Source organism: Lontra canadensis, unplaced genomic scaffold (genome assembly GCF_010015895.1).
Source record: "Lontra canadensis isolate GAN:19392208 unplaced genomic scaffold, GSC_riverotter_1.0 scaffold176, whole genome shotgun sequence".
Lineage (NCBI taxonomy): Eukaryota > Metazoa > Chordata > Mammalia > Carnivora > Mustelidae > Lontra > Lontra canadensis.
In genome coordinates, this window is record NW_022631170.1 from 1,986,234 (window position 1) to 2,058,322 (window position 72,089).

Sequence of the window (72,089 nt, forward strand, 5' to 3'; positions counted from 1 at the left end):
TGGTGGTGCTATGTTACATCTCCACAAGCAACATATGAGCATTCCCATTTCTCCACAACCTCAACAATACCAGGCATTTCAGTCATTTTTAAGAAATATATTTAGCAGGAGAGTGCCATGGATGACAAAACGTAATTGATTAGGGCAGAACTGAATGCCACCAGGGATGATGATCATAATGCTCTCAATGAGTTCCAATCTAATATAAATTCTCTAAAAGCTAGGGTAACTGAGACAGAAGATAGAATTAGTGATCTGGAGGACAAACAGATAGAAAGAATCAGGAGGAAGCCTGGAACAAACAGCTTAGAAGCCATGAAAACAGAATCAGGGAAATAAAGGATGACATGGAACATTCCAACATCAGAATTATTGGAATCCCTGATGGGGAGGAGAAAGAAAGAAGTCTAGAAGATATAGTGGAACAAGTTCTCCATGAAAATTTTCCCATTCTCGTGAATGGAACCAGTGTTCATGTACTAGAGGCAGAATGGTCTCCCCCAAAGATTACAGATTCTTGAAAGTCCTCAAGACACCTAATAGTAAGAATGAGGAATTATAATTGTAGGGAGGCCCTCTTGAAGGCAGCTAGGACAAAGAGGCTCCTTACACACAGAGGAAAGCCCATGAGAATAACGTCAGACTTGTCCACAAAAACCTGGGAAGCCAGAAAGGGCTGGCAAGATATATTCAGGGCACTAAATGAGAAGAACATGCAGCCAAGAATACTTTATCCAGCAAGACTGACATTCAAAATGCATGGAGAGATAAAGCGTTTCAAAGATGGGCAAGGCTTAAAAAGTGTGCAACCACCAAGCCAACACTGCAGGAAATATTAAGAGGGGTTCTATAAAAGAGGAAAAATCCTAAGAATATCATTGACAGAAATATAGAGACAATCTACAGAAAGACAGACATCAAAGGTAACACAATGTCAATAAAAACATATCTTTCAATAATCATTCTCAATGTGAATGGCCTAAATGCACCCATAAAATGACACAAGGCTGCAGATTGGATAAAACGACAGGACCCACCCATATGTTGTCTACAAGAGACCCATTTCAAACCTAAGGATACATCCAGACTGAAAGTAAAGGGATGGAGAAGCATCTTTGATGCCAATGGGCCTCAAAAGAATGCCAGGGTAGTGATTCTCATATCAGATAAATTAGATTTTAAACTAAAGTCTGTAGTCAGAGATACAGAAGGACACTACATAATTCATAAAGGGTCTATCTGACAAGATCTCACAATTGTAAATATCTATGCCCCCAATATGGAAGCAGCCAATTACATAAGAAAACTATTAATCAAGATAAAGAGTCATATTGATATGAATACATTATTGGTAGGAGACCTTAACACAACACTCTCAGTAATAGACAGATCATCCAAGCAGAACATCAATAGAGAAACGAGCATTGAATGACACATTGGATCAGATGGACCTCATAGATATATACAAAACTTCCACCCTAAAACAACAGAATACTCATTCTTCTCAAGTGCACATGGAACCTTCTCCAGAATACACTACATACTGGGTCACAAATCAGGACTCAACTGATACCAAAAGACTGAGATTATTCCCTGCATATTCTCAGATCACAATGCTTTGAAACTGGAGCTCAATCACAAGGGTAAGTGTGGAAGGAACTCAAACACCGGGAAGCTAAAGTCCACCTTGCTTAAGAATGCTTGGATCAACCAGGAGATCAAAGAAGAACTGAAACAATTCATGGAAACCAATGAGAACGAAGACACTGGTCCAAAACCTATGGGATACAGCAAAGGTGGTCTTAAAGGGGAAATACATAGCCATCCAAGCCTCCCTCAAAAAAAAAAAAAAAAAAAAAAAAAAAAAAAAAAAATTGAAAAATCCAGAATACACCAGCTGTCTCTACACCTTAAAGAACTGGAGAATCAATAACAAATTAAACCAACATCACACATAAGAAGGGAAATAATAAAGATTAGAACAGAGATCAATGAGGTAGAAACCAGAGATACAGTAGAATGTATCAATGAAACTAGAAGCTGTTTTTTTTTGAAAGAATCAATAAGATCGATAAACCATTGGCCACACTAATCTAAAAGAAATAGAAAAACCTCAAATTAATAAAATTATGAATGAAAAGGGAGAGATCACAACTAACACCAAGGAGGTAGAAACAGTCATCAGAGGTTATTATCAACAGTTATATGCCAATAAGTTAAGCAACCTAGATGAAATGGATGCATTCCTGGAAAGCCACAAACTCCCAAAATTGAACCAGGAAGAAATTGACAACCTGAATAGATTGATATCTAGTAATGAGATTGAAGCAGTGATCAAAACCTCCCAAAAAACAAGAGCCCAGGACCTGACGGATTACCTGGGGAATTCTACCAAACTTTCAAGGAAGAAATAACACCTATTCTCTTGAAGCTGTTTAAAAAAAAAAAAAAAAAAAAAATTGAAGCAGAAGGGAAACTTCCAGACTCTTTTTATGAAGCCAGCATGACCCTGATCCCCAAACCAGGCAAAGACCCCACCAAAAAGGAGAATTCAGACCATTACCACTGATGAATATGGATGCTAAGATTCTCGACAAGATCCTAGCAAACAGGATCCAATAGCACATTAAAATGATTATCTACCATGACCAGGTGGGATTCATCCCTGGGTTACAAGGATGGTTCAACATTCACAAATCAATCAATGTGATAGAAAAAATCAATAAAAGAAGAGAGAAGAACCACATGGTACTCTCAATTGATGCAGAAAAAGCATTTGACAAAATCCAGCATCCGTTCCTGATTAAAACACTTCAAAGTATAGGGATAGAGGGAGCATTCCTTAACTTCATAAAATCTATCTATGAAAGACCCACAGCAAATATCATCCTCAATGAGAAGAAGCTCACAGCCTTCCCATTGAGATCAGGAACATGAGAAGGATGCCCACTCTCACCACTCTTGTTCAACATACTATTAGAAGTCCTAGGAACAGCAATCAGAAAACAAAGAGAAATAAAAGGTATCCAAACTGGCAATGAAGAAGTCAAACTCTCTCTCTTCACAGATGACATGATGCTTTATATGGAAAACCCAAAGAATTCCACCCCCAAACTATTAGATCTCATACAGCAATTCAGTAATGTGGCAGGATACAAAGTCAATGTACAGAAAACAGTGGCTTTCTTATACACTAACAATGAAAATACAGAAAGGGAAATTAGAGCATCGATTCCATTGACTATAGCACCAGGAACCATAAGATACCTGGGAATAAACCTAACCAAAGAGGTAAAGGATCTGTACTTGAGGAACTACAGAACACACATGAAAGAAATCGAAGAAGACACAAAAAGATGGAAGACCATTCCATGCTCTTGGATCGGAAGACTAAACTTTGTTAAAATGTCTATACTGCCTAGAGCTATCTATATTTTTAATGCCATTCCGATCAAAATTCCATCAGTATTTTTCAAAGAGCTGGATCAATAACCCTAAAACTTGTATGGAATCAGAAGAGACCCCGAATTGCTAAGGAAATGTTGAAAAAGAAAAGTAAAACTGGCAGCATCACATTACCTGATTTCAAACTTTACTACAAAGTTGTGATCACCAAGACAGCATGTTACTGGCATAAAAACAGACACATAGACCAGTGGGACAGAGTAGAGAGCCCAGATATGGACCCTCAACTTTATGGTCAAATAATCTTCGACAAAGCAGGAAAGAATATACAGTGGAAAAAGACAGTCTCTTCAATAAATGGTGCTGGGAAAATTGGACAGCTATATGTAGAAGAATGAAACTCAACCATTCTCTTCCACCATACAAAAGATAAACTCAAAATGGATTAACGACCTCAACGTGAGACAAAAATCCATCAGAATCCTAGAAGAGAACATAGGCAGTATCCTCTTCGATATCAACCACAGCAACTTCTTTCAAGATATGTCTCCAAAGGCAAAGGAAACAAAGGAGAAATTGAACTTTTGGGACTTCATCAAGATCAAAAGCTTCTTCACAGCAAAGGAAACAGTCAACAAAACAAAGAGGCAACCCACGGAATGGGAGAAGATATTTTGCAAATGACAGTACAGACAAAAGGTTAGTATCCAGGATCTAGAAAGAACTTCTCAAACTCAACACACACAAAACAGATAATCATGTCAAAAAATGGGCAGAAGATACGAACAGACACTTCTCCAATGAAGACATACAAATGGCTATCAGATACATGAAAAAATGTTCATCATCACCAGCCATCAGGGAGATTCAAATTAAAACCACCTTGAGATACCATCTTACACCAGTTAGAATGGCCAAAATTAGCAAGACAGGAAACAACATGTGTTGGAGAGGATATGGAGAAAGAGGAACCCTCTTACACTGTTAGTGGGAATGCAAGTTGGTACAGCCACTTTGGAGAACAGTGTGGAGATTCCTTAAGAAATTAAAAATAGAGCTTCCCTATGACCCTGCCATTGCACTACTGGGTATTTACCCCAAAGATACAGCTATAGTGAAAAGAAGGGCCATCTGTATCCCAATGTTTATAGCAGCAATGGCCACAGTTGCCAAACTGTGGAAAGAACCAAGATGCCCTTCAGTGGACGAATGGATAAGGAAGATGTGGTCCATATACACTATGGAGTATTATGCCTCCATCAGAAAGGATGAATACCCAAATTTTGTATCAAAATGGATGAGACTGGAAGAGATTATGTTGAGTGACATAAATCAAGCAGAGAGAGTCAATTATCATATGGCTTCACTTATTTTTGGAGCATAAGAAATAGTACAGAGGACATGAGAAGATGGAGAGGAGAAGGCAGTTAAGGGAAATCAGAGTGAGAGATGAACCATGAGAGACTATGGACTCTGAAAATAATCTGAGGGTTTTTAAGGGGTGGGGGTTAAGAGGCTGGGTAAGCCTGGTAGTGGGTACTATGGAGAGCACGTATTGCATGGAACACTGGGTGTGGTGCAAAAACAATGAATTATATTACACTGAAAAGAAATTAAATTTAAAAAAAAGGTTTCTTTGGCCATTTCTATGGATTTAGCATGCAGATCTCACACTCATTTTGAATTCATTTTTGTGTATGCTATGTGGTAAGGTTGTGAGTTCGATTCTTTTCTCCTCATATGGATATCCAACACATCCAGTATAATTTATGGAATAGTCTATATTTTCTCCATTGAATTACCTGATATCATTGTAAAAATTCATGTGTTTAGGCCTATTTCTGGGCATTCTATTGGTGCCAAGGTCTCAATGTCTACCTTTGTGCCATAACCATGCAGCATTGATTATGGGAACTTAATAGCAATTCTTGAATTTCAGTAGAGTGTGCATCCAAACTACATTGTGTGTGTGTGTGTGTGTGTGTGTGTGAGGAACTTCAAGATTCCTTTGAATTTGTGTATTTCTATGTAAATTTCAGAATGGAATTGTTAATTTCTTTAAAATTCCTGTTGAGATTGTCACTGGAATTGTATTGAAAACATAGAATGACATGGTAAAAGTGGAACATTTTTTTTAAATTTCATCATTTGTTAAAGTGTTTTAAAATCATAACTATCAATTGAATATTTATCAATAATTTTTACATAAATGTAAATAGCCTTGTGATAGTGATACACAGTAGTGACAGCACAGGATCAAGCATGTTTGAGGGACACACAACAAATTCCAGTAGTGTCAGGAAGATTTCCTAGATGAAAACACACCAAAAGGGGCACAAAAATTGAAAGGGAATCATCAGAATGAATATGCATGTGTTACCTTAGAGGATTCCTAGGAGAGGATTCATAACAAAGACCGAGGGTGAAAAAAAGTGTGCAGAAAATACAATCATTTCAATATGCTTGTGGCTATTGGCTCATCTCTTCATTCAATAATTATTATTGAGCTTCTACTGTGTGTCAGGTTATGAACTAGACACTGAGCTCCTAAAAGTCTAGTTTGTAAGACCTGAAAGAAGAAAGTTAGTGACAGGGAAGGCCAAGAAGAATCTCATATCTGTGATAGAGCTGAATGCCAAGTACCATAAAGAACACATTGGAAGGGTCTTCATGCCTTTTCATGGCCTGTAACTCATTTCTCTTGGCAATGAATAATACTCCATGGTATGATGTTGCAGTTTATCTATCCTCACCTACTGAAGAATGTCTTGGCTGCTTCAAGTTGTATGGACAATTGTGAATAAAGCTGCTCTTAAATATGTGGTTTTTTGTGGGCATAAATTTTCAACTCCTTTGGGCAAATGCCAAGGAGTGGGATTGCTAAATTGTTTTAGTTCTGTAAAAAGCTGAGCCTTTGGTTCAGTTGCCAGGGTCCTGGGATGGAGCCCTGCATCAGGACCCCTCCTCAGTGGGGATTCTGTTCCTACCTCTCCCTCCACCCTGCCACCCATGAAGCCCTGCTCCTGCTCACTCATGTGCATGCTCTCTCTCTCTCAAATAAATAAATAAATAAATAAATTCTTAAAAGAAATAAAACAGATTCTACTCTAAATATTTATTCATTTGTACAAATAATTTATATGAACTAAGGAATGTACTATCAGAAATTTAAATTAATTATTTTAGTTTTAGATTATTATTATTATTGTTCTTTTAACATTACAACTTCAGAACTACCAAAGAACATCCATCACTGTGTGGTGTGGCCTCTAAGTGCAATGTATTAAGAAAACTATCATTAAGATATTTCCCTTTATAATTCACTAATAATATATCATTGATTTATTTGCTTTGGCTCATTTTTTCTTTCATGAAGTTTCCCCTATCTATACCCTCTTAATACCCCATGAAATTAACTTAGTTCACAATTAATTTTTGTATGCAAGGATCAGTACTTTTTCAATGATCATTTGAATTCTGTAGTCCTATTGCATCCATGCATTTCCCTCATATCAGTGATGGCTTATAATCCCCATGATCTAGTTCCTGCCTTCTTCATTCACATCTTCCTCTTTTCTTTCTCAAAGTCAATTAGCCAATGAACTTATTCAAATTAAGAGTGTGAGTCCTTTGAAAATAATGATGAGCACCAAACCTTTCTAATTGCTTTTTTCATCTCTGAATTTCTCAGAGTGTAGATTAAGGGATTGACCATAGGAGCAATGATGGTGTAAAATAGAGCAAATATTTTGTCCTCAGGAAAAGTAGTAGGTGGTCTAAGGTAGATAAAGATTGCAGGCCCAAAAAATAAGATGACCACAGTGACATGAGACCAACAGGTAGAGAGGGCTTTGCGTCTTCCCTCAGCTGAGAGATTTCTTAAAGTGAACAATATTATCCCATAAGAAACAAACAAGACAATAAAGGTTACTAAGGAAATCATACCTGAAAAGGCAACCACAAGGACACCAGTGATGTAGGTATCAGTACAGGCCACCTTTAGCAAAGGAAAAACATCACAGAAGTAGTGATCGATTTCATTAGGACCACAGAAGGGCAAACCAATTGCAGTAGAAAACAGAGGTAAGGCATGGATGGCCCCACCAGCCCAAGCAGCTAAGACTAGGAGGTGGCATCTTTTCCTGTTCATGATAATCACATAGTGGAGAGGTTTACAGATGGCAGCATAGCGATCAAAGGCCATGGCAGTAAGAATGAAGATCTCAGTGCCTCCGAAAAAGTGCATGGTAAAGATCTGTAACATGCAATTACTATAGGAGATGGTTTTTCTTTGCACTAACAGGTCAGCAATTAACTTGGGTGTAACTGTAGAGGTATAGCAGATGTCCACAGAAGATAAGTGGATGAGGAAGTAGTACATGGGTTGGTGAAAAAGGGAACTGCATGGAATGGAGACAAGGATCAGAAGGTTTCCTGCCAACAGGGCAACATAACATAGTAAGAAGAGCACAAAGCAAAATATTTCTATGTTCTGGTCATATGAAAGTCCTAGAAGTATGAATTCTGAGATGTTTCTCTGGATTTTCATATATTTGGCTTTTGTGTAGGCTTCCATAAGGACTTGTATTTCTGAAAGTAAAAAGGATAATTCTAGGTGAATATTAACTGTAGCAATACTATATATAAAATTTATTAAAATGTATATTGTCATAATTAGTGTTAAGAATAATTTTATGGAAGTGAGCTGCTTATTCTAATTATGCTGTCTTTTGTAAATCTATCATGAAATATTTATAATGTCAATAATGAGAATAATTACATTTTTATCAATATTACTTAGTAATTATTTAAATATTTAAATACTATTTTGAAAATACATGTTATTGCTATTAATACTTTTTAATTATTATGACTATTAATACTTTTAATACTTTTATTAATGCTATTAATACTTTAATCCTATGAATACTTGATTAATACTCTAATAGATACTTTTGATAAAGAAATACTAATTACTTTATGAAGTCTAAAACAAGGAAAGTTTTTTCTCCCATATTTCCCAATTCTCATAACTTACATATAAAATCAACTTTCCTTCTTTTATTTATTTATTTTTTTACATTCTATTTATTTATTTGATAGAGATCACAAGTAGGCAGAGCAGCAGGCAGAGAGAAAGGGAGAAGCAGACTCCCTGCTGAGCAGAGAGCACAATGTGGAGCTGGATCCCAGGACCCTGGGACCATGACCTGAGCTGAAGGCAGAGGCTTTAAACCACTGAGCCACCCAGGCCCCTCAACTTTCTTTCTTTTTAAATGATCTCAGGAAATTGTCTTAATTTTCTGGGAATGAATCCTGAAGAAATGCACATTTGTTTGAACTACTGAATTGTAAGTTGTGTTGAGCATACTATACTTTCCTACCAGGTCAGTTATTGTCAATGGGTTGTGTTAAACTAATGGAATTGCTCTCACATTAAAAGGAAAGAACAGGAGAAAACAATATAGCAAAAGAGAGAATATCAATTAATGACTGAAATCTTGAAAAATATTCAAGTAACCCATTCATTTGCTGCACTTATATTTCATGAGTTAAATACTACTTCAAAAATATATGCTGCCATTGATGTTTGTGATAGCAATTGATAAAGGGAAGATAAAATTGTTGAATTGCCCACCTATTTTTGAATTATGCCCTTGTCATGGCTTTGTCAGAAAATTTCATATTGAGATACAGTCTAAAGATCAAATGCCAATAAAAGGGGATGATACTGAAAGTAACTTGAAGACACTCTTTCTGTTGAGTTAGAACTCAATGATATTTTTTGTAATAAGGAATAAATGAAAAATTAAGGAATTCACATCTTTGTGTCCAGTGTATATCTTAAGACATCATTTAATCAGTGTAAAATGTGTGTGGGATAAAAAGAAACCATCCAAGAGTTATTTTACCCACTAAAGAGGGACTATCTGATTCTAGTGGGTTTACAAAGGTAGCCTACTTTCTACGTTAGTCTGACTCTCAAGTGACAGACATATTTGGGCCCCCAGGTGTCTATTTAAAATACAAAATGTTACAATATGATTTAGCAACCACCATTTGTAGAAACTCCCAGATTTAATATCTATGTTATTGATATTCCTTAAAAGATTTTAGATGGCAAATAGGTGGCAGCTATAGCATTTTCAGAATACTCTGTACCGTAAGACATCAATTATCTTTTAAATTACTATTCAAAATTCTAACCTCATAAATAGAGAAATTTTCAATTTGTTCCTACTTTGCTTTCAGGGTCAAGGATCTCTGTTCTCCTTTATATAACAGAACAAAATAATTATGTCACAGAGTGTTCAGCAGGTAACTGTAACTAAGGAGTACTGAAAAGTTTTAGGGTGTGAAAATCATTGACCAATATCTGCTTATTGCAACGAATAGTAATCTTTGTTTATGAGGTAGAAACAACATTGATATTTCAGAGATACCTAAAACAAATTGATTTATAGACAACTTTTATCAAAGTAAACCGTGAATAATAAAAATGTGGAAATCACTTGACCAATTCAAATCTCTGATTCTACACAGAAGAGACATAGCAAGAGAATTTAAGTAATTTCTCAAGACTGAAAAGTAACACACTATAAATGTTAAAAGACAGAAATCCTGTTTCTTCCTCAGTCTGGGGCTATCATTCATGGGAGATCACTGAGAAGGATGTCAGGAAGGGCAGTATGGAAAAACTCTTTTGAGTCCTCTGAGCAGAAAAGAATACATGTATTCTAGGGTTTGCTGATTCTAAAACATTTGAAATAAATTGCCCTCAATTTTACAAAAATGCAAATTCCTCACCAGGATTCCTGCTTGTGTTCTAGATCATTATTGGAATTTTACCTCCAGTAGCACAAAACCCAGCTTGTATTCTGAGGAAAGTTATCCTATGATCAGTGCTGTTAGGAGAGGTAAAGGGAAGAGGGAGAAGTCAGTTGAGGAGATTTACTGTCATAAAACAATAAAGTGATACCGAGGACCCCTCTCATGGAAAAACTAAAGGCACAATTGATAAATAAAGAACTTGAGGTAACCGCTGAACAAGGGGTTGAAACAGCAGCAACACAGAAAGGGATAGAAATGTGGAGGCATTTCAAATCAACTGACCAGTGTGTTCCTTGAGTGAATGGATTCATCTCTTTACATTTCCTCCATCTCATTTCACAACTAAGATATCAATCCTAAATTCAGAATTTTAGTGAGGAATACATGAGCTAATATGAAATACCCAGTGACATGTGTGGTTCAAAACTGTCATTTTTCTTTTACAGTCTTTCTTCTCTGAGTGACTTCTTTAGGACCACAGATTGTCATGCACACACACACAGAATCAAGGGAAAAATAAAGAAAATTTTAAAAAGAGCATACATAATATGGGTTTACCAAGTATGATCATGATAAACTCTAATTTAAACAATCTATTAATGAAATTCTGTTAATATTATAATCCATTGGTTATCTTAACTTGTTTCTTAATGCTAATCACTATTCTAATTTTTTTCTCTACAAAAAGGTATGCAAATGCTTACTTTGATATCATTGAATACAAATTATGTGTACCTTTGGATTTTGCTGTTTATGAATGAATAGAACCTGTCATATTTAGATAAAAGTATCTACTACACATTCAAACTTTCCCTTAGTGTAACAGAATGTAAGGTGCTATAAACTTACTATGGTTGACTCATGAAACTACTCTATGTTCGGAAGACAGATGTTTTGAAATATAAGAAATTAAGAAATATAAGAAATTCTGTTATAGTACATTCAAGCATAAACTTGTCTGTTTCTTAATCAGAATATGGAAGGCAGCCTTTATTCAAGAGTTGGGGAAACAATGAAATTCACTGCCTATTTGAAGATGGCTTATCTAACTACTCTTTTGCTCCACAAAAGGCAGAATTTTGCTTATAGCTAATGTGTCATGAAAATTCAAGTGTGCTGAAACATTTTTATAGTAATCAAATTGTCATATGCTTCAAGAGAGGCTATATGCTTTAGAATGAAATTGTATAGAAGTTAAATAAAGAGCACGCAGTTATTCTAGCACATGTATGGTGGGACCCTTCACAAAGCAAGGTGACAAAGGTAATTGACTAACCATAAGATCCTAGTGACTGTCTGGTTAGATTTGGGGCTGCATCAGGAAGCATTTCATTCTCAGATACCTACTCTGCCCGTTTATCCCTAATACCAAAACCTGGAATCAACTGCAGAGAGTTACAAACCTGGAATTCAAACACACCCACATGAATTCTCTGCAAATATTTTGAAAATTTCAACAAATCTTAAACCTTCTACAATTTACAAGAGAAGTGTACTTCCAATATTCACTAAGACTCTTTGAAGCAAGAAGTAGATCTTCATCCCTCAGGGAAGCAGCCTGGGAGTTTCAAAAGTTGATTTAGCTACTTAATGATAGCTCAAGAAGAAAATAAGCAAAATGGGTTATATATTTTCCTGCAAAACTAACACGAGTATATAGGTCCTAGGAATCATCCCTTTATTTTAGGCTTATTCCTGAAGATAATTTGGTTCAGAGGAACAGAATACAAACATGTGGCAATGTGAGAATTAATAGGTTTTTGAAATCTTTATGTAATTATATTCCCAAAGGCATTTCTAGACAGGTCTTGGACCAAGTGTTGCAAAGGTATCATCACATTAATGTGCTTCATGCTCTTGGGTATAAATGTTCCACAGATGCTTATATGGGGACAAAAAATTAGCCCCTTTTCCCTGAAGGCCCCCAAAGCTATAGTGTGGCTGCCATGTGCTCTTCCAGTGTTCTGAAGGATAGAAGGGAAATTGTAGTAATAATAGTATCAGGTTTGTTTTCAGGAAATCAGTAATGAGGTAGGACAAGGAGCACCAAAGACAGCCACCGACAGTCCTTTTTGTTTTTGTTGTTCTTTTTTGAAATTATAAAGATTTTTGGTGTTAGGGTAGGTAGATAAATGAAATCAGTGATTTGTGGTATTATAATTTATATGATGTTAACATTGATGCATGAGATGTTGGAAAATGGTAGGGAAAAAAAAGAAAAGGAAAGGAAAAGAAAAGAAAAAAGAAAGAAAGAAACAACTCTTTTCCATAATTTGGGAGGGAGGAAATGCAAAAATAATGTGGAAAGATCAGAGGAAAGAAGCCAAGTACAGCAAAACCTTTACTGTGTTTCCCATTTGGTTCCTTCTCTGCTCACTGGCTAGTCACAGGTGGTTTAGACTCAGCCTCGTCTGCCTGCACCGAAGCCGGTCAGTCTCTCTCTCCCACATGCCAGCCCATGCATGTGATGCTTTCACATGCAAGAAGGGTCAGGATATCAAATTTTATAATATTTAATCTGTTTCAGATCAATCTACTTAGCCAAAGGATAGCAAAAATTTGCTGGGAAATTGTTGGTTGGACTAAGCTCATTATATTACTTATTGTTCATGATAATGCATATTTTGACACACATATTATTAGCTTTACTATGTAGATAAAAACACAGAAGGTTCAAAAGTTTGAATAACTAGTTCAGGTAGCCAGTAAGCACTTGAAGCAAGAAAATGCTTTATTCTTGTTTCCTGCTCCCTTTGGAACTTTAAATGTTTAATAACCCTGAGGAAATGAGGGATTCTAGCACTTCATCTTAAAGGACATGTTAACCCAGTGATTTAGAGCTTTTCTACACCAGCATTGTGTCCAGTGTTGACCAAGCTGTGCTCCAGAGCTAGTCTGCACAGATCCACCTCAAGAGACTGCTGGTCATATCTCTAACCTTCTCCTGTGCACACATGTGGAAAACACTTAGAGAAGAATAACAGTTAGTTGACATCCTCAACTGTTTAGTTCATCCTTTTCTGTACACTAGTTCTGTTTCATAATTATAATTTTAGTGAAGTAAAAAACATCATTTTTATAGACACATTTTTTAGATATATTTATTTATTTTAGAAGGAGAGAGAGAGAGATAATTGTCGTATTGGAAGGGCAGAAGGAGAGGGCAAGAAATTCTCTAACTCGCTGCACCCCGAGTGCTGAGTCTAGCAAGGGTGCTCTACCTCAGGACACTGAGGTCACCACCTGAGCCCAAACCTGCATTCCGATGCTTAACCAACTTCACCACCACCAAGGCACCACTCTTTGGGACACTTTCGTTCCACGTGTTTAGAAAATTTTTCTTTTAACCCAATGTCATGAAGATCTTCTCCTATGTTTTACACCAACATTTTTTTTTAACTTTTACATTCCACAGATAGCTCTAAGTCCATTTTAAATTAATCTCTACTGTTGTGATATATAGATAAAAGTTTGATTTGCTTTCTTTGTTCTGTTTGCTTTGTGCAGCAATGATGCCCAATATTTCCACCTTCATTTTTTGTAAAAACAATTTTTTCACCATCAGTTGACTATAGACTTTGCTGAGATTAGTTGACCATATATGTGTGGATCTACTACTGGGCTCTCTATTCTGCTTTGTTGGTCTTCTCAGGTATCTTTATGAAAATACCACATCATTTTGAACACAGCAGTTTGGTAACATAGCTGGATTTCAGATCATGTAAGTTCTTCAAATTCTTTCTTCTAATGCTGTGGGACCTAATTTAGGACGCTTGTATTACCTTATGAGTTTTAAAGATGTTTGGAAAAGTTCAATACATTCCTGTAATTATGCTTGAGAAAGTGTGAATCTGGAAATGCCTCTGGGGAGAAGTCACCTCTTAATAATGTTGAGACATCTGTCCACAAACAGTATTTCTTCTACTTATTAAGGTGTTTATATTCTCTCAACAAATGCTTTACTCTCAGAGTACATGTTTTCCTTATATCTTCCTACATTTCTTCTTAATTATTTTATAATTTTAAGACATTACAAGTGGATTTTTTATTTATCTTTTTATTTATTTATTTTTAAAATTTCTTCTCAGTGCTCCAGAATTCATTGTTTATGCACCACACCCTATGCTCCATGCAATACATGCCCTCCACAACCCACCACCAAGCTCATACAACCAACCACTCCCCGCCACTCCAAAACCCTCAGATTTTTTTTCAGAGTCCACAGTCTCTCATGGTTCATCTCCCCCTCCAATTTTCCTCAACTCCCTTCTCCTCTCCATCTCCCCATGTTCTCTGTGTTATTTCTTATGCTCCACAAATAAGCAAAATCACATGATAATTGACTCTCTGTGCTTGACTTATTTCACTCATTATAATCTCTTCCAGTACCGTCCATGTTGATACAAAAGTTGGGTATTCATCCTTTCTGATGGAGGCATAATACTCCAAAGTATGTATGTATCACATCTTCCTCATCCGTTCATCCGTTGAAGGGCTTCTTGGTTCATTCCACAGTTTAGCTACTGTGGCCATTGGTACTATGAACATGGGGGTAACATTGGGGTATAGTTGGCCTTTCTTTGAACTACAACTGTATCTTTTTTTTTTTTTAATATTTTATTTATATACGTGACAGAGATCACAAGTAGGCAGAAAGGCAGGCAGAGAGAGAGAGAGAAGCAGGCTCCCCACAGAGTAGAGAGCCCAATGCAGGGCTCATACCAGGACCCCGGGATCATGACTGGAGCAAAAGGCAAAGGCTTTAAATCATTAAGCCACCCATGCGCCCCACTACATCTGGATCTTTGGGGTAAATACCCAGTAGTACAATTGCAGGGTCATAGGGAAGCTCTATTTTTAATTACTTGAGGAATCTCCACACTGTTCTCCAAAGTGGCTGCACCAACTTGCATTCCCATCAACAGTGTATGAGGGTTCCCCTTTCTCCACATCCTCTCCAACACATGTTGTTTCCTGTCTTGCTGATTTTGGCCATCCTAACTGGTGTAAGTTGGTATCTCAAGGTGGTTTTAATTTGAATCTCCCTGATGGCTAGTGATAATGAACATTTTTTCATGTGTCTGATAGCCATTTGTATGTCTTCATTGGAGAAGTGTCTGATCATGTCTTCTGCCCATTTTTTGACATGATTGTCTGTTTTGTGTGTGTTGAGTTTGAGGAGTTCTTTATAGATCCTGAATATCATCCCTTTGTCTGCATTGTTGTTTGTGAATATCTTCTCCCATTCCGTGGGTTGCCTCTTTGTTTTGTTGACTGTTTCCTTTGCTGTGCAAAAAATCTTTTGATCTTGATGAAGTCCCCAAAATTCATTTTCATTTTTCTTTCTTTTGCCTTTGGAGACATATCTTGCAAGAAGTTGCTGTGGCAGATATCAAAGAGGTTACTGCCTATGTTCTCCTCTAGGATTCTGATGGATTCCTGCCTCACGTTGAGGTCTTTCATCCATTTTAAGTTGATCTTTGTGTATGGTGTAAGAGAATGGTCGAGTTTCATTCTTCAACACATAGCTGTCCAAATTTCCCAGCACCATTTATTGAAGAGACTGTCTTTTTCCACTGGATATTTTTTCCTGCTTTGTCGAAGATTATTTGACCATAGATTTGAGGGTCCATATCTGGGCTCTCTACTCTGTTCCACTGGTCTATGTGTCTGTTTTTATGCTAGTACCATGCTGTCTTGGTGATCACCGCTTTGTAGTAAAGCTTGCAATCAGGCAATGTGATACCCCCAGTTTTGTTTTCCTTTTTCAACATTTCCTTAGCAATCCGGGGTCTCTTTGGATTCCATATAAATTTTAGGATTGTTTGCTCCAGCTCTTTCAAAAATGCTGGTGGAATTTTGATCGGAATGACATTGAAAGTATAGATTGCTCTAGGCAGTATAGACATTTTAACAATGCTTATTTTTCTGATCCATGAGCATGGAATGGTCTTCCATCTTTTTGTGTCTTCTTCGATTTTTTGCATGGGTGTTCTGTAGTTCCTCGAGTACAGGTCCTTTACCTCTTTGGTTAGGTTTATTCCCAGGTATCTTATGGTTCCTGGTGCTATAGTCAATGGAATCGATTCTCTAATTTCCCTTGCTATATTTTCATTGTTAGTGTATAAGAAAGCAACTGATTTCTGTACATTGATTTTGTATCCTGCCACGTTACTGAATTGCTGAATGAGTTCTAGTAGTTTGGGGGTGGAGTCTTTTGGGTTTTCCTTATAAAGTATCATGTCATCTGCGAAGAGAGAGAGTTTGACTTCTTCACGGTCAATTTGAATACCTTTTATTTCTCTTTGTTGTCTGATTGCTGTTGGTAGGACTTCTAATACTATGTAAAACAAGAGTGGTGAGAGTGGGCATCCTTGTCTTGTTCCTGATCTCAAAGGGAAGGCTGCCAGTTTTTTCCCATTGAGGATGATATTCACTGTGGGTTTTTCATAGATAGATTTTATGAGGTTGAGGGATATTCCCTCTATCCCTATACTTCAAAACATTAAAATCAGGAACCGATGCTGGATGTTGTCAAATGCTTTTTCTGCATCAATTGAGAGGACCATGTGATTCTTCTCTCTTCTCTTATTGATTTGTTCTATCACATTGATTTGCGAATGTTGAACCACCCTTGCATCCCAGGGATAAATCCCACCTGGTCATGGTGGATAATCTTTTTAATGTACTGTTGGATCCTATTAGCTAGGATCTTGTTGAGAATCTTAGCATCCATATTCATCATAATCTTAGCATCCATATTCATCCATAGTCATCATCATTGGTCGGAATTCTCCTTCTTGGTGGGGTCTTTGCCTGGTTTGGGGATTAGGGTCATGCTGACTTCATTAAAAGAGTTTGTAAGTATTCCTTCTGCTTCAATTTTTTGAAACCGCTTCAGGAGAATAGGTGTTATTTCTTCTTTGAATGTTTGGTAGAATTCCCCAGGGAATCCGTCAGGTCCTGGGCTCTTGTTTTTTTTGTTTTTGTTTTTGTTTTTTTTTTTTGTTTGTTTGTTTGTTTTTTTTTGGGGAGGTTTTTTGTTTTGTTTTGTTTTGTTTTGTTTTTATAAACTTATAATAAATATTTTATCCCCAGGGGTACAGGTCTGTGAATTGCCAGGTTTACACACTTCACAGCACTCATTTGATCACTGCTTCAATCTCATTTCTAGATATCAGTCTATTCAGGTTGTCAATTTCTTCCTGCTTCAATTTTGGAAGTTTATAGTTTTCCAGGAATGCATCCATTTCATCTAGGTTGCTTAACTTATTGGCATATAACTGTTGATAATAACTTCTGATGATTGTTTCTATTTCCTTGATGTTAGTTGTGATCGCTCCCTTTTCATTCATAATTTTATTGATTTGGGCCTTCTCTCTTTTCTTTTGGATTAGTTTGGCCAATGCTTTATCAATCATATTGATTCCTTCAAGAAACCAGCTTCTAGTTTCATTGATGCGTTCTACTGTATATCTAGTTTATACCTCATCGATCTCTGCTCTAATCTTATTTCCCTTCTTATGTGTGGAGTTGGCTTAATTTGTCATTGATTCTCCATTTCTTTAAGGTGTAAAGACATCTGGTGTATTCTGGAGTTTTCAACTTTTTTTGAGGGAGGCTTAGGTGGCTATGTATTTCCCCCCTAGGACCGCCTTTGCTGTATTCCATAGGTTCTGGACCAAAGTGTCTTCATTCTCATTTGGTTTCCATGAATTGTTTAAGATCTTCTTTGATTTCCTGGTGGATCCAAGCATTCTTAAGCAAGGTGGCCTTTAGCTTCCAGGTGTTTGAATTCCTTCCAAACGTTTTCTTGTGGTTGAGCTCCAGTTTCAAAGCATTGTGATCTGAGAATATGCAGGGAATAATCTCAATCTTTTGGTATCAGTTGAGCCCTGATTTATGACCTAGTATGTGGTCTATTCTGGAGAAGGTTCCATGTGCACTTGAGAAGAATGAGTATTCTCTTGTTTGAGGGCAGAATGTTCTGTATATATCTATAAGGTCCATCTCATCCAATGTGTCATTCAATGCTCTTGTTTCTTTATTGATGTTCTGCTTGGATGATCTGTCTGTTACTGAGAGTGTTGTGTTAAGGTCTCCTACCAATTATGTATTCATATCAATATGACTCTTTATCTTGATTAACAGTTTTCTTATGTAATTGACTGCTCCCATATTGGGGGCATAAATATTTACAATTGTGAGATCTTCCTGGTGGATAGACCCTTTAAGAATTATGTAGTGTCCCATATCTCTGACTACAGTTTTAGTTTAAAATCTAATTTATCTGATATGGGAATCGCTACCCCAGCCTTCTTTTGAGGTCCAGTGTCATGAAAGATGCTTCTCCATCCCTTCACTTTCAGTCTGCATGTATCCTTAGGTTCAAAATAGGTTCTTGTAGACAACATATGGATGAGTCCTGTCATTTTATTCAATCTGCAACCCCATCCCATTTCTTGGGCTCATTAAGGCCATTCACGTTGAGAGTGATTATTGAGAGATACATTTTTATTGATGTAGTGTTACCTGTGAAGTCCTTTTTCTATAGATTGTCTCCATACATTTCTGTTCAATGATATTCTTGGGATTTTTCCTTTTTTATAGAACCCCCCTTAATATTTCTTGTAGTGCAGGCTTGGTGGTCACATACTCTTTTAAACCTTTCCAGTCTTGGAAGCTCTTTATCTCTCCATCCATTTTGAATGTCAGTTTTGCTGGATAAAGTATTCTTGGCTGCATGTTCTTCTCATTTGGTGCCCTGAATACATCTTGCCAGCCCTTTCTGGCTTGCCATGTTTCTGTGGACAGGTCTGATGTTATTGTGATGGGCTTCCCTCTGTACATAAGGAATCTCTTCCCCCTGGCTGCTTTCAAGAGCTCCTGTCTAAAATTATGATTCATCATTTTCACAATCAGATGTCTTGAGGTCTTTCTAGATTCTACTATCTTGGGGGGGAGAACTTTCTGCCTCTAGGACACGAACGCTGGTTCCATTTACCAGATTGGGAAAATTTTCATGGGGAATTTGTTCAACTATATCCTCTAGTCTTCTTCCTTTCTCCTCCCTCCCAGGGATTCCAATAATTCTTGATGTTGGAACATTTCATGGCATCATTTATTTCCCTAATTCTGTTTTCATGGCTTCTAAGCTGTTTGTTCCAGTCTTCCTCCTGATCTTTTTCTCTATTGGTTTGTTCTCTAGATCACTAATTCTATCTTCTGCTTCAGTTACCCTAGCTGTTAGAGAATTTAGATTAGATTGGAAATCAATGAGAGCATTGTTAACATCATCCCTTGTGGCTTTCATTCCTGCCCTAATCAATTTCATTTTGTTATTAAACGCTTTCTCCAACCTAGCCATTGCCTGGATAATTATTAGCCTGAATTCCCTTTCCAACATACTGTTTATGTCCATACCCAATAGCTCTGATGGAGAGGGCACAGTCTCTGAATTTTTCCTCTGTTGGGCATTCCTCCTCCTAGTCATTTTGGTGAGAGATGGTTGAGGGGAGGTGTAGCTGAATGTATCAGTCATGGCGCAGGCAAGGTGCACTCTGGAACACTTCTGTCCACGGGCATCTTCTGGCCCTGTAGAGATCCAGAAGTGTATAATTCTAATCTCAGGCTGATTTTATGGGTGATCAGAGTTCTTTGGTAAATAATCAGCTCACTTTAGGGGACCGGTTGAAACAGCGCCACCTACTTCTCCACAATCTTGTCACCTCTCCCCACAGGGCCCTCAGATAGTCCCAGGTGAATGAAGAGAAGACCCTAAGAGCAGCAATTCAAATTGTGCAAATGACTTTCGGTACTAGACCCAAATATCTGGGTGCCAGTGTCTACAATGAATTTTTAAAATCCAATTTCTATTTGTTAGTTACTAGTACAAACTATGAAATTGAACTATGTATATATTGATCTTATATCTTGAAATTATGCTAGACTCACATTACAAAGTAAGAGAACTAAAATTGTCTGTACTCACATTCAAATGATGTGTGTGTGTGTGTGTGTCTGTGTGCAAGTCTGCTAATGTAATAGTGTTATATACACTTGCATCCAACGTAGTATTAAAGCAATTATAATTATTATGTTTATATAAAAAAGAGATTACTAGCTCAGTGCTGTTAAGTATAGCAATATAGGGCATGGATAAGAATCTGGAGGAAAATCATTAACTATTATAATCTGAAATAATCTTGGTTCTGCCCTTAATTAACATCTTGATCTTGGAAGGATCCTTAAGTTCTCTATGTTTCTATTACATTATGTATAAACTAAGTATAAAATCAATAGCAAGAATTATCTTACAGGTGTGTGGTGGGGATTAAATCAGCAAATGTCTGCAAAAATACAGAACCACTAAATATTCAATTTAGTAAATATAGTTATTGTTATCATTACCATCAACCTAAGTCTCTAAAAATGTCTCTAAGTCATCTTAAAATGGATGGAATAATACCAACCACACAGGATGTTATCAGTATTCAATGGGATCCTGTGTAGGGAACACTTGCTACTATGCTGTGAATATATCAGTTATTGAAGTGTGTGTATATATATACATATATATATATATATATATATATATAAAATTCTATATTGTATATATGACATATGCATAATATATATATGCATACACACATACATAGTTATATACATTACAATACTATTTTTATGGACCCTACAGAAAGTATGACTCATAAGAGAATATTTTGAACAACTCTATGCTAGATTTAAAAAGACTGATAATGCCAGGTTTTGGTGATGTTGTAGGGAAACAGAAACTCTCACACATTGCTGGTGGAAATATAACATAGCACTACCACTTTGGCAACACTTGACAATTTCTTGATATGTTAAAATACATGTAACATGGGGCACATGGGTGGCTCTGTTGGTTAAGCATCTGCCTTTGGCTCAGGTCTGACTCCTGGGATCAAGCCCTGCATCGGGCTCCCGCTCTGTGGGAAGCCTACTTCTCCCTCTACCACTCTTCCTGCTTGTGTCCCTCTCTTGCTCTGTCTCTCTCTGTCAAATAAATAAATAAAATCTTTTGGAAAAATTAAAATAAAATACACTTGATGTATAAGTCAGCAATTCAACTCTTAGGTATCAGTCGAAGAGAAATAATAATCTATGTCCACAAGAAGGATTGTACATGAATGTTCACATTTCATCATTCACTAGGGCCATTAACTGGACAAAATTCCAATGCCCATTGGCTAGAATAAGTATACAAAATATGGTAGAGCCATACAGTGGCACACTATTCTTACTACAGAGGAATAAACTGTCAATAATACAATGTGATAAACCTCTAAAACGGTACAGTAAGAGAAAAAGATAATATTTTCTTTTGGAAATTGTGAAGTATGTGGCTTCACAAATGAATCAAGAGATAAACTGGGGTGTCCTTGAGATTCCATAATCTCTGACCAAAGCTTATGGATTCATTATGTCCCAGCAGTACCTGTCAGTGTGATAAAAATTGGATCATCAGTTCCATCCTGAACCAAAGAGTGACAATTCTCACAGCATATGTAGTTATCACTCACCTCAGCTGAGTTTACAGCCCATTTTTAAACTTATTCCTTCTAGTTCTTCTTCCCTTAGCAGCTTTCCAGTCTCTTTGGAGATGGTTTTCTGTTTTCCGTCTTTGCTACCTTATCATGTGGGAACACGTGTCTGTTATGTCACTCCTTCCCACCCACAAAACTGGCATTCACATGTTTCTCTGAACTATAAATGGTATACTTATAAAATGTGAGTCCTCAGGCCTGAAGAAAAAAGGAAAAAGCTTTCCAACAGACAATTCTGACTCCATTGCTCACACCTCAGAAACTGTGGGTAATGACCCTGTGCTTTTGGAATAATCGAACATTGTGTAAGAACTTTTTTGTATGTAAAGTTCATCATAAGTTGACCAGAGCACACTTTTTTGATCTCAGAATTCACAGTGATGGATGGGACTCAATATCTCTATGACAGGTCAAACATGGCATAGATTCCGAACCTGTCATATTTTAATTGTGAGGTTTGGACCAATTGGCTTCAACTCCATGAGCCTTTTTGAATTAATTAATCTGCACATTTTGGATAAGCAGATGACTCAAAGGATTTTTTTTTTTTTAACAACTCACCCATTAGAAAGGCCAAAATATGGGACACTATCACCAAGAGATGCTGGTGAGGATATGGAATAACAGGAATTCTCATTTATTGATGATGGGAAAGCAAATCGGTGCGGTCATTTGGGAAGACACTTTGTCAGCTTTTACAGAACTAAAACAATTTAGCAATCCCACTCCTTGATTTTTACACAAAGGAGTTGAACATCTATGTCCATTAAAAAAAAAAAAAAAAAACCTGCACATGCATGTTTAACAGCATCTTTATTCCCAATAGGCCATACAACTGGAAGCAGCCAAGACGTCCTTCAGTAGGTGAGGCTAGATAAACTGCAACATCAGACAGTGGCGTATTATTCATTGCCAAGAGAAATGAGCTCCAGGCCATGAAAAGGTATGAAAACCCTTCCAATGTGTTCCCCATGGTACTTGGCACTCAGCTCCATCACAGATATGAAACACTTCTTGATCTTCCCAGTCACTAACTTTCTCGTTTCATGCCTTACTAACTTGACTTTTAAGAGCTCAGTGTCTGGCTTATAACCGGACACACAGTAGAAGCTCAATAATAATTATTGAATGAATAGATGAGCCAGTAGCCACAACATATTGAAACGATTAGATTTTTCTTTTTCACACCCTGGCTTTTGTTATGCATCCTCTCCTAGGAATCCTCTCAGAAAAACACGTGCTTATTCACTCTGATGATTCCCCTTCAATTTTTGTGCCCCCTTCTGATATGCTTTCATGTAGGAAATTTTCCTGACCCCCTGGTCTTTGTCGTGTGTCCCTCAAACAGGCTTTCATTGCTCCCTGTGCTGCCACCACCTGCCCATTTATAACATGGTCTTATCATTTTCTGTTCCCCTCTCGGTGTCTCAGTAGATCTGAAACTCTCTGAAGGCAAGACCCTAGTTCCTCTGTACTCACCTCTGAAGACCAGCAACCATCAATGTGTCTGATACATTTGTTGGGCTCAAGAAATTTCTATTGGTGAATGAATGAGAGATGTATTATCAAATATAAATGAATGGAATATATTTACCCTGAAGTTGTTTTGTGTGCAGATGGCAGCACATATTTTTTAAAACAACAATTCATAATGAAATGTTACCTAGAAGTAAATCATTAACAGAAAAATGACATGAACAGCTCAAATTCAATATGATGATGACATCTTGCTGAGAGCAGGGAGAGTATCAAGGTAAGCTATTTTCTCCAACACTGAGGATCCCAGTTTCAATTCTTTTCTTATTACACAGTTTACGTAGGAGTTTATAAAACTGTACTGTCTGAAAGAAATTTAGCTAGAATTGGCAGAGCCTAGATCAGTGAAAGGAAGGAAATAAGTGCCTGGTCTCTGGTACTATTGCTTTTCTCTACATTTTCTTGACTACAACTCTCTTCCTTTATAACATTATTCACTCAATCAATATCTTTATGCCCCAGACGTTACGGTGCCTTGTAGAAAATATTTTGAACAGGTAGCCAAGTACTCTATGGAGTGTGACTTTATTTTATAAATAGAAATTCCTCTTAAATAATAGGATGTTCATTTATTTGAGTCATCATATTTTTCTGAACGTTTAGCAGCCTAAGATGGGTGACATGAGCATTACAAAATGACACTTCAGGCTACAAGGAAATTTGAAAACTTCGGACGGAGAGCCTTTGTTACCCCTCAGAGGTTAAATGGCTCTTTGCTTTTATAATCCTATTGTCCTTTAATACCATAATTTTATAGGCAACATGTTACATCAACCTTGATGTATAAGGCTGATGTATAATTATAGATAGTGAACGTGTGTGTGTGTGTGTGTGTGCGTGAGAGAGAGAGAGAGAGAGAGAGAGATAATGTAGCATAGTCTGTGACTAGGCTTTTTCTTTCTTCCACACTCTCCTTTTCCACTCAGTGCAGAATCTGTCATTCCCAGCAGCTCATTATATTCTTTATACAGTAAGTATTCCTTGCTAAGTCCATCCAAAATGTCCTTTTGACCTTTGTTTTCATTGCATCGATGTTGAGCGTCAGGCATATTTATTTCTCACTTGAAATAACTTTTTTTTAAAGATTTTATTTATTTGACAGAGAAAGAGACAGTGAGAGAGGGAACACAGGTAGGGGGAGTGGGGGAGGGAGAAGCAGGCCTCCCACGGAGCAGGAAGCCCAATGTGGGGCTTGATCCCAGGACCCTGGGATCATGACCTGAGCTGAAGGCAGACACTTAATGACTGAGCCGCCCAGGTGCCCCTGAAATAACTTTTCTACTACACAATTTCATAATAGCATTTTTCATCTGGTCATTTCTCAGAGTATAGATTAAGGGGTTTAACATTGGTGTTATCATAGTGTAGAACACTGCGACTGCTTTATCGATAGATAAAGTAGCTGCAGGTCTCATGTACACAAATACACAGGCCACAAAGAACATGACAACCACCGTGATATGGGAGACACAGGTGGAGAGGGCTCTGCGCCTTGCCTCCAAGCTGTTGTTCTTTAGGGAGCACAGAATGACTACATAGGAGACCGTCGAGAGGAGAAAGTTTAACAGACAGATGAAACCACTGTTGGCAGCAACCAAGAGCCCTAGAGTGTGTGTATCAGTGCAGGCAAGATTGAGCAAAGGGTTCAGATCACACATAAAGTGATCCATGATATTAGGGCCACAGAAGGGTAAAGGGATGATAAAGAGGATCTGTATGGCTCCATGAAGAAAGCCTCCCACCCACACCACTCCCATTAACAGGCCACACACACGCCGATTCATGATGGTCGTGTAGTGCAATGCCTTCGAAATGGTCACATAGCGATCATAGGCCATCAGAGTAAGTAGGATGACATCAGCACTTCCAATGAAATGTTCCCCAAAGACTTGGGTTATACATGCATTGAATGTGGTGGTCTTCTTTTCACAGAGTGAATCTATGATCAGTTTAGGGGTATTAACAGAAGAATAACAGGCATCAATGAAGGACAGATCGGCAAGGACAAAGTACATGGGGGACCTGATAATGGGCTGGCAGTGATAGTGACCACAGTAAGCACATTTCCCACCAGAGAGATGATGTAGGTGACCAGAAAGACAACAAATATGACTTTGTGCATCTTTGGATTCTCTGTGAGCCCCAGTAGAACAAACTCTGTCACATTGTTCTTATTCTCCATTATGTCATCTTATGATTAATAGCATTACCTGAAAAAAAAAAAAGAAACTTTTGTTTAATGTGACATTGAATTTATTAAGCTTCTTAATCTAGTAAATAAAAAAAAATACCTAGATTTTAGTGAGTTGTGGAATCTCATGACGTTTTTTGAGACAGAAAATAAGTTTTACTGATTACTAAAATTATCTCCTTGATGAAGTTTCTGTTGAGTGTGGCCAAGGGGCACTTTGTAAACAGAGAAGCAAGAGGTCATCTGTGTACACGTCATCATCTGAGGTGACTAACCCTAACATGAAGTAGTGGATCCTACACATAATGGCAGGTAAGTATGAAAAGGGAGGGTAGTTTCTGATGTAAAAGCTATGAATGCAAGGTTAAGGAATTTTCCCTTTTTTTTTTTAGGAACAGGGGAATGATGGCAGAAATTGAGACTATCGATGGAAAACTGAAGAAGAATATGAGGAAGCAGGAATAAGAGTCTACTTGTGCCTTGGATGAAGTGGGGTGAGGTTTAGGCAGGGCACAAAAGCCAGAGAAAGAAACCCCAGTTAGGCTGTTCTTTATAATACTTAGCAGAAGACTTACAGGGCATCGGTGGGGGCTCTGTAAAGAACATATATGAAAGTGACCATAAATAATCATAATGCATTTGTCTAAATACAATAATGTTATTATATATCGATGTAGATATAGATATAGATAGATATAGATATATAGATATAGATAGATATAGATATGTATGTATTATGTATTATGTATCTATTGCTATATTTATGGCATAGTAGCAAGTGCTCTGTGCACAGGATCCCATGAAATACCGATAATATCCTTTGTGGCTGGCATTATTCCATGCATTGTGAGATGAGAAAACAGTGTCAGAGACTTAGGTTAAAGGTAATAATAATGATAACTATATTTATTAAATTGAATATTTAGTGGCTCTGAATGTGTTTGCAGACATTTGCTGATTTAATCCCCACCACAAACCTGTAAGATAATTCCTGCTATTGTTTTTATACTTATTTTATACATTATGCAATAGAAAGACAGAGCAGTTAAAGATCCTGGCAAGATCAATATGCTAATTAAGGGCAGAACGAAGATTCCTTCAGGTTATAATAGTTAATGATTTTCCTTGAAGTTCTTACCCTTGCTCTATATTGTTACAATTTACAACACTGAACTAGTGATCTCTTTTTTACATAACTATAATAATTAAAATTGTTTTATTACTACTTTGGAGGCAAGTGTGTATAACACTACTACATTAGAACTTTTGTGTAGGTAATCATTTGACCGTGAGTACAGACAATTTTAGTTCTCCTACTTTGTAATGTGAGTTTAGCATAATTTCAAGACAAAACATCAATATATACACAGTTCAACTTCATAGTTTGTACTAGTAACTAACAGAAATTGAATTTAAAAATCCATTTGTAATGTCTTAAAATTTTAAAATAATTAAGAATAAATGTAGTTTATGGAGAGGGTGGTTGGGTTATGGACATTGGGGAGCGTATGTGTTATGGTGAGTGTTGTGAAAGTGTAAGCCTGACGATTCACAGACTGGTACTCCTGGGAATAATAGTACATTATGTTAATAAAAATACTTAAAAAAAAAGAATAAATATAGAGAGATAAAAGGAAAATGTACTCTGAAAGCAAAACGTTTCTTAAGAGAATATAAACACCTTAAATAGAGAAGAAATACTGTTTGTGACAGATGTCTCAACATTATTAAGAAGTGATTTCTCCCCAAAGGCATTTCCAGATTCACACCTTCTCAAGCATAATTATAGGAACATATTCAAACCTTTTCCAAACAGCTTTAAAACTCATATGGAAATATGAGGGCCCTAAATTAGGTGCCACAACATTAAAAGAGAAAAAATTTGGAGAACTTACATGATCTGATTTCCAGTGATGTTACCAAACTGCTGTGTTCAAAATGATGTGGTATTTTCAGAAAGATACCTGAGAAAACCAACAAAGCAGACTAGAGAGCCCAGTAGTAGACCCACACATATATGGTCCACTAATCTCAGCAAAAGTCTACAGTCAATTCAGTGGTGAAAAAAATATCTTTTGCAAAAAATGAGGGTAGGAATATTGAACATCTTTACTGCACAAAACAAAACAAAACAAAAAAAGCAGAGAAAACTTTAATCTATATATCACAACTATATAGATTTATTTAAAATGGACTTAGAGCTATACGGACTTACAGCTACATATTTCATATGTGTGAGTGTGTGTGTGTGTGTGTGTGTATGAAATGTAAAAGTTAAAAAATGTTGGTGTAAAACATAAGATCTTCATGACCTTGGATTACAAGAAAAATTTTCTAAACACGTGGAACGAGGGTGTCCCAAAGAGGAGCCCCTTGGTGGTGGTGAAGTTGGTTGAGCATCGGAATCCAGGTTTGGACTCAATCCCGGTGACCTCAGGTTCCTGAGATAGAGCACCCTTGCTGGACTCAGCACTCAGGGTGAAGTCAGCAAATTTCTTTCCTTCTCCTTCTACCCTTCCACCATGCTCATTATCTCTCTCTCCTTCTTAAATAAATACATATATCTAAAAAAACAAAGTGTCCATAAAAAATTATGATTTGCACTTCACCATAATTACAACTATGCAGCAGAACTAGTATACAGAAAGGGATGAACTAAACAGTTGAAGATGTGAATTAACTGGTATCCTTCTCTAAGGGTTTTCCACGTGTGTGTACAGGAGAAAGATAGAGATATGACTTTCTGTCTTCTGGCATGGATTGGTCCAGGCTAGCTCTGGAGCACAACTTGGTCAACATTGGACATTACTCTGGTGTAGAGAAGCTCTAAATCACAGGGTTATCATGTCCTTTAAGAAGAAGTGCTAGAATCTCTCATTTCCTTAGGGTTATTAAACATTTAAAGCTCCAAAGGAAGCAGGAAACTAGAATAAAGCATTTTCTTGCTCCAGTTGTTTACTGGCTATTTGAGCTAGTAATTCAACCTTTAAAACCTTCTGTGTTTTTATCTACATAATAAAGCTAATAATACGTGTGTCAAAATATGCAGTATTATAAACATTAAGTAATACAATGAGCTTAATCCCACCAACAATCTCTCAGAGGATTTTTGTTATCCTTTGGCTGAGTAGATTGATCTGAAACAGATTAAATATTATAAAATTTGATTTCCTGACCCTTCTTGCATGCGAAAACCTCAAATGCATGAATTGGCATGTGCAAGAGAAATCTGGACTGGCTTTGGTGCAGGCAGATGAGGCTGAGTCTAAACCACCTGTGACTAGTCAGTGAACAGAGAAAGAATCAGGTGGGAAACACATTAAAGGTTTTGCTGTACTTGGCTCCTTTGTCTGATTTTTCCACATTATTTGTGCATTTCCTCCCTCCCAAATTATGAAGAGCTGTTTATATCTTTCTTTCTTTTTTCTTCTTCTTTTTTTGTCTACTGTTTTCCAGCAGCTCATTCATCAATACTAAAATCAAACCAATAAAATATCACAAATCATTGATTTCATTTATCTACCTGCCCTGCACACCAAAGATCTCGATAATTTCCTAAGAAAGGACTGAAACTAGTCATCTTGGCTCCTTGTCCTGCTTCATCTCAGCTTTTCCTACACTAACCTGATGCTGTTATAAGCTACAATTTCCCTCCTATTCTTCAGAAAGCTGGAGCACAGGGCAGTCACACTCTATAGCCTTTTGAGGTCTTCAGGGAAAAGGGCCCGATTTTTTCCCATAGAGGCAACTGCAGAAAGTTTATACCTAAGAGCACCAAGCACGTTAATGTGACAATGGCTTTGCAATTCTTTGGCCAAGACCTGTCTAGAAATGTCTTTGGGGTTATAATTACATAAAGATTTCAAAGACCTATAGATTTTCACATTGTCATATAAGTTTGTATTCTGTTCCTCTGAACCAAATTGTCTTCAGGCATATGCATAAAATAAAGGGAGGATTCCTAGGACCTATATACTCGTATTAGGTTTTGCAGGAATATGAAAACCCATTTTGCTTTTTTTTTTTTTTTTCCTTCTGAGCTATCATTAAGCAGCTAAATCAGCTTTTGAAATTCTCAGGCTGCTTTCCTGAGGGATGAAGATCCACTTCTTGCACCACCGAGTCTTGGTGACTATTGGAAGCCACGTCCCTTATAAACTGTAGAAAGTTTAAGACATGTTGAATATATTTCCAGAGAATTCATCTGGATTTATTTGAATTCTAGGTTTCTCTCCACATATGACTCCAGAGTTTAGTACTAAAGACAAACTGGCAGAGTGAGTATCTGAGGACAGAATGCTTCCTGATGCAGTCCCAAATCTAACCAGACAGCCACTTAGACCTTATGGATAGTGAATTACCCTTGTCACCTTGGTTTGGGAAGGGTCCCACTACACATGTGGTAGGCTAATTATGTGGGTTTTTAAAAAATATTTATTTCATATAATTTCACTCTAAAGCATCTAACTTCTTTTGCAGCATATGAGAATTTGATTACTCTAAGAACGTTTTAGCATACCTTAGTTTCAATGACACATTTGTTATAAGCAAAATTCTGCCTTTTGTGGAGCAAAACAGTAGAGTTAGATAAACAATCTTCAGGTAGGCAGTGAATTTTATTGTTTCTCCAACTTTTCAATATAAGCATTCCCCATATTCCTATTTTAAAAAGACCAGTTTGGGTGCCTGTGTGGCTCAGATGGTAAAGTGTCTGGCTTAAGCTCAGGTCATGGTACCAGGGTCCTAGGATCGAGTCCTGTATCAGACTCCCTGCTCTGCTGAGAGCCTGCTTCTCCCTCTCCCTCTGCTCCTCTCCTTCTTGTTCTCTCTCTCACTCTCTCTCTCTCTGTCAAATAAATAAATGAAATATTTTTTAAAAGACCAGTTTATACTTTAACATGTACAATAACAAAGATTTCTAATATTTCAAAACATCTGCCTTCCTAAAACAGTACTTTCATCTGAGTCAAACATGATAAGTTTATAGCACCCTACATTCTGTTACACTAAGGAAAGTTTGAATGTATAAGAAAAACCTTGATTTAAATATGACAGTTTCTTTTCCTTCATAAATAGCATAATCCAAAATGTACACATAGTTTGTATTGAGAAATACCAAGAAGCAAGCATTTGCATAACTTTCTGTAAGGAAAAAAAATAGACTAGTGATTAGTGTTAAGGAACAGTCTAAGACCGGTTGATTAACATATTAACAGAGTTTCAGTAACAAATTGTTTGAATTGGAATTAATCATGATCATACTTGTTAAACCCATGTTATGAATGTTCTTCTTCATTTCCTTTATTTTTCCACTGATTGTGTGTGCACGCATGACAATCTGTGGTCCTAAACTAATCACTCAGTGAGGAAAGACCATAAAACAAAAATAACAGTTTCAAGCCATACATGTCACTAGCTATTTTGTATTACCTCATGTATTCCTCACTAAAATTATGATTTTTGTAATGATATCTTAGTTGTGAAATGAAGAAGAGGAAGCATAAGTGATGAAGCCATTTGTTCAATGATCACACTGGTCAGTTGATTTGAGATGCTTCAGCGTCTCTACCCCTTTCTGTGTTGCTGCTGTTTCAACCCCTTGCTCAGTGGTTGCCTTAAGTTCTTTATTTACCAATTGTGCCTTCAGTTTTTCTGTGGGAGGAGTTGTCAGAATTACTATGTTGTCTGATGAAAGCAAATCTCCTCAACTGATTTTCCCTCTTCCCTTTACCTCTCCTAATAGCACTGATCATAGGGTAACTTTCCTCAGAATACAGGCTGGCATTTTGTGCTATTGGAGGTGAAATTCCAATGATGATCCAGAAAACAAGCAGGAATCCTGATGAGGAATTTGCATTTTTGTAAAACTGAAAGCAAATCATTTCAAATGTTTTAGAATCAGCAAATCCTAGAATACATGTGTATATTAAATGTTCTGTACCTCTTTACTTACATGAATTCTCAAAAAGACAGGTAGAATGCCAGTTAACCCATCGACTGGCATACTGTTTTTTGCTCAGGGGGAGGAATCACCAGTTTTTCCATACGGTCCTTCATGACATCCCTATCAGTGCTCTCCCAGGAAAGACAGCCCCAGATTGAAACAGGATTTCCATCTTTTAACATTTATAGTGTGTTACTTTTCAATCCTGAGAAACTACTTAAATTCTATTGCTATGTCTCTTCTGCTTAGAATCCGATTTGAATTGGTCAAGTGATTTCCACATTTTTTATTATTCGCAGTCTACTGAGAAAATAGCTACCTATAAATCAACTTGTTTTAGTAATTAGGTATATCTGAAACATTAATATTGTTTCTACCTCATAAACAAAGATGAGTATCTGTTGCCATAAGTAGAAGATTGGTCAATGATCCTCACACTCCTAAACACTACGTGATTATCATGAACAGGACAAGGTGCCATCTCCTAGGTCTTAGCTGCTTGGGCTGGTGGGGCCATCCATGCCTTTCCTCTGTTTTTCACTGTGATTGCTTTGCCCTTCTGTGGTCCTAATGAAATCGATCACTACTATTATGATAGGTTTCCTTTGCTAACGATGGCTTGTACTGCTAGTTACGTCACCAGGTTCTTTGTGGTTGCCTTTTCAAGTATGGTTTCCTTAGTAACATTTATTGTCTTTTTTGTTTCTTACGGAATGATTTTGTTCACTTTAAGAAATCTCTCAGCTGAGGGAAGACGCAAAGCCCTCTCCACCTGTTGGTCTCATATCACTATGGTCATCTTATTTTTTGGGACTGTAATCTTTGTCTACCTTAGGCCACCTACTACTCTTCCTGAGGACAAAATATTTTTGCTCTATTTTACAACATCATTGCTCCTATGTTTGATCCCTTAATCTATACTCTGAGAAATTCAGAGGTGAAAAAAGCCATGAGAAAGGTGTGGTGCACATGATTAATAGCAAAGGAGGCACACTGTTAATTTGAAGAAGTGTATTGGCTATTCAACTCTGAGAAAGAAAAGAGGGAGACATGAATGAATATCAGGGACTAATCATGGAGTTTGTGGACCATCACTGTTGTGAGGGGAATGAATGGATGCAATAGGACTATAGGATTAAAGTAACATTGAGCAAATCTTTGTTCTTGCATACCAAAATTAATTGGAAGCTTCGTTAATTTTATGGGTTATTAAGATGGCATAGAGATATTAAGATGGTAGAGCAACAGTCATGAAAAACAATTGAGTGAAAGCAAATAAATCAGTGAATTATAAAGGGAAATACCTTAATGATAGTTTTCTTAATACATTGTACTTAGAGGCAAGACTGCACAATGACAGACATTCTTTGGTAGTTCAGAAGTTGTAATGTTAAAAAACAAAAATAATAATAATCTAAAATGAAAAGATTAATTTAAATTTCTGATAGAACATTCCTTGGTTCATACAGAAATCATTGTACAAATGAATAAGTATTTAGAGTAGAATCCATTTTTTAAAATATTTTATTTATTTATTTATTTATTTATCCAGAGAGCGAGAGAGAGCACATGTATGAGCAGGAACAGGAGCAGGGGATTAGAAGTGGCAGAGTATAGAGGGAGAAAGGGAAGCAGACTCCCCACTGAGCAGGGATCCAGATGCAGGGCTCCATCCCAGGAGTCTGGCATCACAACCTGAGCTCAGCAGAGAGCCTGCTTCCTTTCATCTCTCTGCCTGCCTCTCTGCCTACTTGTGATCTCTGTCTGCCAAATAAATAAATAAAATCTTAAAAAAAAAGTCACAAATTACCAGTACACCTGAAGGCCTCTTCATACTTTCTTAAAATGACTACCATTGGAAAGTAATCACTATCTTTATCTACAAAACAGATGAAGTCTATCAAGTGTTTGAATTTGTAGAAAATCAGTAATGCAGATTTTACTCTTCAGTGTCTGTTTTTCTCAGTATGTTCATGAGACTTATTCTTTATGATTTATCTATTTCCTGATTATTTTCATTGATCTGGGGTATCTCACTGCATGGATATGTGACAACTGACCCATTCCTTCATTGCTAGACATTCAGGCATTTCGTTTGCAAGGATATTGTGAGTACAGTTGCTTTGAATATTTTAAAACATGTCTTTTGTTGACTGTACATCATCTCTTGATATGCGCTTTATACAAAACATACAGCTAACTCCTAGGGCATGAAAAAATTGTAACTGAAAGCATGAAAAAGATAGAATAGTCAAAATGCAGTTGTATTTGTTTTTTATTTTATTTTTAATTTTTAAAGATTTATTTTATTTACTTATTTGAAGGAGAGAGGGAGAGACCACAAGAAGGGAAGTGGCAGGTAGAGGAAAAGGCAGAAGCAGGCTTCCCGCAGAGCAGGGACACCTATGGCAGGCTCGATCCCAGGACCCTGGGAACATGACCTGAGCTGAAGGCAGACATTTAACCAACTGAGCCACCCAGGCACCTAATATGCAGTAGTGTTGGAAGCGGCCAGATACATAAAAAACAGTACATTAATCAGCTGTTGTGTATGAGTTATTTAAAATAATTTATTCTATTTTATGCCACATGTATATTCTCAACAAGTGTCAAAATATCTGAATCATTCAGAGCAATGTGTCTAATGACAATGCAGATAAGGTATGAAACAATAATAAGAGGGTAACTTTCAATTGCAAATATATGCTACTTTAGAAACATTTTTAATAAAAAGTGAAAGGAAATCTAAATCAAAATTAGAGAATTAAAAATAAAGTTAACACAAACACTATTTATCAAAAAAATATTCCAATGCTTAAAGGTAAATCCTTAGCTTGTGTTCAAACACAAAATACATTATTACATCAATAAAACATTTGTTACCATCTAATTGTTACTGCACTTGAGATTAGCCAGAGCAGGAGGTGTTGAATATCAGTGCTAGATCATTAAATTCTCCACCTGAAACTAATATTACACTGCATGTTAACTAACTAGAATTTTAATAAAAACTTGAAAAAAAACCCTTAACTTTAAAAATGCTGAAATTATTCCCTATAAATAAATAAATAATAAATACATTTTTTAAAAATGACTGAAATGTCAGTTGTTGTTGAGGTTGCAGAGAAATGGGATCATACATTGCTGGTGGAAATGTAACATAGCACCATTATTTTTGAAAACCCTTTGTCAGTTTCCTAAAATGCTAACATACACTTATCTTGTAACACAGCAATTCCACTCCTAGGTATCAAGCCAAGAGAAATGATAATTTATGTCTACCCTACGTCTTCTCCATGAGTGTTTACAGCAGCATAATTCACTGTGGTCCTTACATGGACACAATTCAAATGTTCATCAGCTAGTGAATAAGTATACAAAAATGTGGTAGACCCATACAGTGGGATACTATTCTTTCTAAGGGGGAACAAACTACTAATAATACAATGTGATAATCCTCTAAAACAGTACAGTAAAGGAAGAAGATAGTATCATCTCTTAAAAATATTGTTTTTAAAAGTCTATTTCTCTCCTGGTTATGTTATGTGGTATCATAAATGGATCAATGAAAAATTGAGGTGTTCTTGAGATTCCGTAGATCTCTGACCAAAACTCTGCAGATTCATTATGTCCCAACAGTAGCTGTCAATATGCATAAAACTTGGATTCTATGTTCCATTCTGTACCCAGAAATGAACATTTTCATGGTAAATGTATTGATTTCCACTCACCTCAGTTGTTTACCCTCCATTTTTATTTTATTTATTTTTTAAAAAATATGTATTTATTTATAATATAAAATACATATAAAATAAATAAATATAATATAATAATTTTAATAATTATAAATAATATAAATATAATTAATATAAAAATAATAATTAATAATATAAAATATATAATAAAATAATATAAAATATAAAATAAATACATATGAAGTATGTATTTATTTATAAAAATATGTATTTATGTATTTATTTGTCAGCAAGAGAGACAGTAAGAGAGAGAACACAAGCAGGGGAAGCGGGAGAGGAAGAAGCAGGCTTCTGGCCAAGCAGGGAGCCTAATGCAGGGCTTGATCCCAGGACGCTGGGATCATGACTTGAGCCAAAGGCAAACCCTTAATAACTGAGTCACCCAGGTCCCCTTACCCAACATTTTTAATCTCATCCCCTCTACTTTTTTCCCTTAGTAGCTGTCCAGTCTCTTCAGAGATGATTCTGTATTCCATCTTTGCTACCTTATCATGTAGGAAGATGTGATTGTTATGTCACTCCTTCCCACCCAAAAAACTGGCATTCATTTCTCTCCGAATGGTAATAGGTTTACTTGTGAAATGTGAGTCCTTAGACTTGAAGAACAAAGGAAACAGTATTCTAACAGACAATTCTGATTCCATTGCTCACACCCCAGTAACTTTGGGTAATGACCCAATGTCCTTGGAATCATCTAACTTAACATAAGCATTTGTTGTATGTAGAATTCATTATAAGTTGACCAGAGCACACTCTTTTGATCTTGAATTCACAGTGATAGATGGGGCTCTGTATCTTTATGTCAGGTCAAACATGCAAGCCATAGATTCTGAACCTGTCATATTTTGATTGTGAGGTTTATACCAATTGGCTTCAAGTCCACGGGCCTTCTTGAATTACTTAATCTGAACATTTTTAATAAGAAATGACTCAAAGGAGGTATTTTAGCAATACATCCATCGGGATGGCCAAAATATGGGACATCATCACCAACAGATGCTGGTGAGGATATGGAACAAGAACTCTCATTCATTGCTGATGGGAAAGCAAAATGGTGCCGCCGTTAGGATAACACTTTGTCAGTTTTTTTTTTACAGAACTTAAAAAATTTAGCAATCCCACTCCTTGGCATTTACCCAAAGGAGTTAAAAACTTATATCTACAAAAATCCCTGCACACACGTGTTTAACAGCTTCTTTATTCACAATTGTCCATACAACTGGAAGCAGCCAAGATGTCTTTCAGTAGATGAGGATAGATAAACTGCAACATCAGACAGTAGGGTATTATTCATTGCCAATAGAAATGAGCTACAGGCCATGAAAAGGTATGAAGACCCTTCCAATGTATTCCCTATGATACTTGGCATTCAGCTCTATCACAGATATGAGATTTTCTTGATCTTCACTGTCACTAACTTTCTGGTCTCATGTCTTACTATGTAGACTTTTAGGAGCTCAGGATTCAGCTTATAATCCAATACATAGAAGAAGCTCAATAATAAATTACTGAATGAATAGAAGAGCCAATAGCCACAGCATATTGAAATGATTGTGTTTTCTGCATACTCTTTTTCACCCTTGGTCTTTGTTATGCAACAAAAGGAATATTCTCATCCTAACACATGTTTATTCACTCTCATGATTCTCTTTCCTCCTTTGTGCCCATTTTTGATGTTTTCATCTAGGAAAACTTCCTGACCCTGGTCTTTGTTGTGTGTCCCTCAAACATGCTTTCATTGTCCTCCTGTGCTGCAACTACCTTCCCATTTATAACATGGTCTTATCATATTCTGCTCCCCACTGGGTATCTCTCAGTGGATCTGAAGCTTTTTGATTGCAAGATCTTTGTTCTACTCTATTCACCACTGAAAACCCAGCAACCATCAATATGTCTGATATATTTTCTGCTAGAAATATCTATTGATTAATGAATGGGGAATATTATACACACACACACACACACACACACAGATATATAAATGGAATATATTTTTCCTAAAGTTTTTTTGTGTATAGATGGAACCACTTATTTTTTAAAACTTTTCATAATGAAATGTTACCTAGAAATAATCTAGTTAACAGAGAAAAATGGCATAAACAGCTCACATTTGTATGATGATGAAATCTTGCTGAAAGCAGGGAAAATATCAATGTAAGATATTTGCTCCTTCATTGAGAATCTCAGTTTCAATTTTTGTAAATACATAGTTTAATCAGGAGTTCAAAAAATTGTCATTTCTCAAAGAAATCTCGCTCGAAATATGAGTCTGAATCAGATAAAAGCAGGAAAAAAAGTCCCTTGTCTCCACTAATAGGTCTTTGGTCTAAATTTTCTTGACGTTATTCAACTTCCTTCATGCCATTATTCACTCATTCAATATTTATTGTGCCCTGGACATTGTGCTGACTTGTAGAAATGATTCTTAACAAATACTCAAGTACTCTATGGAGTGTGACTTTATTTAATAGAAATTCCTCTCAGATAATAAGATGTTCATTAATTTGAGTCATGATTCATTGTAATGGGTTAGCAGCCTAAGATGGGTAACATGAACAATACAATATGACTCTGAAATCTACAAGGGAGTTTGGAAAGTTGGGGTAATCTTCATTACCCCTCATAGGTTAAAGGGCTCTTCACTTTTACAATGCTATAGTCATTTTATACTCTAATTTTATAGGAAGCATGTCATCATAAATACTGTTATATAAAAATGAGCAGAATTCTTAATAAAATATATTAGATTTTATAGATAGTGAATATATAGATAGTGAATATTCATAGTGAATATGAATATATATATATATGCCAATACTACATGCTGTATATATACATATCTATCTATCTATCTATATATGTGTATGTATATATGTAAAAAGCTATGGTAATTTTTTTCCTTCTTGCACACATTTCTGCTCTAGTCAGTTCAGAAGTTAGCATTTATAGTAGTTTATTATTTCTTTATTTGGTAGGTATTCCTTTCTGAGAAATTCCAAAATGTCCTTTTGACCTTTGTTTTTATTGAATCAGTGTTGAGCTCTAGGCATATTTATTTCTCACTTGAAATAGCTTTTCTACTACACAATATCCTAATGGCATTTTTCATCTGATCATTTCTTAAGGTATAGATTAAGGGGTTTAACATCGGTGTTATCATAGTGTAGAACACTGTGACTGCTTTATCAATAGATAAAGTAGTTACAGGTCTCATGTACTCAAATATGCAGGGCACAAAGAATAGGATAACTACTGTGATGTGGGAGACACAGGTGGAGAGAGCTTTACGCTTTGCCTCCAAGCTGTGGTTCCTTAGGGAGTACAGAATGACCACATAGGAGATGACCAAGAGGAGGAAGAGGAAGACACAGATGAAACCACTGTTGGCAGCAACAAAGATCCCTAGAGTATGGGTATCAGTGCAAGCAAGATTGAGCAAAGGGTTCAGATCACACATAAAGTGATCTATGACATTAGGGCCACAGAAGGGTAAAGGGATGATAAAGAGGATCTGTATGGCTCCATGAAGAAAGCCTCCCACCCACACCACTCCCATTAACAGGCCACACACACGCCGATTCATGATGGTCGTGTAGTGCAATGGCTTGCAGATGGCCACATAGCGGTCATAGGCCATCACAGTAAGTAGGATGATATCCGCACCTCCAAAGAAATGTTCTCCAAAGATTTGGATTATACATGCATTGAATGTGGTGGTCTTCTTTTCACGGAGTGAATCTATGATCAATTTAGGGGTAATAACAGAAGTATAACAGGCATCAATGAAAGAGAGATAGGCCAGGAAATAGTACATGGGAGACCCCAATAATGGGCTGGCAGTGATAGTGATCACGGTGAGCATATTTCCTACCTCAGAGATGATGTAAATCACCAAAAAGACAACAAATATGATTTTCTGCATCTTCAGATTCTCTGTGAGCCCCAGTAGAACAAACTCTGTCACGTTGTTTCTATTCTCCATTATTTCATATTATAAATAATTGCATTACCTGAAAAAAATTACTTTTTATTACTGTAACCTTGAATGTATTAAGCTTTTACATCTAGTAAGTAATACATACCTAGATTCTATTGAATTGTGGATTCTCATGTGGTTTTCTGAAATAGAAAATAAATTATGAATACTTTATGATCATGTAAATTATTTACTCATTGAAATTTCTGTTGAGTATGGCCATAGGGAACTTTGTAAACACACAGGCAGGAGATCATTTGTGCACACTTCATCATCTGAGGTGATTAGTCATGTAATAGGAAGTAGTCAATTGAATACATTAAGTAAGAAAAGGGAGGTGGTTTATGATGTAAAAGCTGTGAGTGCAATGTTAGGAATTTTTCCTTTATCCTTAAGAAATGGGAAACCATGAGAAGACAGTGAGAATATACAAGGAAAAGTGAAGAGGAATTTGAGGAAGAGATAATAAGGGTAAAATTTTAATAAAGATTTTCATGTGTCTTGGATGAATTGGGGTAAGGTTCAGTAAGAGGTTGGAAGCCAGAGATAGAAACCCCAGTTAAGAGATTATTTATTATAGTTGACATAGTATTAACAGGGTGTTGATTGTCGGTATGTAAAGTATACAAAAGCTACTATAAAAATAATTAATAATGTTTATTTTTTATATACAATAATATTATATTTGCTAATTATATATAGAGAGAGAGAAAGAGAGAGAGAGTTTAATAATTGATTAATATGTTTGTGTATGATAGCAAATGTTGTATAGATAGGATCTCATTAAATACTGATAACATCCCATTTGTTTGGTATTATTCCATCCATTTTGAGATGAGGAATCAGTGTCAGAGAATTAGGTTGATGGTAAGAGTAACAAGAACAATGTTTACTAAAAGTGAATATTTAGTGGCCTTCAGTGTTTTTGCAGATGTTTATTGAATTAATCCCCACCACAAACCTGTAAGATAATTCCAGCTCTTGTTTTGACAATTATTTTATATTTTAAGTAATAGAAACATAGAGGAGGTAAAGATTCTGCCAAGATCAAGATGCTAATTAAGAGCAAGAACTAAGATTAGTTCAGAATATACTTCTTCAAGGTTTTCTTCCAAATTATTACCTGTGCACTATATTGTTATAATTAACAACATTGAACTAATTATATTTTTCTCATATGACCACAATAATTGTAATCACTTTATTACTACTTTAGAGGCCAGTGTCTATAACATAATTTCATTAGGAGACACACACACATACACACACACACACACAGAAATGCTTGAACTCCCAACTATCAAGTAAAAAAAAATAAAAAATGAAAAAGTCAAATAAAAATAAAAAATGTGGTACTATGTTTATTGAAAGCTCTTTTTGTCTTGACTTCTCCCTCAGACTTAGTTCTCCCTACTATAATCCATCTCCAAAGCAAACCATCTGTTTTTTTTGATTTTTGGTTTTTGGTTTTGGGTTTTTGGATGTTTATTTTTAATTTTCTGTCAAGCTTTCAAACCATCTGTTAAATGTTGAAAAGGATTTCCACTGTGGTTAAGTGTTTTGGTTTGAAAATCAAAAAGACAAGATTAGAATTCGTATTTTTCCACTTACATCTTCTTTTATCTGGAGTACCTTCCTAGTACATTACATCCTTGTTTCCTCATGTATAAAGCAAGATTAATCATATCCACATGAAAGATTTTCATGAGAATTGTTTAAGGAAACCTACTTGAACATATCACCACCGTATTGTATGCACAGAGAACTTTCATCTATTTTGTAACTGTGTAAGCACCTAGGATATAGTAATTATTGACATTTTGAGTGATAATTATACAATCACTTAACTGTGCAAGAAGTTCAGGAAGAATCCTCTCCAATTTTACTTTTAAAAAAGGCACACAGACTCAACAATTATCTGTAGCCTTTGTTACAAAAAAGAATTCTCCATTCGTGCTTGGATAACACAGCTGATGCTATGTGTCCTTTATTATTCATACTATGCCTCTTCTATGTGAGAAGTGTATTTCCATTGTGTTTTCACTCTCATGATTCGTCTAGATTATAAACTAGCTGTCTCATTACAAAAGCATGCTGTTTGCTGACAAAGAGCAGGGTCCAATAATTGGCTTCAATTCCTTGAGTATCAAATTTTTTTCTGTCAGCTTAGGTGAATGATATTTACCAACTATCCTTTGAAGAAATGGGGTGAGGATGGAATACTTGAATACTATATTTGAAGGGACTGAAACAATGATTAATATATATGGGAGGCAACAATATTTAAGATGCATCAGCCATTTTGAACACTTACCTTACAGACTTAGAAGATCTTAATGATGTTTGGAGGTGTTCAGAAATAATCCCATCTTCAAACTGACCTCCTCTCAGATAGGTAACTTTCAATATGAAAGATAAGACATACCCAGTAAGAGACTGGTCAAATAATTTGATACCAAATCAAGTTTTTAAGGACGTGTTTTTATCAATCAAAAGCTTCCCTTCTAGCCTAAAGCCTCAAAAAGTTTTTACAGAACACTTGGGATTTCAATTTAGAATGGATTATTTTAGAAAAAATATGGAGGCATCATCTACAGATGGCTCTGGTCCCATAGGCAAGAAGCAAGATATATGGAGTAAGCACATTCAAATGAGTCATTCTGAGCATATGAATCTTGCTCTGCAAATGGAATCAACAAAAATCATATTCACCTTACAGTGCATGCATATTTAAAGAGTTTTCCATAGGTTCAAGGACCTTGTCATGGTGTTGTTACTTTTTCCCCCATGAATTAATTATCTCCTCTGACAGAAATGATTTGTCTTAGAAACCATGCTGAAGAGAGATGTTTAACAAACATCCAGTTTTGAATAGGGAGTTGCATTCCCCATACTTGGAATCCAAACACATAGGAATATCCTTTCTCTAAATGGACCTGAGCTTCTAAGAATGCAGAATGTTAGGCAAGTAGAAAAATGGCATAATTCCAGTGTGGTGACCTGTGATGTAGCTAACCTATTGATTCATGTCACAGAGAGAACTTCTGCCTCCTCAACAATAATACAACTTCTCTGGAACCTGCTACAGATTGCTTGAGAGCTAGAGCAGTGAGGGCATGAAATCAATGGCTAGAATTTTAAGGTTCTTGACTCCAAAAGCTGTTTTTGTTTGTTTGTTTTCACAATCACTAGGAGACACGAAGTAAAAACAAACTCTAAGAAGCTCCGAACTAGTTATTTTTGGGATTCATGGTTTGTTCAGCATAGAATACAAGGCACCATTAAAATTGTGGAGGCAGACCAAAACACAAGATGATTCCCAATTGTTCTACAACTTTGTCACTTAGTACTGTTGCTTCCTTTGAGTAACTCTAGGAGACCTGTGGTGATGTATTATTGTGGTTTTAATTTGCTTTCCCTGATGACTAATGGTGGTGAGATTTTGTTTTTCATGTTATTGTTAGACTTTTGTATACTTTTGCTCAAGTCCTTTGCATAATTTAAACGTAAGGGTTCTAGTTTTCTTATTACTAAGTTTTAAATGTTTTTTACATATAATACAGGTGTTTGTCGTATAGATGTTATGTATATCTACAAAATGTTCACCTGATCTGTGGATTGCCTCTTCATTTTTACTAATGGTGTTACCCGATAAGCACTGAATTTTAAAACTTTGACAAATTCCAATTTTAAATTTGTTCTTAAGGTTTATGATTATTTTGTATCTAATAAATATTGGTCTCCTCCCGAGGTCAATTTCTAAAGATTTAGCTTCAACATGTGACCTCACACTTATTTTGAGTTCATTTTTGTGTATGGTATGAGATGAGTTTGTGGTTTAGACTTTTTTTTCCCCTCATAGATCCGGTATAATTTGTGGAAAAGTCTATATTTTCCCCACTGAATTACTTGACATCTTTGTAAAAATTCATGTAATTAAGCCTATTTCTGTGCATTCTATTGGTTTCAAGTCTCAGTGTTTAACTTTGTGCCAATACCACACAGCATTGATTATGGAAGCTTAATAGCAATTCTTGAATTTCAATAGAGTAAGCATCCAAACTACACTGTGTGTGTGTGTGTGTGAATCTTTGAGATTCCTTTGAATTTGTGTATTTCTATATAAATCAGAATGGAATTGTTAATTTCTTTAAAAAAATACTGTTGAGATTGTTATTGGAATTTTATTGAAAACATAGAATGACATGGTAAAAGTGGAATACTTTTTTATTTTCATTTATTAAAGTCTTTAAATCACAACTATAAATTGAAATTTATCAAATAATTTTACATTAATTCAAATAGACTTGTGATACTCCTTCATTCTGTTAACTTAGTGAATTACACTGATTTTTAAATGCTCAATCAGCCCTTTATTCCTGGAATAAATTCCACATCACAATGGCCAATTATTTTTTAAGAAACATTGATGGTTTTTTTGTTTACTTGTATTCTGTGTAACATCTTTGAGTGTGGATTCAAAAGGGATATTTGACATATATATATATACACACATATATATGTATATATATATATTTTTTTTTTTTCTGCGTATAATGTGACTTGGCATTTAGGCAATGCTGTCTTCATATAATTGATTGTGTAGTATTCTCTCAATTTTCTGGAAGACTTTGTGTAAAATTTGTATTATTTTTGTTCAGGGTTCCATGAGTGCTATATAAATTTTAGGAACAACTTTCCCTCTAACAAAAATAAAATGAAACAAAACAAAGAAACAAACAAAGGCTATTGATAGCTTCAAAGGGATTGCAGGGCATCTGTAGATCACTTGAGGAATATTGCCATCTTAATGATATTATAGTCCTCTAATCCATGAATATAAACTATGTTTCTCTTTCATTACGTTTTCCTTTATTTCATGTAAAAGTCTCTCATTCTTCCATTGCAGAATTATATACAAAATCTAAGATATGGAAACAATCTTATTGTCCATCGATGGAGAATGAATAAAGAAAAAGCTCATTTACCATTCTGAAAAACCTGTAGCCCTTAAGAATTATGCTAAATCTACTCTGCTTATGTTCTCTAAGTAGAACAGCAAAGGCTGTATGACAGCACATCTGTTTGCAACATGGTTTTCTGAATATTTTAAACCTACTCTTGGGACCTGATATTCAGGAAAAAAAAGAATATGCCTTTCCAAATATGACTGCTCATTAACAATGCACCTGGTCATCCAAGAGCTCTGATGGAGACATCCAAGATTTACATTTTCATGCCTGCAAACATAACATCCATTTTTCAGCACATGGATCAAGGAGTAGTTTAGACTTTCAAATCTTATTATTTAAAAAATGTATTTTTGTAAGGCTGTAGCTACTATAAATAGGGGTTTCTTTGATGGATCTGGGCAAAGTAAACTGAAAACCTCAAAAGAATTCACCCCCCTCAGATGCCATTAAGAACATTTGTAATTAAGATATTAAAATATTGATATTGATAAGAGTTTGGAAAGAAGTTGATTTTAACTCTCATGAATGACTGAGGGGTTCAAGAGTCCAGTTTTGTAAGTCACTACAGATGTGGTGGAAATAGCAAGAGAAGGAAAGCCAGAATGGAGCCTGAAGATGTGATTGAATTGCCATAATCTCATGATCAGATTTTAACATATGAGGAGTTGCTTTTTATGGAAGAACAAAGAAAGTGGCTCTTAAGACAGAACCTACTCCTGGTAAACATACTATGAAGATTATTGAAATGACAATAAAGGATTTAGAATAGTGAATACAATTGGTAGATAAAGCTCTAGCAGATTTTAAGAGGATTGACTCCAGTTTTGAAAGAAGGTTCACTGTGGGTAAAATGCTATCAAACAGAATCTTTGTGAAAGATTTTTGGGATTCATGGTTTGTTGACTCAATCAAACAAAACTCATTTGCAGTGAAACTCATTGTTATTTTAAGAAATTTCCACAGCCATCCCAACCTTCAGTAACCACTACCTTCATCATTCAGCAGCCATTAACATGACGGTGACAAACTCCACCAGCAATGATATTAAAACTCTCTGAATGCTCAAATGATGATTAGCAGTATTTAGCAATATAGAATTTTATATTAAAAAACATTATTTTTAATCTGCTATTGCACACTTTATGGACTGCAGTATAGTATAAATATAGCTTTGATATACACTGGGAAACCCAATATTTATTGACTCACTTAATTGTGATATTAACTTTATTGCAGTGGTCTGAAAATGAATCAGCAATACCTGAGGCAGGCCTGTGCTTTACCAGGCTCTTTAGAACTCTGCCTTAGCCTTCACTTCCTGCTTGCATGGAGCCTACAGGTCATGGAGTAGTGATCATCCTAGTATCTCCTTGAACTCTTCTGAGTGTGCATCCAGCCCTGAGCTTGTACAGATGGTCCTCTAGATTCCCTGCTATATACACAGGTGGTTCTCACAGCTGTTGTTCTCACATTATCTCCTTCCCAAGCCTCATTCTTTCCAGAGTTTTCAGTCTATTTGTCACTTTCATGATCTTATACCTTGCATCAGGCACCTGTGATGAGAGTATTTGCCTCAAATGAGTTTGGTAAAATCTACCCTGCAAACCTCCCCAGCCCTGGGAAGTCTTCCAGGCAGATGAAACAAAATCAAGCCAGTGAGGCAATTCTTGGTGGAGTCACCAAAAATGCAAAACATACCACCAGGATCATTTGAGATCAAGGTCTGTACACCTCTGATACCAGCAAGCCCCATGAGAAATGTGGGTCACCATCCTCACTGCTGCCATTGCTGAGAAGTCGGAAATGGTGGGTAGGTTAAAATTCCACCATGTTTTCCCCCAAAATGTATCAGCTTCTTTCTTCGTTAATCATTCTACTGGTTGTTGTCTCTTTTCCATTAGGCTTAATAGTTGCTACATTTTGGGAAATGGCTCAGCAGTAATTTAAATAGCTAAACAGATACCTAACATATGGCCCAGACACTCTACTGGTATTTGTGTAAGAGTAATAAAAGCACATGTACATACAAAGAGTTTACAAGAATGCTACCAACAGCTTTAATGTAATAGCCAAAAATTGTAAATCATCTCAAAGTTTACTGTAGGTAAATGAGTGAGCAAATTGTGGCACAGCCAAGCAACAACACTACACAGCAAATTAAAGAAAATTTTGGTTACTTGATATTCCATTATCTAATACTAGCATAAATTATGTCTATTTTAGTTATATATTTACTCAATATTGTAAATTATTCTCATGATCAGGCACTAAGCAGCTCTGCTATTTCTAATATCTATAGAATCTTTGGATTTTATATGTGAATGATCATGTTATCTGAAATTTTATCAGCTTTATTTCCTCCTGTCTAGTTCTTACAGATCAGATTTTTGTCTCATTGTGCAGCACTACAGTGTTGTATAGAATTGGTGAAAAAGATCAGCAATTTGTCTCATTCTTGATGTTAAAGAGAATATATCTAATTTAATCCCTTTATGATAATGTTTAAGGAGGGCTTTTTTTTTTTAAAGATTTTATTTATTTATTTGACAGACAGAGATCACAGGTAGGTAGAGAGACAGGCAGGCAAAGAGGTGGGAGCAGGCTCCCCACCAGCAGAAAACCCGATGTGGAGATCATTCCCAGGACCCTGGGATCACGACCTAAGCCAAAGGCAGAGGCTTTAACCCACTGAGCCACCCAGGCGCACCTAAGTAGGGCTTTTAAGAAATATTATTTTTAGTGGTAAGCAAGTTCCTTTATATTTTAATATGTTCTTTAGTTTTGATGTTGGTAAACATTTATATAATGAACATGTAAATTTATCACATACTTTTTCTGAGTCTATTGAAATAATTTTTTTTCACTTTTAATTTCCAGTTTGGTGGACATGTTCATCAAGTTTCTAATAATAAACTGTTGAAGGATATCTGGGATAAAACTTGGTAATGGAATGTTAATTTTTATTTAAAATTAAAGCAATTTAATATTTTGTTAAGACGTTCTAGAGTCAATTTCAGAGAGGGAAGTTTCAGTGATTAATTATATTTCCTTGTAATAATAGTCTTGCAAAATGAATTAATGATGGTTTGATTTTTACTCCTCTATGAGAAATTATAAAAGACTGGGAGAGTCTATTTTGGAAAACTTTGGTAAAATGTTTTAAATCCTCAGGTGCCTGGGTGGCTCAGTTGGTCAAATGTCTGTCTTCAGCTCAGGTCATGATCCCAGGGTCCTGAGATCAAGCCCCACATCTGGCTTCTTGCTAGGCAGGGGACAAACTCCCTGCTTTTCCCTCTCTCTTCACCCCTCCCCCAGCTTTGCTCACTCTCTCTTTCTCTCAAATAAATATAAAAAATCTTTTTAAAAAATGTTATAAATCCATTTGAAGCTCATATTTCTTTTACAGTGTTATTTTTAATTAATTCTAAGTTTACCAGCTATAGACTACTTATCTTTTGTAATTTTTCTGGAGTTGTGTATAGTATTTTGTAGAAACGTCTGTTTCAGCTTACACATTCAAAATTATTGGCATTTAGTTGTTGATAATATTTTATATTTTTCCTCTTCCTTTTCATCATTAGTTATATTATTATTCACTAATATTACATAATTATCTTTTTTTTCTTTTGTATTGACTCATATTGTCAAAACCTTGACTATTTTGAAAGGTTTCTCAAAGATCCAATGTGAAAATTAGTTGCCTTTCTTTTTTATTTCTTGCTTCTTTTTAATTTTCATTTTGATTTACCTTATGTTTTCTCATATTACTTTTTGATGTGCTTCTGTCTTATAAAACTAAAATCCTTTTCAGATTTTCTTTTTTTCTAGTGAAAATATTAATGTTATCATTTTCTTTAAAAGTATCATTCTCCCTGTATCCTACAAACTCTGACAGGTTGTATGTTCCTTATATTTCAAGTATAGGTAGATTTTTAAATTTCTAGTATGATTTCTTAATGAATTAACTATGTTTCATAGAATAATTTTAATTTTTAATAATGTATCTGTGTATGTATTTATATTCATATCTACCTAGATCTAGATGTAGATCTACTTATAACTTCTACTGAGCTCAGATTTCTATAGAACATCACCTTTTTAAAAACATGGTGATGCTTTTTAAAATAATTTTTAGCTATTTTTATGTATACTCCTTCTATACATACAAAAATACATATTCCTTGTTAGATGTATGCTTTTATACGCACCTCCATAAACTTTTAATTTCTGTTGTTCAGATCTTTTATACCCTCTGGATTTAATGCCTTCTTTAGTCATCCATCATTGAAAAAGGAACATTGAAATCTTCCACTGTGAAGGTGGATTCATATTTTTCTTCATGTGGATTTATCTAAACTTTGGAGACTAGACTGCTAAGTGTATGCCTGAGGCAGGGTCGTGCAGCAAGAAGACAGAGTCAAACGTCATACTTCACAGATAGTATTGTAAGAGGGTTGTAAGATGTGGACAGTTGTAGGAAAATCACAAGGAATGTGTAATATCCTGGGGCTAGTGGAGCTGAGTCCAATCGAGTACAGTGGGTGCACAGTAGTGGGAAGCAGAAGTAGAAATGAGCAATGCAGAAAAAAAATTAAAGTAAAATTAGACTTACATGGACTTAGCATGGACCCAGGAGGATTACTGCTATGAATGGAAGACTCCAATTTACTCAACCTGATTTACTCAAAGTAAAACAAAAACACACTAAAATAAGGAAAATAACTAATTATGCATTGTGGCATTTCCTAATTCTGAGACCCTTATATTCGATGTTACCTACTGACAAAGAACAATGTATATGACTTCTAAGATTCCAATGGTTGTAATTAGCCATTGAGAATTATTTCAAAATCTTCATGCTAATGACAATGACTCTATGTTAATGAGTAAATATTAATACTTTTCTATACTTCCTTTGCATATTTAGCTCTTTACATGATGTGAGAAATTAAAAATATATCTGTATATATAATATACATCTCCAGTTTTTGAAGAAATTATTCTAGGAGAAGATGGAGAGAATAATACATATTACATTACATCAGTGCTAGAAGAATACAAAAGTATTGAATCATTCAGCTAATCACCCTTAAGAGATACATCAAGGGGAGCCTGGGTGGCTCAGTCAGTTAAGTATCCAACTGAATTTCAGCTTGGGTCATGCTATCTGGGTCCTGGGATCCAGCTGGAGTTGGGTTCTGTGCTCAGCAGGGAGTCTGCTTCAGGATTCTCTTTCTGCTTCTGACTCTCCTCGTGCTATTCCCATCTCTCTCAGATAAATCAATAAGCAAACAAACAAGCAAATATATAAATCTTTAAAAATTATATAAATCAAATAAGCCTCAAGGCCACCTATATTACCACTGTAATAATATGGGCTTTATTTTTCAAATTATAATCACACACACATTGGTTGATGTAAAATGCCTGTGGAAGGTTTTCCCTGAGGACATGCAATGCTTTAATTCATGTTATTCCCAAAAATGTTTTCCTGAAAAGTTCTTTGGGTGAAAGATAAAAAGGAGGGTAAGAGGTGCTCCATGTCTGTTTGCTATTACATAGTACAGATACAAAAAGTAAAAGGAACCAACTGAAGGATCACCTTGATATAATATATACAAAAACATTTTATATATGTATGGATATATAGGATAAAGAGAAAATAATTGTAATTTCTATAGGTTTTCATTTTATACAGAATTTGATCTCCTAATTTAAATTTTTAAGTTCCTCTGTAATAATTGTGTTGGTAGATATTTTTAAGAGAAGGCATTCAGGAATATCTGGCATGCAATTGATGAAGGTTTTATGCCTTCATTTGTATTTGGGAAAAGGCATCTAGGCACAATGAAAAGAAAAAAAAAGTATGAGCTTCCAAATTGTATGGAATAAACTGGTGATTTAGATGTAGACCTTCCTCTTAGTACTTGTGCAACCTTAGATTCAAGATTCCTTATTTGCAAAACAAGGACAATAATACAGTAGTTCTTTTTATCCATGTTTCAAGTTGCATGGTTTCAGTTACCTGTTGTCAACCATGGTGCAGAAGCAGATGATCCCCATTTGATGTGTTGTGAGAAGGTCAACAGCAGCCCAAGGCTATTAAACAATGCCTGCCTCGTTCACCTCACTTCATCTCATCTTGTAGGCATTTTATCATCTCACATCATCAGAAGAAGATAGGTGAGTACAGTAAGGGTGACTACACTGTGAAATATTGAAAGAGAGAGGGGGAGGGAAAAAGCAAGGAAAAGGGAAAGAAAGAAAAGAGGAAAAGGGAGGTTTTATAGATTCCGCCCACCCCAAGGGAATTCCCAGAATAAAGTTTATAGGAGCTGCTATAGATCTTTTTCTATATCAATTTATATTTTCACAGCTTGTTTTTAAGCACTGTAGGTAGAACAGCAACCTACAGCAACCTACCTTACCACTAAGTGGTAAGAAATGTTCAGGCTTGCACCAGTGTTCAGAACACACTCTAAACCAAGAGTTGCATTTCATACAGTTTAGATTCTCTAGTTTTTGTTCTATGATTTTACTGAAAAGCTACCCTGGGATTTATATATGTCCTTTAACTGATCCTATTCTTCCACATAAAGTTTAGGCTTGGATCTTCTCAACTAATACATAAAGAAGTATTTTGCCAAGCTCTATGTTGAAACCAGAACAAATTTACACCAATGCCAAAGTTTTTTTCCTTATCCTGAATGTATGTTTAGCATAAAATCTTCAACCCACCCCATATGGCAGAATACAAAGTCAATAGGTAAAACTGATTAATTGATGAAGAACATCCTGCTTTCTATTTCATTATACAACTGTGTGTTCCTCTCCACACATTTTTGGGAGTACTCTTCTATGGACTTGACAAGTTAGAACCATGAGACCTTTCATTTTATATTCTCCAATGAACTCCATTTTGCTCTCAGAACAAGACAAATGGATCCAGTATTTTTACTTCCACTTACCCACCAGGGAGGGAGGATGAGAGACCATGAATTTCTCAGTGTTAACAAGAAAAAGGTAACAAGACACAGGACCCTGGATGCTCCCCTTCATGAGCAGTAGATGAGAGATCTGTGCACCTCAACACACTGTTCCCCTCTGGTACCATGAAAATAATGAATTGACATTAACAGTGTTTTAGGAAAATCATAATTTTGCTGTGGTAGACACTTGGTAATGGGTAAAATGTGATGTTTCAACATATTCTTTCTCTTCTCCTAGATCTACAGCATCTAAGTGGCTATGCTGCTTAAATGCATGATTAAACATGCAGGACGTTCTTTAATCACTCTGGGTTCTTCAACATGTCAACAGAAAACAACTGGCTCTCTGCAGTGTTTCTAACATTTTAAACAGCAACCTCTAAAATGTGTCCTCAGAATGATTTGGGAAAATGGAAGGCTTTTATATAAAAATAACACCATGTTCCTATATCCAGATGCCCAGATTGTGCCTCTGGTTTTCCATTTCCTGCCTCTCTTGATACTTGACAAAATCTGGTTGAAACTGAACCTCGACAAAACTACCAAGAAGGTGAGTCACTGAATTCGTGATCAACTAATTCAGTTTATTTATCTGCTATGATTAAGAATCTTGATTGTGATTTTATATCGTGAATAAATATTCCCTTCTACTGAATGTATAGAATATGGTGTTGGATTGGGGCTTTGTAAGTTATTGTCAGTAGCATATGGAAGGGAGGAGAATTGCTTAGGTTTATCTGAGTGTTAATGGCAGAGACAGGAGGTGGAAAACAGATCAAAGTCCTTTTGGTCAGTGGATAATGTGGCATAACTCTCAAGAGCACAGAATTTGACATTTGATACAGGTTCATATCTTAGGTTACTGTTTACTATCTGAATGAATTGGTGTTATTGTCTGAACCCATCCAGTTGTGTTCCCCCATATATAAAAATCAGCAGAGTCACTCCTGGATTATTATGAGTTAAATGCATGCAAAATGTTCATTAAATTCCCAGGATTTAGATGCTCTCACTAAACATCATTTGAATAATGATATCTGTCTTACACCAGAAAGACTGTAAACATTAAGTGCAAAAATTCCTCTGTGATCTATGTATTTTTTCATTGAAAAATACTCCAATTATTTACAGTGCTACAAAAAAATGTCATATGTTCCATATCATTTCAGGTGAATTAAGTTTCTGTTGTGTCTCTGGACTCACCTCAGCCTCATGGAAAATCAGAACAATGTCACAGAATTTGTTTTCATGGGACTATGGGAAAATAAGCAAGTAGAGTTACTGTTCTTTCTCTTGTTCCTGCTCTGCTACCTGGCTGTCTTAATGGGAAACTTCATCATCTTACTCACCATCACCTGCAGCCATCTAATCGAACAACCAATGTACTATTTTCTCTGTCACCTTTCCCTCATGGATCTCTGCTACACCTCCACGGTGGTCCCCAGGCTAATCAGGGACTTAGGCACAGCAAGAAAAAACATTTCCTATAACAACTGTATGACCCAGCTCTTCACTGCCCACTTGCTGGAGGGTGTGGAGATATTCATCTTGGTGTCCATGGCTTTAGACCGCTACGTTGCCATTGTCAAGCCCCTGCACTACATGGTCATCATGAACCGGCGGAAATGTAACATGTTGGTCTTCATGGCCTGGGTTGTGGGTTTTTGGCACTCTGTTGCTCTATTGCTCATGGTACTCAACTTACCTTTCTGTGGTCCTAATCAGATCGATCACTACATATGTGATGTGAAGCCTCTTTTGAAACTGGTCTGCAAAGACATTCATGTTGTTAGTATCTTAGTGATTGCAAATTCAGGAATGGTGGTGGTTGTCATTTTTCTTGTCCTGGTGGCTTCTTACATTCTCATATTATGGAATCTTAGGACATACTCCTCCATAGGGAGACGCAAAGCTCTCTCCACCTGCAGCTCTCACATAATGGTGGTGGTTTTATTCTTTGTGCCCTGTATCTATACTTATGTTCTACCTGCCAGGAGTGAGAACAAGGATAAGGAAGTTTCTGTGTTTTACACTGTGATTGCCCCCATGCTGAATCCTCTCATCTATACCCTGAGAAACATGGAGATGAAAATCGCCATGGGGAAGGTGTGGTCTAAAATGGCACATTCAGAATTCAAGTCAAGAGGCTGATTTTCATTATGCTTTCATTCAATCTGTTGTCCTCAGACCATTGACCACTTGTGATGTTATAAAATCATATAAGCTCTCTTAACGGAGCTGGACTAAAGAACTTCTCAAGTTAGTATGAGCCAAAGAAGCAAGTCATTGTAATTCAGATTGCAATCTGCACTTTAAAGAGTCCAGTTAGCTCCAGGTGTGAGCACTTGGATTTAAGGAATTCAAGAAATGCCCTTCCACAGCTCATCTCTGATCAAATCAGTCATCTCCTCAAAAAAAATCTATATGGATCTGTGTTTTCCTTGGAACAAAATCCAACCTTCTCATTTTTTTATCATAAATGTCCCTAAATTGGTTTAGTTCTAACTGGTACTATCAGAGGTCAACACACTGGAAGAAAGTATGGTGTTACAATGACAGACTTTGGGGTCAGGGAGAGCTGGGTGACATAAGTTTTTATCTCTGGGTTTTGGCAATTTGATTTAATTGTGCGTGTGTCTATGAAATGGAGTAATATTATACCTCATGAAGATATACTATCACTAGGACTAACACATGTGAAGTTTTAACATAGCTTAAGGCACATTGAAAATCCAAGTTATATAATTCCCTCTTTCCCTGTCTTTGCTCCTGTGTGTCCCTTCTCCTGGATGCTTTCACTCAGCTTCGCTGGGTCCGTCTACTTTCTCCAAGCACATTCTATTATCTGTCAGCTTTATGGTTGTATTTCAGCTATCTCTTCTGCTTAGGATTCCCCACGCCACGTTTTAGGGTCCATGTCTTAACTATAATTCACACTGCTCATGTTTTCCTATTCAGGAAGACTTGGCAGATCCAACAGACTAGAAGTCATTCTGATTCCTGCCCTGTTCTTTTGTTGCTATTCAGCAGTATGTTTTCTCCACTTGAAATAACCCTATGTTCTATGTAAGTGCTTCTTCTTATGAACTGTGCTTTCACTAGTTTGTCTGAGAAGGAGGAGTATGTGGTATAGCTTTATTTTTCTTATCTTTCTTTTTTTCTAAAAATAAACTTGGCACAAATTAATATGTAAACAAATAGTAGCTGAATTAAATTCTATGATAATTCTTTTTTATATGACTATATGCATTGTTTTTACATATCTAGATCTTATCCTTGTGTAATGAACAATCATGCATTAACCATAAGATAAGTGATGTCAAAAAGGCTAAGAATTTAACGTATAATCCCATGTGCCTATAAAGGATGTAATAAAATTAGCAGACCACCAGATGCTTAGAATAGTTTTATTTTATTTTATTTTATTTTTATTTTCTGCATTCAGGCAACACTACTCACTTAATCATTGGTTACCTCTTTGTCCATGGACTCACAATACCCAATCTCAGCTCTGTGCTCCATTCATATTCATTTTCACATTTGTCTCTGCCTAGAAATTTGTCTTTTCTCTGCAAAATATTTACATTGCTTCCACACAAACTTTGGCTTGATTCAGTTACTTCTATCCCTAGAGCCTATGTCATGGAGATAGTAGTGGTTGCCTAGTGCCTGACACCACTCATTTGATGTTTCAACTCTTAGGATCTTTCACATTGGGGCACCTGTGTGTCTCAGACGGTTGAGGGTCTGCCTTCAGCTCAGGTCATGATCCTGGGGTCTTGGGATCAAGTCCCTCATTGGTCTCCCTGCTCAAGGGGAGCCTGCTTCTCTCTCTGCCTCTCTCTGTCTCTCATGAATAAATAAATAAAATCTTTTAAAAAAGGAAACTTTCATATATGTAACTAATATTTTCTTTTTTTCTCTAGATTCATGCAAGCCTCTGGAACATGATGGGAAAACATTTGACTGTGTAAAGGACATAGTTTGACAAGTTATTCAGAGTTCTGTTTGATGGCTTAATGGAGACTCTTTCCAAAATGTTCTGGATATTTTTTTAAGTATATAAAGTCCATGTAACCTTGTGTTTATATGTAGTGGGTATGTCTGAGCATGTATTGTTTGGGGACTCTTGGGACTCTTGGAATTTTTCAGGAAAAATCAGGAAAAGTCCCACCACATTGGAAAGAATGCCTGCAATGAAATTAAAAAAAAAATCATTTACTCTCATATTTTCTTTTTCCAAGGGACCACAATATTGTATTGGCAAAATTGGATGACATTGTATGAAAAGCTGACGAATAAAATATAACAAACTAAATTACTTATCAATTTGTTGGTAGATTTTGGCCATCTATATAGGAATTAATGTTTTTAAGGATTTTATTTATTTATTTTTTAGAGAGAGAGAGGGAAAGGGAGAACACAAGCAGAGGGAGCAACAGGCAGAAGCAGGTTATATGCTGAGCAAGAAGCCTGATGCAGGACTAATCCTCAGGACCCTGGGATCATGACCTGAGTTGAAGGCAGATGCTTAAGAAGCTGAGCCCCCAGGTGTCCCACTCTATATAGGAATTTATTGCTAATTTATAATCTCATTTTTAGTTAAAGGAATACTTCTCATCTGTTAAGAAATCTGTTACACAGTTTCTTTCTTTATGCCCCAAAGTTATGAGAAAACACCAGGCTGGATGAAGTTTAGATCTCTTGCCAGGGACCTAAGGGGAAGACCAGAGTCCCAAACTGGCTGTGGCTGTAAGAGTTTTAAGTGACTCCCTGCCCCAGCCCCCTCTCCTAATCCTTCAACTGTGCTCGACCCTATATTGGTCTGCAGGCATCTATTGTGAGGGCTGACTCAGATATTGAGCCTAAATCATCCACCAAGAGATATTAGTAGAATCAAAATGCTCTCAAAAAGTTGACGATTTAGGTACAGAGTAAAGGCTGAAGTATTTAGAATTGATTGCTTTGAAATATCTACTTTATATGACACCATAATCATGGGGGGGGTCTCTGGTGATGATGAGAAAATCAGAAGAGATGAAATCAACCCTCAGGATGGGCTGTCAGAGCAGGATGGAAGGCCTGTCTTCAACTCTGGACCTCCCCATTTCTGCGTAGTTCATATAATAGAGCCTCCATGGTTAGAGTAAGTTCTCACATGCAGGTAATTCTGAGGGGATATGGTGTGCCAGATGCATTATGGTGGCCAGGAACTTAAGGTCTCAGTTAGGAAGTCTTCGTTAGGAACAGCTAGCTGTGTGATTTTGAGCATAGCTGACATGACATACCTAGTTAAATTCTTGGTGTATGGTAAATATCCTATAAGTGATTGGAACAGTTATCTTTGTTTTAGGATTTTAGAATTTAAGGATTTTGTTTGGAGGTGTTAAATAGTATGGCCAGTAAGAGGTTGTATCCAGGCTCTCTGAGTATGCAGTTTCATGTTTTTAAAAACTGTGTTCCTTACCTGTCTATTAACAGCAACAAAAGTTCTGTTCTTATTCATTAAGTTAGAAAATGAAACACTGATGCTTCTTGCTTCTCCTTTCAGCTGGGGCTACCCACTAATGAGGGAGGGAGGTAGCAAATGTTGGTGATTTTACTATACAGGTAACTATTGGCTTGACCAGAACTTGTTTCCTGAGGAGCAAGTGTCCCCTCACTTTGCTTTTTCCTTTGAAGGAAGGAAAAACCTTGGAAGCTTTTGAATGGCCTGCCTCTATGTACTAAACAGCCTGAAGATTGGCCATTGGTCTCTTTTTGTGTGTGCAAGGTTTTCTGATTGGATTCTAAAGCACTGTTAACATATTATGCTCCTCAAATTCTTTATCTTCTATGTTTTGCTTTCAGGAATATTATTTAGTCCTATCCCTCCTATATCAAAAATTGTATGATAAATTGTGAGATAACATATGTATAATGCTTTTGCTGTTCCGTTTACATAGCATAAGTTTTACTGAAACATTGTTCTTTTCTTCTAACTGAGAAAGTTTCCTCACTGTTTTAAGACTTTCTTCAGAACTCCTTCTTTGCTCATAGTTCTTTGTTGAGCTGCTTCTTGTGCATCATGCAAATATGCTTTCCTCTGGCTCTTCTTTCAATTCATCCAAATAAGCAAACTATAATTGAATTTAGTTCTGAATCCAACTAGAGAGGTTTCACACCATAACCAACAGGACAGTTAAAAATAGGTTCCGGTCCCTTGTGACTCCTGGATTGCTTGACCTTTCCATTTTGCTGAAATTCTTTCCCATGTGTCCCATCCAACTGGGTACATGTTGGAAGAAGTCTGGCCTTAGAGCTTTTGGTTTTTGACTCTAAAATAACTCTATAATAATATCACTTGAAGTGCACCTAAGATCATTTTCCCTAATTGAGCTTAATTTTGTCATTGGCTTTTTGAAATTTATTACAAACAGGGTCTTGTGCTTTGCCTGTGAGTCATATGCTCATGCAGTATACTGCTTCCCAAGACCAGGTATGAATCCATAACTAATGATGTTTTATCTACATCTAACTCACAATGACTTGGAGTTATTCATGCAGTTTTATGGTATTGCAAATAAATATCTAGAGGTAGAATTGCTAGGGAATAGGTCACTAAATATTTTATTTATTTATTTAGGAGAGAGAGAGAGAATGGATAGGTGGGGGGAGCAGAGGGAAAGGGAGAGAAGGAGACCCTGTGCAGAGCAGAGCCTGATGTGGGTTCAGTTCCACGATCCTGAGATCATGACCTGAGCTGAAACTAAGAGTGAGATGCTCAACTGACTGAATTATCCCCTAGAAAATAGCTTATAACTGGCTTGAGTAGATATCATCAACATGGATTTCAAGTTTTTATACAAGGGAACACTAGTTTTCAGCAATGCATGTGATCCATTCCTCATATTGGTAATTTGTGGGTTTTTTCTCTCTCTTTTCTGTTGATCGATCTTGATGATGTTTTCTGAGTCTTATTAATTCTTTTGGAGAATTAACCTTAAGTTTTTTTTTTTTTATTCTCCATTTAAGAGGCCAGTTATGTCAGTTATTTCTTTCCTTAGTTTATTATATCATTGTCTATATTTTGTTTGTATTTTTTAATTTTATTTTTTTCAGTGTTCCAAAATTCATTGTTTCTGTACCATACCCAGTGCTCCATGCAATATGTGCCCTCCATAATACTACCACCTGACTCACCCAACTCCACTACCCCCTCCCCTCCAAAACCCTCAGTTTATGTCTCAGAGTCCACAGTCTCTCATGGTTTGTCCCCCCACTCTGATTTCTCCCAAATTCACTTTTGAAATATCACCTTACACCAGTTAGAATGGCCAAAATTAATAAGACAGTAAACAACATGTGTTGGAGAAGATGTGGAGAAAGGGGAACCCTCTTACACTATTGATGGGAATGCAAGTTGGTGTAGCCACTTTGGAAAACACTGTGGAGATTCCTCAAAAAATTAAAAATAGAGCTTCTCTATGACCCTGCAATTGTACTACTGAGTATTTACTCCAAAGATACAGATGTAGTGAAAAGAAGGGCCATCTGTACCCCAATGTTCATAGCAGCATGGCCACAGTGACCAAACTGTGGAAAGAACTAAGATGCCCTCCAGTGGATGAATGGATAAGGAAGATTTGGTCTATATATACAATGGAGTATTTTGCCTCCATCAGAAAGAATGAATACCCAATTTTTGTATCAACATGGACAGGACTGGTTTCATTTTGTTTCTATTTTAATTTGGTTTTAGTTTCTGGATGTTGATGCCTTATATGCTTAAAACTCATTGATTACTACACATAGCTGCTTTCAATAATAGAACTTATATCACTACACATTCTACAGATTTTTAAAATAAAAATAAAAGATAGAGTGTTCATATTAGGGCCAATAAATTCAACACTTTAGACTGAATGAAAAATTCTTCAAATGATATAAATTACCCAAGGTCCTGAAATTTCAAGATACATATTCTCAATGGCAATTGATTTGCATCTTAAAGTGATTTAATTTATTGCCTTGTCCTCATACCCCTTGTGCAGCTAGATTTGGTGTGAATTCTACCCAACAATAGAGAAAAATTTTTTCTATTCTACACAAATGCTCACAAAAATGAAACAGAAGTGAACACAGCTAAACTCATTGCATCAGCCCAGCATTTCTTTGGTACTTTTAAATTATGTTAGGTTTTCTAACATTCCCTAGAATTTTCTTTACAGACAATTGTGCCTTGGTGACAACTGCTGGTTCTACCAAACTCTTATTCAATATGAGAGACTTTCTTTTTTTATGTGAGTTTAGCATGGTTGTGCCATACAAGATCAATATATAACATCAGTTGCATACTTTGTACTGGAAACTACAAAACAGAAAGTGTATTTTAAAATTCAATTTCCAATAGCATCAAATACACAATATACTTAAGGAAAAATATGACAAGATAGGGGCAAGACATACACTGAAAATGTTATAAAAATTCTGTTGAGAATATATGAAGAACTTAATAAATAGAAACAAATATTGTGCTCCTGGGCCAGATTACTCAATACTCTTTGGATGTGAATTATCCCCAAACATGTTTTAGATTCAGGCAATCCCATAAGAATATGAATGGGGACAAGTTTATTATTTTCCAAAGTGATCTAAAATGTATACAGCAATGTAAAGAAACTCCATTAGGTTACACAACTTTAAAAAGAACAAAGCTGGGAACTTATATTATCTCATTTCAAGGTCTATTATAAAGCTGCTGTATTCAAAACAGTGTGTTGTTCTCATGAAGTTAGACAAGCAGTTCAATGGGCCAACCTAGAGAGTCAGAAACAGACTACGTGCATTGGTCAACTAATTCTCAACAGGGGTCTGTAGGCAATTTAGTGGAGATAACGTTGTCTTCACAACATAGGGCAGTAGAAGTGTTAGACATTGGTATGAACCAACAGCAACACCACAAAAATCCATTCATCACAACTTGTACAAATTTGATTCCAAATGGAAAATAGACCAATATGTAAAAAAGGAAATGCATAATCCATTTAGAATAAAACAAGACAAGATCTTTGTGACCTTGGATTAGAAAAATAATTTTAACATAATAACAATGGTGTGGCCCATATTAAAAAAATAAATAAAATGCACTTCTTTAAAATTAAAAACTTTCTCAGCAGAACAAGTTTATAATGAGGGGCAAAGTCAAGATTTGAAGATGTTGATGGGACACCTGTATATGTCTCTAAGGGGACTCCTAGAGTGTCTGTCAGGGGAGGATATACAAGATATGACTGGCTCTCTTCTCTGTGGATTGATACAGGCTAGATTGGGTAAAGCTTGGTCAACATCGGGCATGGTATTGAAATGGACAAACTGTAAAATCATCAAGCTTTGATATCCTCTGTGCTGAAGGGCTATGTAGGAGAGGAAAGCTTTTCCCTTTTTCCTTTTTCTGTTCTTTGGCTCACCTAACAATTAAATTGACATAAGACAGGTTAACAGAAGGAAAAACAAACAAACAAACAAACAAACAAAAAACCTTCAATTTCATATGTATGGGAACCCCAAAGAAATGAAACTCCCTGATAGTCAGGCAACTGAAGTGTATATGCTCTCCTGAGCTAAGGAGAAAGGGTGAGGGATTCAATGGGTACAACAGGGAATTTGAACAAACAAGCCTTGCAGAGATCCCCACAGTTTACCATGCTCACCCCACACTCTGTAGTTTTCTCTGGTGGTAACTTTTTCTTGAACAAGGCCCTCTATCCCAATTTTTTAGGCAGTTAGTGGGGAGGATAAAAACTCTTCTTGAATCCATTGGTCTGATTTTTTTCAGCTCTGAACAATCCATATGTCAAAGTTGCACGTGGGACAGCCTACCCTGAACCCCATCAGTTAGAATCCTTCATTTGCTCAAGGGATACTAAACGTTCAAAGCCTGGAATCAAGCTTTAAATTTAGAAATATACATTTTCTTGCTTAATGGCTATTTTTTATGGAGTCAAATTTAAATTTTATTTATTTATCTTATTTATATGTTCAGGTAGCCAACATATATTAAATCATTATTTTTGGTGTAGTGTTCAAAGAGTGATTAGTTGCTTATAATACCCAGTGCTCATCACATCAGCTGACCTCCTTAATAAACCATTACCCAGTTACCTCATTCCTCCATCCTCCTCCCTTCAGTAACACCTATTTGAGTTGGTTATTTAACCCCTAGAAACTCCTGTGTTCTTACATCCATAATAGAGGAAATAATACTTATATCAAAATATGCATTCTTGTTAAATAATTTAATGAATTTAATTAAGATTTTATTTATTTATCTAAGAGAAGGAAAGAATGAGTGGAGCAGAGGGCATAGGGAGGAGGAGAAGGAGACTCACTGCTGTTTTGGGGTTTGATCCTAGGACCCCAAGATCATCCAAGATCTCTGAGATCTGAGATCTGACCCAAGCAAAGTGAGATGTTTGACTGACTGAGGCACCCAGGTTTCCACTTTTCTCTGAATTTTTTTCATCTGCTTTACTTTTCTTAACTCCCAAGTTCACACAGAAAGAATGTTTATTGTTTCATCATTCCTTTTCTTTTTCCCCTATCCCCCAAACATCCATCCCAACAATGTTAGTCCCAAACCATGGATAGTTTTGCACCGGTTCTCATATTGCATGTCATTGGTTGTATTGATTTATCGACTCTACACACATCACATCTTGGTCATGGGGCATTATAGATGCTTGTGTGTGGTTCTCTCTGTTCTGTCTCATCTCACATTTTCCTGATAGCTAACCAAACACTGTTACAGACTGCACTGGTTTTCCTCTCATTCTTCAGAAAGCTGGATGAATCTAGAGAACACTCAAAATATCCTGAACCACTCTGACCGCGACCTTTTGGGGTCTCCAAAGAAATAAAGAGTTCCTGAGGCAAACTAATCCAAGATAGAAAGCAACACCCTGGGCAACCAGAGACATCACTCTGGACAGTAGTTTAGCAACATTTGGCCAAGATCTCTCTAGAAATGCCTTTGGGAATGTAATTACTTACAGCTTTCAAAGAACTATTAATTTCTGTGTTGTCACCTAAAGTTTATATTTCATTGGTCTCAACCAAATTTTCTTCAGGAGTAGGCAGAAGCTCGATGACTTCCGGGACCTAAATACTCTTGTTACCTTTTGCAGGAATTAAAAAAATACTTTTATTTTTTTAGTGGTCTAGCATTCAGATGTTAAATCAGCATTTGAAATTCCCAGTCTACTTTCCTGGGTGAGAACAATGCCTTTCTTCATCTCTGATAGGTTAAGTAAATATTTGAAGTCCACTTCCCTTGTGAAACTATAGAAGGAGTGAGTCACATTGAGATTTCCAAAATATTTGTAGAGAATTAATCTGGAAGTCTGTGAATTACTGACTTATAATTCTCTTCATTTTGTTGCAGATTTTGATGCTGGGGATGATTTGGCACAGTGAGTATCTGGGGGACGGAATGTAGCCTAAAACTAACCTGCCAGACTCTTGGATCTTATGCTTAGTGAATTATCCTTGTCATCTTGGTTTGGGAAGGGTTCCACCAAGCACAGTCTAGACTAATTATATGGTCTTAGTGATTTGATTTGATTTGATTCCAATAATATAACTTCATTTACAATATATGCTAATTCCATTCCTATAAAGATGCTTTACATATGTTACTTTTAATTGTGTATTATTCATTGAATTTCATTGACTAAATTTCATCGTGTCCCATTCTTGTACTTATGTACAAACCTCCATATTGCTGTTAAGAAATAGCCTTGTTTATACTTGAATATGTACAGTGATCAGAAATTCCTATATTTCAAGCACTTGTCATCCTAGAATAGTTTCATCTGAGTCAACTAATTTAAGTTTATAGCATGCTCTTCTGCTACACTAAGGGAAAACATGAACATGTGATGGAAGCTATTATATATATATATATATATATATATATATATTTAAGATATATTTGCGAGAGGGGGAGAGAGCATGAGTGAGGGTTGAGCACGGAGTGGGGAGAGACACAGGGAGTGAGAGAAGCATACTCCCTGCTGAGCAGGTAACAGGATGCAAGGCTTGATTCCAGGACCCTGAGATCAGGATCTGAGCCAAGGACAGCAGCTTAACTGACTCAACCACCCAGGCACCCATGATGGAAGCTTTAATTTAAACATAAAAGCTTCTATTCTTATATGATAGTTTAACTAAAAGCACACTCAGAATTTTTATTTAGAATAACCAAGAAAGTAAAGTAATCAGTTAGCTATATTTTCATAGAGCAAAAAAAAAAAAAAAAAAAAAAAAAAAAATCACTCTAAGCATTAGGGTTAAGCATTCCCTAAGAGGACCAATCAGGCATCCAACTAACCTAAATGTTTTCCCCAACAGATTGTTGAAACTTAAGTTTACCTAAACAGTTATGAAGTCCATGTTATGATATTCTTTTTCCTTTATTTTCCCACTGGCCTTGGTTGTGTGGAGGTGCATGATGCTTTCTGTGGTTCTAAACTAATCTGATTTGAACCAAAGTGTCACGAGTTATTTCTTATTAGCTCATGTATTCCTCATTAAAACTCTGAATTTCGTAATGATATCTTCATTGTTAAAGGAGTAAGATGGAGTTTAGAGAGATGAAGGAATTCACTCAAGGACCGCACTGGTTGGTTTCCTTAAGACGCCTCAATGTTTCTCCCTTTTCCTGTGTTGTGCTCTTCTAACCACTTGTTCAGTGGTTGTCTGACATTTTTTACACATCAACTATAACTTCAGTTTTTAACCTAAGAGGTGTCTATCTCTTCCATCAAAATGTTATTTTTATAGCAATAAATCTCCTCCCTTTTTTCCCTTTTACGTCTGCTTTCTGCAGCAATCATGTGTAATGACCCTCAGGTTACAGGGTGAGATGGGTAAGTAGCACTATTGTGGATTCAGTGCCAATGATGGTCTAGAAACAAGGAAGAATCCTGATTTAAACAATCTACATATTGGTAAAACTGAAGGAAAATTATTTAATTTTTTTAAGAATGAGAGAATGCCAGACAAGATTTATGTTAAGTAGTCCATATATCTTTATCTCCATAAATACTCAGGAAGACAGACTCGTCTGTTCACCCATCGTCTTGCATATTCTTTTCTATTCGGGTTATGGATTCAGGATAGTCTTTCATGCATTTCTCATGACACCCATCATCCTCCCACTCAGCTTTCTTCCCTGAAATTAGTCCCAGATTGAGGGAGAATCAGGATTTCTGTCTCCAGACATTCACAGAGTATTACTCCTGCATCGTGAGAAATGATTAGATTCTCTTGATCTGTTTCTTCTTTTTAAAATCAGAGATCTGGATTATTCAAGTGAATTCTGCCTTTAAATTGTTTGTAGTCTTCTTGAGTAATAATTCTTCTTAAACCAAATTGTTTTAGATAAATAACTGTTCCTGAAAAATTAACATTTCCCACCTCATTAACAAAGAGTAAACATCACTTGCAATGAGTAGAAAATAGGTCAATGAATTCTACCTCCCTAAAACTTTTCAACTAAAGAGTAGTTAAGGTTAAATGCTGAATATTCTGTAGCTCAGTATTATTTTCAAAAAATGTAGAAAAACACTAAAAATTACTCCTTTTTGAAGTTAGAATTTAGAATAATAATTCAAAGCAGAATTGCTCTCCTACCTTATGGTCCATTTCCTGAATGCCTCTCTGTTAACTCTCTCTATATATGATATATAATATAATTTTATATCAGATCGTATCATATATAGATAGTATATATAAAATATATAGAGATATAATACATATATGTGTATAGATGTATTATCTATATATATAGTCTCTAGCACTATATAACACATAAATATTAATTTTGATATTCCCTACTGTTGATGATTTCTATATAACTTTGCTACAAATGCATTCTGAGTTTTTTTAGAAATAGACATCTGGAGGCCTACATATGGCTGTCCCAGCAGGTCCAGAGAAATATAGGAAGTGCTCTAGCTGTTCAAACCCACTAGGGACAGATAATTCCTCATCATTGAGGAAAGTAACTACTCCAAGTGCATTCTCTCTATTCTTAACTTATTTTGTATCAATTAAATAATGTCTTTAAATTACACGTCAGATACAAAAGATGCAAATACATGAATGTTGCATTTATTTTGTTTCAATAAATATCGCTGAGTGCAGCCTGACCACTAAGTTTGACTAATGTTACCTTGTGTATCATCCCCTTTTTTGACCCTAGTTCCTTAGATTGTATACAAACACAGGAAATTTTTGACAACAGCATGACATAGGCACTATTGAAACATACTTGAGCAACTTAATGGTTTTATCTATCCTTTAATGATTGTCATCGTGACCATCAGTCACAGATTTACACTTTTAAAATTCTCTTTAACACATGAAATGTAACTAGTAAAAATGAATGAAATGGTTAATTTATTTCCACAATTTCCGTCATTAATAGACATTCTCTATTTGCTGTATAGTTTTTTCCCCACTCTTCGCTCTATAAAATAACAGTGATTCCATTGGTTTAGCATGACCCATTGGCAATATTTGGTCACATAGCAAAAAAAAGTGTGTGCTTTATACAAATTAAGCTTTAGCAGTTCAGACTGGCATGTTTGCATTTCCTGAGGTTCCAGTGCCAGATAATTCATGGAATTTGACCAGAAAATTCCTGAGGTTCCAGTGCCAGATAATTCATGGAATTTGACCAGAAAAGGGTGAAAATAGGAAAGTTGACCTCATGTATTAGCCACACACATTTAAGATATATACAACAAAGTATTTTTTGACTTGGCAGAATTTTTATAAACTTTCTTTCTTATCTAAATAATATAATTAATAATAATGAATCATCTTTAATTTTCAAAATATCATTTAAATATTTAAAAATCATTATCAGTAAAACTGAGTAACATACATAATCATTCTCATTATAAAATTATTCTACAATACTTCTATAGACTCAAACACAATAAAACAGGAGAAAACAGCTTAATTTAAGAATTCAAGAATAATTACTATTAATATAATATTCATGTCAATATACTCTTAGTAAACTTTATATTGTTGTATTCATACTATTAAGTTTTCACCAAATTTCTGTTTATTTCCTTCAGATACATACTCATTTGTGAGGAACATATAGAAAACACAAGTATATGGAGAAGCAGAGAAACATCTCAGAATTCATACTTCTAGGACTTTCATATGACCAGAATGTAGAAATATTTTGCTTTGTGCTCTTCTTATTCAGTTATATTGCCCTGTTGGCAGGAAACCTTCTGATCCTTGTCTCCATTCAATGTAGTCCTCTTTTTCACCAACCGATGTACTACTTCCTCAGCCACTTATCCTCTATGGACATCTGCTATACCTCTAGCATTACACCCAAATTAATTAGTGACCTACTAGGAGGGACAAAATCTATCTCCTACAGTAATTGCATGTTACAACTATTTGCTGTGCACTTCTTTGGAGGCATTGAGATCTTCATTCTTACTGCCATGGCCTTTGATCGCTATGCTGCCATCTGCAAACCTCTCCACTACCTGCTTATCATGAACAGGACAAGGTGCCATCTCCTAGTCTTGGCTGCTTGGGCTGGTGGGGCTCTCCATTCTTTTCCTCAATTATTGATGGCAATCCAATTGCCGTTTTGTGGTCCTAATGAAATCGATCACTACTTTTGTGATATCTTCCCTCTGCTGAAAGTTGCCTGCACTGATACCTACATCACTGGGATCCTTGTGGTTGCCAATTCAGGTATAGTTGCCTTAGTTACCTTTGTTGTCTTGTTTGTTTCTTATGTCATTATTTTGTTTAGTCTAAGACATCACTCAGCTGAGGGAAGACGCAAAGCCCTCTCCACCTGTGGGTCTCATATCACTGTGGTCAGCTTATTTTTTGGCCCTTCGATCTTTGTCTACCTTCGACCTCCAGCCAGTTTTCCTGAGGACAAAGTATTTGCTCTATTTTATACCATCGTTGCTCCTATGTTCAATCCCTTAATCTATACTCTGAGAAATACAGAGATAAAAAATGCCATGAGGAAAGTTTTGTGTCAAACATTATTTTCAAAAGAAGTACACAATTAATTTGAGCAAACATATATGTAAGCAAGTTTATTTTAAAAATGAGCTTGATGTGACTAAACGAGCTAAAAAATATTTCATTATCTTTATATTCAGTGTCTATTGGGAATGGAATTCATGAAAGAACGAGGAATTATAAAGAAACTTAAAGGGATAGCTAAATGAATCCTAATTCCCACATACCAGAATTAATTGAAAACTTAATTTTATGGAGTATTAAGGAAGTGTGATTAGTGTCACCAGTAGAAAAAACTGCCAAATCAAATAAAGTGACACTATTTGATCAGTGAATTATAAAGACAAAACAATTTTAATGCTAACTCTATTAAAAATCCTGGGCTTATATGCCAGTTCTCATAGTGATACACATTCTGCACTAGTAATGAGGTTGAAATCTAAAATGAAAATAATGACTTTAAATCATCACAAGTACCTTTATGATAGCACATTCATTTCTATTTCCTCTATGGGCATTCAGAAATCAGCTGTACAATGAAGAAATCCGTATAAGAGAACCTGTTTTAAATCAGCTCCTGAACTGACCAGGTGATCAGTTCTCCTGAATTCATATTAAAATAATAGTAATACGTAGTTAAGACAGAGCAAGAGTCAATAATTTAGGCTGCTAAAAACATAATTACTTGTTTTTCCACCATTGACCAGAATATAAAACATTTCTCATAAAACCTAAGGGACTGAATAATAAATGTAAATGTTGACAAACCCTACCTGCCTCCAGTTGATAAGGGGAACGTTAATGAATACAGTACTAAAGACTTTCTCTGCTATAAAGAGAGAGAGAGAGAGGAAAAAAATAAAATAAAATGAAGCCTAACAAAAGACAGATTAAGATATGGTCAACCAACCAAAGCAAATTAAAGTACATTTTGCAAGCATATTTTGGCTGCATATAGATGTTTATAACTGCTTTATTTATAATTGTCAAACCTCAGAAGCAACCAAGACCTCCCTCCACTGGTGAAGAGATAAATAAATTGTGATTTCTCTGGACAATGGACTATTCAGCACTAAAAAAAATGAGCTATCAAGCCACAAGATGATATGCTGGAAAATTAAATGTGTATTACTAAGCAAAAGAAGGCAATCTGAAAAGGGTGCTTATTATGTGATTTGCAACTATATGGATCCTGGAAAGGCAAAACAATGGAGACCTTGACACCACCAGTGTTTGCCAAGGGCCAGTGTGGAGGGTAGAATGAACAGACAGAACTCAGAGGATTTTTAGAGCAGGAAGCACATCTGTATGTTAGTATAGTTGTGGATACATGTCCTTATGCATATTAAAACCCATAAAATGTACTACATCAAGGGTGAAGCCTAATGAAAAGAATATTTGGGGAGATAATAACTTGTGAGAGTAGCTTCCTTTGATGGTAACAGATGTATCACTCTGGAGGGAGAGGCTATCTGTGTGTGAGGACAGGGGTATTATGGGAAATCTTCATGCTTTCTGCTCAGTTTTGCTGTGAACCTAATGCTGCTTTAAAAAATAAATTTTATTAATTACTAATATACATTATGACATGACAAATATACCAGAATTTGCAAGTGGAATGAACAAGAGACATCTGAAAAAGGTTTTCTACGGGGAAAAAAAAAATAAAAAAAATAAAAAAATTAAAAAAAATATATATATATACCTTTTTTGCATGCGATAGGATTTAAATAAAGGTTGCTTAAGAAACACAGCAAATGTCATTATAGAGAAGATGTTTGATAGCAGGATTTTATTAAAAGGGAGATGCTAAAAACATGGAAAATGTTTTAGAATATGTAAGTAAAATGCAAGAGCTGCAATCAGTCTGTAGGCCCAGAACAACCAGGTATAAAGAGCAGAAAAAAGAAATAATAATAATAATAATAATAATAATAATGAGGAAGGTGAAATTGACCAGAGCTGTTAGAGCAGAGAGGAAGTGGACAGATGGCCTCTGCAGTTATACACAAAGAAACATAACTGTTGCCAGATTAAACTTTTTCTCTTAGGCATGTTATACACTGTTTCATCACCTAGCTGAACCTAACTAAGAAAGCTGTCTCTGAACATGAAATAGTAGTTCAGAAAATTAAACAACAGATTTATTTAAATACCTCTTTTGTATAGTGGTTATTATTAGTTTTCATTATCATCCTTTCTTAATAATATGAATTTCTCTTTTACAACATTATTAGTGATTGAAACTATTATTTGCACACAATGTTGACCTATGGTTAAGGACATTTTCTGCTGCAAATCTAGACACACATTTCAAATTAACCAGGCTTTAGCGTTCTATAAAATCAACAACTTTCACGGAAACGACTTCAGACTTCTTACTGTGGCTTTCATGTTTAATAAGTTGAGAATATAGTCTTTATTTTAACTGAGATATAAATGATGTATAACATTATATTAGTTTCTTGTATGTAACATAATGATTTGATACAAGTATATATTGAAAAATAGTCACTGCAATAAGTCTAGCTAACTTCCATCACCACACATACTTACAAATTATTTTCTTGTAACAATAACTTCTTAGGTGCCAGTTATTTTTATTACACAAAATCCTGTCTGAGGATATGAAGATGTAGATTACAGAATTACTCCATAGCAGAATCTAAAATACATATAGATATTTTAATGGAGAAAAACAAGCATATTTTGCTATTAGTTGACACTTAAACTATTTTCAAAAATTATATGCAATTCAGCATATATGTTTATTGATGTGAAAATGTTGAGAAAGTTTGCATGTTATAAGAAACAGAAACATAATGGAAAATTAAAAAGCATACAAACTTCAAAATATTAAAGACTATCCTGTGTAATGTAGCTAATGCCTTTTGCTGCAAATTCTTCATGAGGTATAACAGCATTAAAATTCATGCTTGCGATGTTAGAATATCTAAATTTTTAAGAAGTAACCACAGATAATATAATATTTTATATTCACTAATAAGATTAGCACAGCATACAAGCATAAACTGTAAAGGATTTCGGAGCATCAATATGTGTGGCTCATATAATTAATTTGTTTAAAAATTCAAATAAAATATTTTTAAGCACTGTAATGGCAGAATGTCACATTCTCACTAACATGTTTTTTAATAGATTTTATTTTTTAAAGCAGATTTAGATTTGCAGGAACATTACACAAAAAGTACAGTGATTTTCCATATACCTTCTATGCTCCTCACAATTTCTGTTCTCTGACATCTTGCAGTGGGGTCGTACATTTCTCACCACTACTGAGCCAATATGGGTACAGTATTCTTAAGGTCCATAGCTTACATTAGGATTTACTCTTGGTGTTACCAAGTTTTACAGATTTTGACATATGCATTATGTCATGTATCCACCATTACAGTATCATACAGAGTAGTTTCCATTCCCTAAAATATCTCATGTTCTGCCTATTTACCCCTTCTCCTTTATCCTTGAATTTCTGCAAACCAGTGATTTTATTTTTTACAGTGACATGTTTTTCTTTATCAGGAAAAGGAATTTATAATTCATGTCTGTGATGTAAATATTTCTGTTTCAAGGGCTAAATATCATCCTTGGGACTATCTTATTATTTTAGTAATTAATATTCTAGTATTCACTATTATCTACTGCTTATCCACTTTACTTCTGTTGCATAAATATATCATCCTTAATTTGGGTCATCTAAACTATAATAATTAATATTATAGACAAATTATTATCATTGGTATGATTCAAAAGAAACCTAGCACCCCCAAAATTAGAAGGGACCAATATAGGAGCATAAAGTAGATTTTACCAAAAGAATACTACTAGGCATATAAACCCAACCACTAAGGCCTTCTTAATATCAAAGAACTACCTCAGAAACATGAATTTTCTCACCAAGTTCAGTTTCTGTTCTAGAAGAATGTAGGTAAACATATCATAAGATTTCAGAAAATAAGGGTGCCTGGGTGGCTCAGTCAGTTGTGTATCTTACACTTGATTTCAGCTCAGATCATGATCTCAGTGACAAGGGATCCCCATCTCAGGCTCCATGATCAGTGGGAGTCTGCTTGAGAGTCTCCCTCTGTCCCACTCCTGCTCATGAGATTGCTGTCTATCTCACTCTCTCTCGTTCTCTGTCTTTCTAAAATTAAAAAAAAAAAAATCTTTAAAAGAAGGGATTTCAGAATATAACTCCAAGAATTGGAATGGGGATTATTAGATTACATAGTGTTTTTTACAACATAAAACTCCTATAATTATTTGAATCTGATACTTTCTACTAAGTCAGGAAGAACAACTACATTGAAGGTTCATGGTCAGCTGCAATGACACAGAAGTGCCTAATAATGGAAACTGGAAGAGCAAAAGCCTCCAATTTGTGGATGCAAACATTCAGGGTGGTACAGAGCAGCAGAGAACACCAGGAGTCCACATGAAGAGGGTCAGGGCAAGCTCTAGATCAAAACCACAAGCGATAGAGCAGGCAAGACAGGCAGAGACAGAATGGTGGAGCACATCTAAGGCTATAGACCTTACAAACCTGTTTGTAGCTTATGCTGTCTATTCCTCTACATAAAACTGACTTAAGCCCCACCAGTGTGTGTGTCCATATTGATACTTTCCTGAAGGAAGTAGTGCTCATGTCCAAAGACAGGATTCTATTAGCTCTACCACATTAAGATCATATATTTTTTTTAAGATTCTATTTATTTATTTGAAAGGCAGAGATCACAAGTAGGCAGAGAGACAGGCAGAGAGAGAGAGGGGGAAGCAGGCTCCCTGCTGAGCAGAGAGCCGGATGTAGGGCTTGATCCC

The 72,089-nt window shown here is 35.9% G+C and overlaps 4 protein-coding genes and 2 pseudogenes across 4 annotated transcripts; 3 read left to right on the forward strand and 3 right to left on the reverse strand.

Annotated features, from left to right (window-relative positions):
- Positions 1 to 7,018: 7,018 nt before the first annotated feature.
- On the reverse strand, positions 7,019 to 7,954 carry LOC116860447 (olfactory receptor 4P4-like). The gene has a single exon (XM_032846502.1). The coding sequence runs from the start codon at positions 7,952 to 7,954 to the stop codon at positions 7,019 to 7,021; it is 936 nt and encodes a 311-aa protein (XP_032702393.1).
- Positions 7,955 to 23,925: 15,971 nt separating this feature from the next.
- On the reverse strand, positions 23,926 to 25,542 carry LOC116860518 (annotated as a pseudogene).
- A 314-nt stretch (positions 25,543 to 25,856) lies between these two features.
- On the forward strand, positions 25,857 to 32,468 carry LOC116860519 (annotated as a pseudogene).
- A 5,834-nt stretch (positions 32,469 to 38,302) lies between these two features.
- LOC116860410 (olfactory receptor 4C46-like) lies at positions 38,303 to 39,232 on the reverse strand. The gene has a single exon (XM_032846465.1). It carries the CDS (start codon positions 39,230 to 39,232, stop codon positions 38,303 to 38,305), a length of 930 nt encoding a protein of 309 aa, XP_032702356.1.
- Positions 39,233 to 52,400: 13,168 nt separating this feature from the next.
- On the forward strand, positions 52,401 to 53,339 carry LOC116860520 (olfactory receptor 4P4-like). The gene has a single exon (XM_032846568.1). It carries the CDS (start codon positions 52,401 to 52,403, stop codon positions 53,337 to 53,339), a length of 939 nt encoding a protein of 312 aa, XP_032702459.1.
- A 13,022-nt stretch (positions 53,340 to 66,361) lies between these two features.
- On the forward strand, positions 66,362 to 67,297 carry LOC116860427 (olfactory receptor 4P4-like). Its single transcript, XM_032846482.1, has one exon. It carries the CDS (start codon positions 66,362 to 66,364, stop codon positions 67,295 to 67,297), a length of 936 nt encoding a protein of 311 aa, XP_032702373.1.
- Positions 67,298 to 72,089: the final 4,792 nt, after the last annotated feature.

Excerpts from the sequence above, each read along its gene's own strand:
- LOC116860447 (XM_032846502.1), bottom strand. The coding sequence starts at position 7,954 with ATGAAAATCCAGAGAAACATCTCAGAATTCATACTTCTAGGACTTTCA.
- LOC116860410 (XM_032846465.1), bottom strand. The coding sequence starts at position 39,232 with ATGGAGAATAGAAACAACGTGACAGAGTTTGTTCTACTGGGGCTCACA.
- LOC116860520 (XM_032846568.1), top strand. The coding sequence starts at position 52,401 with ATGGAAAATCAGAACAATGTCACAGAATTTGTTTTCATGGGACTATGG.
- LOC116860427 (XM_032846482.1), top strand. The coding sequence starts at position 66,362 with ATGGAGAAGCAGAGAAACATCTCAGAATTCATACTTCTAGGACTTTCA.